Source organism: Anomaloglossus baeobatrachus, chromosome 5 (genome assembly GCF_048569485.1).
Source record: "Anomaloglossus baeobatrachus isolate aAnoBae1 chromosome 5, aAnoBae1.hap1, whole genome shotgun sequence".
Lineage (NCBI taxonomy): Eukaryota > Metazoa > Chordata > Amphibia > Anura > Aromobatidae > Anomaloglossus > Anomaloglossus baeobatrachus.
Genome location: NC_134357.1, coordinates 418,234,736 through 418,297,708, shown reverse-complemented (window position 1 = coordinate 418,297,708; position 62,973 = coordinate 418,234,736). Strand labels below are relative to the sequence as shown.

General features: G+C 46.0%; 1 protein-coding gene across 1 annotated transcript; it reads left to right on the top strand.

The window, feature by feature from the left end:
• Window positions 1–26,883: 26,883 nt before the first annotated feature.
• METTL2A (methyltransferase 2A, tRNA N3-cytidine) lies at window positions 26,884–61,436 on the top strand. Its single transcript, XM_075350290.1, has 9 exons — window positions 26,884–27,331; window positions 29,732–29,823; window positions 31,443–31,657; window positions 32,264–32,313; window positions 34,626–34,686; window positions 38,000–38,139; window positions 38,452–38,558; window positions 55,013–55,078; window positions 60,945–61,436. Exons 1-9 carry the CDS (start codon window positions 27,012–27,014, stop codon window positions 61,115–61,117), a joined length of 1,224 nt encoding a protein of 407 aa, XP_075206405.1. The 5' UTR covers window positions 26,884–27,011; the 3' UTR covers window positions 61,118–61,436.
• Window positions 61,437–62,973: the final 1,537 nt, after the last annotated feature.

The following is a 62,973-nucleotide window of genomic DNA, read 5'->3' as shown; positions in this document are numbered from 1 at the left end:
AGCTGCAGGACCTTGATGTGTGGATGCGATGTGATGTGTGTGTGAGGTGTGTGTGAGAGTGAGTGGGAGCCGGTGTACACTGGTAACTATGATACACATCGGGTAACTAAGGGACCTTAGTTACCCGATGTGTATAATGGTTACCAGTGTTCACGGCCTCCGTCAAGATCCCAGCATCGCAAGGTTATGTCTGGCGCTGCCGGGATCCTGACGGAGCCGGTGTAGAAGCAAGCGATATCCCAGCATGTTGTGATGTGTGAGAGTGAGTGTGAGAGTGAGTGTGATCTGATGTGTGTGTGTGTGTACTCACCTGGGAATCGGGGCTCCGTGTCAGTTGGGCCAGAGCGAGCGTGCATTGCGTGAGGGGGGCGGGGCCTGCAGAGAGCCGGGGCGAGAGGCCAATCCGTGGGGGGGGCGGGGCCATGGCGAGCCCAGCGGCCAATCAGCTTTGTGTCACCGTAAGGACACAATTTCGGAGCATGACAGACAGACAGACAGATAGACAGACAGACAGAATAAGGCAATTATATATATAGATATATATATATATATATATATATATATATATATATATATATATATATATATATATATATATATATATATATATATATATATATATATATATATATATATATTACAGACCAAAGGTTTGGACACACCTTCTCATCTCTAGAACAACTATTAAGAGGAGACGTTGTGCAGCAGGCCTTCATGGTAAAATAGCTGCTAGGAAACCACTGCTAAGGACAGGCAACGAGCAGCAGAGACTTGTGTGGGCTAAAGAACACAAGGAATGGACATTAGACCAGTGGAAATCTGTGCTTTGGTCTGATAAGTCCAAATTTGAGATCTTTGGATCCAACCTTTGTAGAAAAGGTGAACGGATGGACTCTACATGCCTGGTTCCCACCGTGAAGCATGGAAGAGGAGGTGTGATGGTATGGGGGTGCTTTGCTGGTGACACTGTTGGGAATTTATTCAAAATTTAAGGCATATTAAACCATCATGGCTACCACAGCATCTTGCAGCGGCATGCAATTCCATCCGGTTTGCGTTTAGTTGGACCATCATTTATTTTTCAAAAGGACAATGACCCCAAACACACCTCCAGGTTGTGTAAGGGCTATTTGACTAAGAAGGAGAGTGATGGGATGCTACGCCAGATGACCTGGTCTCCAGTCACCAGACCTGAACCCAATCGAGATGGTTTGGGGTGAGCTGGACCGCAGAGTGAAGGCAAAAGGGCCAACAAGTGCTAAGCATTTCTGGGAACCCCTTCAAGACTGTTGGAAGACCATTTCCGGTGACTACCTCTTGAAGCTCATCAAGAGAATGCCAAGAGTGTGCAAGGCAGTAATCAAAGCAAAAGGTGGCTACTTTGAAGAACCTAGAATATAAGACATATTTTCAGTTGTTTCACACTTTTTTAAGTATTTCATTCTACATGTTTTAATTCATAGTTTTGATGTCTTCAATGTGAATCTACAATTTTTAGAGTCATGAAAATAAAGTAAACTCCTTGAATGAGAAGGTGTGTCCAAACTTTTGGTCTGTACTGTGTATTTATGTGTGTGTATGTATGTATGTATGTATGTATGTATGTATGTATGTATACACATATATATATATATACACATACATACACACACATAAATACACAGTACAGACCAAAAGTTTGGACACACCTTCTCATTCAAGGGATTTACTTTATTTTCATGACTCTAAAAATTGTAGATTCACATTGAAGACATCAAAACTATGAATTAAAACATGTAGAATGAAATACTTAAAAAAGTGTGAAACAACTGAAAATATGTCTTATATATATATATATAAACAGAGAGAATGTTTTAAGGCATTTTTATTTCTGCAAAGTCAAACGTTTCCATCCATTTCATTAGTATTTAGTTCCATTCCCTTAAACTGTGTGTCTTGGGTCCAACATTTTGGATATCCTTCCCCAAGCTTCTCACAATAGTTGGTAGCAATTTGGGCCCGTTCCTCCTGACAGAACTGGTGTAACTAAGCCATGTTTGAGGGTCGCCTTGCTCTCACCTGCCTTTTCAGCTTTGCAGATAAATTTTCAATAGGAGTGAGATAAGGGTTTTGTGATGGCCACTCCAAAACATTGACTTTGCTATCCTTAAGCTACTCTGTAACCAGTTTGGCAGTATGCTGTGTCCATTTGGAAGACCCAAAGCTGTCACCACTTTTTCAGCCTATAAGCTGCGGCCACCACCACTGGGCTCTTATACACAGCATTCACACATGCTGTATATAAGGGCCCAGGCCGCTGGGTAGAACATGAAAAACACTTTATAATACTCACCTAGGAGGTCGCTCCGGTGCAGACTGGTCAGAGAGGTGGCGCCGTTCTCCGGGACAGACGCCACCCCTTTTAGCCATCTTGGTCTTCCTTATTGGTCTTCCATATGGCGCCACCTATCCGACTGTTGTGCACCAGAGCGACCTTCTAAGTGAGTATTATAAAGTGTTTTTTATGTTCTACACAGCGGTCTGGGCTCTTATATACAGTGTGTCCACCCATATCCTGTCCACTGCCACTAACTTGAGAACGACGGCAGCTATAGGCATAGAAGTGGTGTCTAGGTATAGTAAAGCAGCCATGCGCTATGCAATGAAACCACCTATAGTTCCATCTGGTGGAAAACAACGGAGTTAGTATTTTTATCTCGAAAACGGAACGAGATAGAGGAAAAAAAAGTGAATTACAAAGTTATAGGGCATCATCAATTCAATAAGAGTCGACACCTTGCATACAGAAATGGTATGATTAGAACATGTAAAAATCACAAGGCTGCAAACGTGAAGCAATACTTCATGGAGACCTTCCTACAAGTCATTGGGTATGGTGGCTGAGTGGAGTGGCCCCCACACTCACCTGACCTGACCCAACCCCGTTGGACTTCTTTTTGTGAGGTCGCATCCAACACCAGGTGTATGCGACCCCTCCACCAACATTGCAGGACCGACGACGTCGTATCACAGATGCTTGTGCAAACGTGTCATCAACCATATTGCACAATGTGCAGCAAGATACAGTATGCTGTCCAGAGTCCAGATGTGCATTGCAGCTGACGGAGGCCATTTTGAGCATCAAAGTTAAATGAGCGCCATATGCGTGACCAGCATTCAATCTTTTGGGGGGGGTCATTGGTTTCATATAATAGCATTTCTGGATGCAAGGTGTCGATTCGTATTGAATTGATGATGCCCTACAACTTTGTAATTCACTTTTTTTCTCTATCTCATTCCATTTTCGAGATAAAAATGCTAACTCCATTGTTTTCCACCAGGTGGCGCTATAGGTGGTGTCATTGCGTAGTGCATGGCTACTTTACTATACCTAGACACCACTTCTATTCCTATAGCTGCCGCCGTTCTCAAGTTAGTGGCGGTGGACAGGATATGGGTGGACACACTGTACAGCATCTTAGAATGCTGTATATAAGAGCCCAGTGGTGGTGGCCGCAGCTTATAAGCCAAAAAAGTGGTGACAGGTTCCTTTTAAAATACCAGCAAAACCTATGAGACTCCAGAACTCTCATTCACACAATTTCTTTTTTTCCTGGCTCAAATGGAAAACTGCTGCGTTTTTGTAAGCAACATGTCAATTCTTTCAGCATTTTTGCTACTTTTTTCACTATTGAAAGCAATGAAAGTGGAAAAAACGCAGCTGCGTTTTTGTTGATTTTTGGTGAATGAAACTAACGTTATTTTTTAATATGTATTGTAGACAAATAACACAGCAAAAATGCAGCAAAAATAGCATCTTTTTTTACTGCCAGAGTTTAGGTTTTGCTGCACGAAAAAACCCAGCAAAAACACACTGTGTCAACATAGCTTTAGTTTTATTAGTTGAAACAGATGATTTGATCACTTCTCATAAGCCCAGGTCAACCATGTAGGGTCTTTTCACATGGATAAAGAGGGTCTCTCTCTGATTTCCATGTATAAAAAGATGCAATAGATCGCATGCGGCGCTTCCAATATATCCAGCCTTGATAAAGTCGGTCTTGGTAGATAATTTTAATAAAAAAAATACATATACATATGTACGTATATAATAAAACAATGCGTTTCTGCTCTATTCATAGAGCCTTCTTCAGGCTACAAAATATAAAACAATGAATAATATGCACCTCAGTGCACATTACTTTGGTATAGCACTGAGGTGCACATTATTCATTATTTTATGTTTTTAAACCTGAAGAAGGCTCTATGAATAGAGCCAAAACGCGTTGTTTTATTATATACATACATATGTATTTTTTTTATTAAGGTCGGTCTTGGTAGATTATTTTATCAAGGCTGCATATATTGGAAGCGCCACATGCGATCTAATGCATCTTTTTAGACTCCATCTGTGGTATCTCTGATGGAGGGATTATTCACAGCACATTGATCAGGCAGCAGACCAGAACACCAGCAATAAGGATATATTTTACAGGAGCTTTATGTGCTCACTATAGGTGAGTGAAAAAATTACATATATTGCCAATATAAGTTTAAAGGTGTACTACACTTAGAAAAAGCGCTGCGGTTGTATTGTGGAATGTCCTGCGGATATGCTGCGTGCATTCTGCATTGAGGATACAGTACCCTGGCTTCAGCACTGCATCCTCAATGCAGAACAAGTGCTGGAGTGATTGGGGAGTTCATACTTACCTCCATCACGCAGCACTTCACTTTCCAGCCGTGTCTGTCTGCACTTTGCAGGAGAAGGTGGGCGGACCTGAACTAGCTCCGGCTGTCACATGACCAGAGCTCGTGCAGGCCCCGCCCACCTCCTGCTGCCCGCTCCTGGCTCCACCGCGCTCCTCTGCACTGGAGGAAGTGACTCCGGTGTCTTCTATCAAGGCAGGTAAGTATAGGATCATGCGGAAAAATCCGCAGGAATAATTGACATGCTGCAGATTTTTCCGCAGGGAAATCCGCATTATTTCCGCTCTGGAAAAAAATGCAGCATGGGTGCAGCACTTCCAAAATGCCATAGACATGGCTGGGGACCCGCTGTACTGCGGATTTTTGAAAAATCCGCGGAATTTCCTTAAAAAAATCACAGCAAATTCCGCAAATTTTCCGCAGTGTGGGCACATAGCCTTACAGCTCAGTCCGATTTATTGATCTTAGTTGCAGAACCTGGTGAAGCCGCTATTTTCCCTACAGAGCTGGGTCCCATAGATAATGAAGAGGATGCTGCTCTCCATATAATGTTGTGGCCTCGTCATATAGCTGATGGGATGGATGTAAATAATCAGATCTCCCTGAACTAATATTGACGACCTATAGGTAATCAGGGAAGCTGTGGTTTTCACTGGTGCTAATTTTGGTGCATACCACTTAGGGAATGAGCAATGACATTATTTGGGGGGGGCAGATCCCACCATAGATACCACCATGAAAAATACTCACAATGAATGACCATCTGCCTCTACTTGCCGTACACAGGTTCAGGCTGTTCAGTATTTTTTTAACCACTTCAGATTTTTAAAACCACCAAGTGGTTAAAAGAAGTGAGTGGGTCATTCTTCTGGTGTTTTCCCCTCAGAAGATGCTCTGTACTTTCCAATGCAGATCAATGGTAAGTCTCGGAAGATGCCCAGACATCTTTTGTTGCGTTTTACCATAGCTTTTTCTTAGAAGTGCAGTAAAAATACAGTATGTGACAAAAACCATGGAAAACATTAAAAAAACAAAGATGGTAAAAACCATAGATTCTAAGAAACAACTGTAAAACTACACAGAAGATGGGTCAGGGAAAAAAAATGCCACGGTTTTCAGTATCTTTTGCTTCAAAGACACGGCGGTGTTGCTTGAGTTTAAAATACCTTGTTTACACATACCCTTAGGTTTTCTGGTTTTGGAAACCCATTTCCTGCATTGTTTGTTTTATTCACTCTCCCCAGGTCTGCAATTGTCTGTAGCGCTGATGTCACATCACAATGACAGCACTGCAACCAATCATGCAGCTCAGCAGCTAACTGATTGGCTGTAGCGCTGTCGATGTGATGTTAGAGATGCAGACAATTATAGATACCAGATGCAACAGCAGTTTGTATTTTTTTTAAAAAAAAGGACGCATCAGACATCAACATGATGTGAGCAGTCAGCATCATGGAAGGGGAACACTTGAGTATGGGAGGGCACCAGATATAAATAACATGTGGGAATCAAGAAGGGATCAAAAAACCACTAGCACATTTTGAGAAACTGGGACAATAGAAAAGAGGGAGAAAATGTGCAAAAAGTGGGATCACCAATATAGCAAATAGTATCGTTTATTAGACACAAAACAAAACCATGGACAACTTTTAAAAACCATTAAAAAAGCATAAGCTCACATAGTAACACATATTTGATGTCAATGATATATGGCACCAAACACACCTCACACCCTCAGCAGGCCAAACCACCCAGTATACAATGTAGAAAAGGACGTGACCTTGCAAAATGGTTCAATAAAAATAGAACAAAGCAGGTGACTGGGACACAATATAAAGGGTGCCCAGACATAGAAACCAGCTAACAATACATGGCAATAAAACACATAAGTGGACTGGGCCACAACAATCACCTGGAAAAGGAAAGAGGTTTGTTGAACCAAAAAAGGCAAGGATGAGCGCCAGTAAGAATGAGGGGTGGAGGCGAGAGAAATGCAGAAGAGGGGGTGGGGTGGTGACCCCACGCGTATCGCTACAGCAAAGTGTAGCTTCCTTCCTTACTGGCGCTCGTCCTTGCCTTTTTTGGTTCAACAAACCTCTTTCCTTTTCCAGGTGATTGTTGTGGCCCAGTCCACTTATGTGTTTTATTGCCATGTATTGTTAGCTGGTTTCTATGTCTGGGCACCCTTTATATTGTGTCCCAGTCACCTGCTTTGTTCTATTTTTATTGAACCATTTTGCAAGGTCACGTCCTTTTCTACATTGTATACTGGGTGGTTTGGCCTGCTGAGGGTGTGGGGTGTTTGGTGCCATATATCATTGACATCAAATATGTGTTACTATATGAGCTTATGCTTTTTTAATTGTTTTTAAATGTTGTCCATGCTTTTGTTTTGTGTCTAATAAACGATACTATTTGCTATATTGGTGATCCCACTTTTTGCACATTTTCTCCCTCTTTTCTATTGTCCCAGCATCATGGAAAGGGTACTCACATGAATACATCACTAGAACTAAGTTTTGAATATCTGAGGAGGATTTGGAGAGATTCTACTGAGGTTCTGCTGCAAAAAAATATGTGTAAACATATAATAATTTACACTGTTTTTTGAGCAGAAACCGAGCAGAATCTTGTCAAATTCTCCTCATAATCTTAAAAGTTTTGAGGATTTTTAAGCTTTCACATAGCCATGAAACCTGTTTTGGATTGTTAAATGTGTACAAGTTCACCACCTGCATAAATGCAGTGCCAGGACCACTATCAGTCCATGAATGCCACACCAGAAGCATCATCAGCACATGAATGCAGCGCCAGAACCACCATCAGCACATGAATGCAGCGCCAGAACCACCATCAGCACATGAATGCAATGGCAGAACCACATTCAGCACATGAATGCAACGTCAGAACCACAGTCAGCACATGAATGCAGCATAAAAACCACAGTCAGTACATTAGTAAATCACCATGCTTAGCCCCATCTACAATTATATGGCATGAACCAACAACTCCCAGCTTGTCCTTAACAATGGTAAGAAGATGCTGGGAGTTGTTGTTATCAATAATTATCAGACTGCGGACCATACAGGAACCAAAGTACTGAGAAGACGCAGGCAGTATCACAAATAAACATTTACATCCAGGTACCTTATAGATGACATCTTCTTTGATCGGAATCCTTCCCGAACCTTTTGTCTGCACGTATTACAGATGCCATCATGAGATTTCATGCCACAGCTCATCTCTGAAGACTTTCCTCCTTGTTCTTCAGCAGCATTTCCCGACATGGTGCCTTTAAAAATAAAAGTATAATTAGTCTGATAAATAAATATAAATATCTCCCATGCTGCGTTCTTGAATAAATAACTGCTGTACTTCCTTCACAAAATATCTCCACCCATATACACACTGCTCTTATCCAAAATATCCCCTCACACTACCCCTTTTCATAATAAACCCCAACACTGCCCCTCTACAGTATATAATATACCCCCACACAGCCTATCTATATAATATACCCCCACACAGCTTTTCTATATAATATACCCCCCATACTGCCTCTCTATATATATTCCACACAGCCTCTCTATATAATATACACCCACACAGCCTCTCTATATAATTTACTCCCACACAGCCCCTCTACATAATATACCCCCTACACAGCCTCTCTATATAATAAACCCCTACACAGCCCCTCTATATAATATACACCCACACAGCCTCTCTATATAATATACCCCCCATACTGCCTCTCTATATAATATACCCCCCAAACAGCCTCTCTATATAATATACTCCACACACAGCCTCTCTATATAATATACACCCACACAGCCTCTCTATATAATTTACTCCCACACAGCCCCTCTACATAATATACCCCCTACACAGCCTCTCTATATTATATACCTCCCACACAGCTTCTCTATGTAATATACCCCCCACACAGACTCTCTATATAATATACCCCCCACACACTGCCCCTCTATCTAATATACCCCACACACACTGCCTCTCTATCTAATATACCCCCCACACACTGCCTCTCTATCTAATATACCCCACACACACTGCCTCTCTATATAATATACCCTCCACACAGCATCTCTATGTAATATACCCCCACATACTGCCTCTCTATATATACCTCCCACACAGGCTCTCTATATAATATACCCCCAGACAACTTCTCTATATAATATACCCCCCCACACAGCCTATATAATATACCCCCCATACTACCTCTCTATATAATATACCCCCACATACTACCTTTCTATATAATATACCCCCACACAGCCTCTCTATATAATATACCCCTTCACACTCACCCTCTATATAATATACCCCACACACACTGCCTCTCTATATAATAAACCCTCACACAGCCTCTCTATATAATATACCACCCACACACTGCCTCTCTTTATATACTATACTATATGTTTTTCATTTGAACTACTGTTCAGGGATTTTCTCGGTGTTTCATTTCTCATCTGTGGTTTTTTAATGTTTTTATTATCTTGATGCACTAATAAAGTTATATATATTTTTTATCAAAAAAATCTATCAGAGTTTTTTCTTAGCGATGGGAAGGAGCTGTGATGTTATTATATGTGAAGTTTTTTTCATCTATTCTTTTGTATATTTTTACATCTCTGCATAATGTATATAAAAAGAATGTATTATGAATTAAAAAACAGCACTAGAAGCCGCCATGAAGTTTTCTTTCAAGTCTCTGGATGGTAAACTGTCAACCATGATGCCCATATAACAGTGTATATGGTAGAGCAGGTTCATGCGCCACTGGCTGGCAGGAGCCACCTGAGGGTTCCGTCACCTCTGACATCGCCTGCACACGACCAACTGCCGTTTACTTTCAAACGTCGACTGAAGTGATTGGACTGAAGTCTACTGACGGAAAGAAATTTGTGAGAATGGCATCCACTGGACATGGAGAAGACAGCGAGAAGAAGAGAAAAGAGGAAGAGAGAAGTGGACAGAGATACCACTGGATTCAAGAATATCTCAAAAAAGAGGAGGGAGGACAAAGACAATGGATTGGAGGATGATAAAGAGACAACACCTGGATGCAGCAGAGACCCTAGAACATCCAGCCCCTACCCCAGGCTTAACATGAGCAACTTCATCATTCACAAAATCTTGGGTAGGGGCAGCTTTGGCAAAGTGAGTATTATATATTTTTTCTTTATAAAACTTTGCTTGCCATTTTATCTCCACCTGTTTTCCTCAGTAGGTAGATATTCATTGAAATGGTCTTCTAGGGGGTGACTGAATAAACATCCAGATACTCCCCCTGCCCCCATGACCACTTTGTATTTCCCATATTGGCGCATCTTATCACTATAGTTAGGTGTAGCGCTGCTAGAAATGCGTATTCTGATTCATTGAAGAGCTGATCTCTGGGGTCACATCTGTGGGGAGTGGGGGACATGGTTTATTTCCTTGTACTTATATATATATGTCATTATCAGAATACAATATATACTTTGACCTCTATGTAGATAAATTTGATGATATCCACCTTCCATGTACATTTTCTATTAATTTCCTCAGGTGGTCCTGACATTAGTCCCCAGCCGAAACATCCAGATGGCTGTAAAGATCATCGAGAAAAAAGAGGGCTACACAAAGACCATTATGAGAGAGCGGCAGATACCCGAGCGGCCAGAGACTGTCAATTCCTATGTCACCTGTATGCCGCACAACAGTCTCAGAAGCATGCGTATTTCATCATGGAGTATCTGTCCGGCGACAGCCTGATGGCATTGATTGACATGTGCGGCTACTTGAACACTGACACCATATGGTAAGAAAGAGAACGGTATGACAAAAAAATAAAAGCTCAGGTTGGCATATAGCTGAGACAGGGATGGAAGTGTATGTGGTCCAGGCAGAACAGAAGTGACGACGATGACATTGATACTACAATCTGTTCTCTCAATCAGATTCTACACAGCAGAGATGGTATGTGGCCTCTAGTTCCTCCATGACACATCGTCCATCGGTAAGCAGAACTCTCCTCCTTCTGTCTGTCTTCTCTATATTCTTGGCTTCTCCGCCCAGTCCTGCACTGACCCATTTCACATCTCTAGTATCAATGGGAAGATTTCTCATTCTGTTTTCCTCTTTAATTGCAGAGATCTAAAGCCGCAGAACAATATGTTGGATGCAGATGGCCACATCCAAAGTATCGACCTGGGACTCGCCCGAGATAATGTCACCACCTCCAATACCATCTGTGGAGTGACGAGCAGTTTCCATTACATGGCTCCTGAGGTGCTTCGCAAAACAGCATACGGCACAGCAGTTGACTGGTGGAGCCTGGGGATTGTGGTGTCCATGATGGCAACAGGACGCTCCCCATTTTACATCGACTCCATCATCAAAATGGTTTACAAAGATGTCACCAAAGAAGAGGCTGAAATTCCATCTTGGCTTGATGCTGACCTGAAACACCTTATCCAGCAACTGCTGCACAAAAATCCTCAGGAGCGATTGGGTATATGCGGGAACATCAGAGCGCATCCATTCTTTACCACCATTGGCTGGAAGGATCTGGAGAAAAGGAGAGCACGGCCTCCATTTACAACATTTAGGCCAGTTCTGGAAAACCATCTTATGCAGTGGCCGGAAGTAAAGACAGTCCTAGACTCCGTGGCTGGATTTAATTACATATCACCAAGTTGGGCCCGGTAAGAACATCCTTATCTGGGGATAACACCCATCAGATGTTCTAGTCTTGTGGTCATTTTCAATGTCCATGTCTTCTCCCACTGTCTTTGCCACTGACTAAACTATGACTCTGTTATTCTTAGGTCGATGAAAAGATCTGGGCTGTGAGAGAATCCACGACCATCTGGAGAATAAACGCTATGCACGCAGGACACCAATCATTGTATCCATACATCATATCTGATGTTACATAGGGTAATGCTTCTTTATAAAGATCATTCCTCTAAGATAACAGAAGATCTAAGAGATACAAGTTTATGAATAATCTTATGTCTTGCAGGATAAGCCCGTATATAGGCCCCCACACTACATGATAGGTATAGACACCCACACATAGACACATAGATTGAAGACATAGATTTCGGCTTTGATCCTGGGATTTATTCTGATCGCCATATTTGAGGTCAGGAAGGAATTTTTCCCCCTAATATGAGGACAATTGGCCCATTCCTCACAGGGGGTTTTCTCTTTCCTCTGGATCTACACAGCCTTAAATAGGTTTAGTGTAATAGATCAGTAAGTAGATTTATACATAAGTAGTGTCCAAAAAAACTTAAAAAACATATTTACAAAACTTGTTATTTTACAGAAACCAAAATTTATTAGTCCATATACTGTGTATATCCACCCTTCTTTTTGAGGATGCGTCATGGTATTGATAAACTCTTGATCAGCTTAAGCCTTCTAATGTCTGGTCCGCCGAACACACCTTCCTTCAATTTTGCCTCCAAGAGGCCTGGAAACTTGGCGACCAAGTATTTGAAGCATTCTCCATCTTTTGGAAGTGATTTCACGAATTGCTTCATCAATCCCAATTTGATGTGGAGAGGTGGTAGAAGAACTTTATGGGGAGGAACCAAAGTTTCTCGGAGGACATTTTTTTCACCAACTGTGAGCACCCTCGGCTGCCAATTCAAAAGTTTCAAAAGTTTACAAAGAACCAATTCCAAGTTCTCGTAGGTTTCCTTGAGGTGTACAGAATGACCTACAGGGATGGAAGCATAAAAATCGCCGTTGTGGAGTAAAACTGCTTTGAGACTTCTTTTTGGAGAATCTATAAAAAGATACCATTGCGCTGAATCATATTGGATTTTGAATTGACCCATCAAACCTTCGACGTCAATGCAATAAACCAACTTATCTTCCTGGGCAAAGTAAGGAACGAACTCGTCTTCACGATGACTGAACCATGAAAAAGACACTCCTGGCAACAATAAATTCTTTCTTTCGAGCCTTGAGCCGAGTAACTCAGTGGCATCTTTGGGAAGATTTAAGTCTCTTACCAAATCATTCATCTCCTCCTGGGAAAACAATTTTGGTCTTGTATCATCTTCAAAGTCAGAACTTGATTCATCTGGTTGAGGTATGACTCCACCTTCATGAGACATAGTTATCTCTTCCAATGAGTGAATGAGTGAATATTGGGGTATGAATGCTTCCATTTTGAATTATACCCTTTCACATCACATGAACAAAAGTAACAATCATCGCAATGGTTCTTTTGCTCTCGCCATACCATAGGAATCCCATAATGGAAAGCTTTTTTCTTACCCTTGAACCAATTTCGGAGGTCCTCAACACACCGTTTGCACACTTTATGAGGCGCCCAAGCTTTATCTTGATCTACAAGCTTTAGTCCGAAATATGCGAAGTATACTTTTTTCACAAAGTCTGTAATATTCAGATGTTGCTTCAACACTATTTTCACCACAAATGTAACAGAAACTGTCAGGCGAATTAATACACTTCCGCTGAGCCATAATGCTAATTTTGGGAAACAGGGTTGAATATGAAGAGCTAACACGAACTAAGATTAAAAAGTGTGAACAGGCGAGAACAAAGATAAAACAATTGAAACAAGCGCGGGCATGTCAGAGCCCGCTCATTCAGCTTACAAAATGTTGATGCTGGTTTCATTAGCTCACTCTGAAAGTTCTTTTCTTTGAAAGTTATTTTTTTTGCATTACATATCTTCAATGCATTGATGTGAATTAATTAATAGTAATTTTGACTTTCAAAACCCTAAAAAAAAAAAAATGAAAAATGTACTAAATTTGAAGAGAATTTTGCATTTTGTGGCAAATCCTGACGTCCAGGATTTTTTTCAATATTTTTTTCATTTTCAGCACACCAAAATACATGGAAATTAGATGAAAATAATCAAACCGCTTTTTAGTCGCAGACCTGTGTTATCAGCCCTTGATCCTGGGATTTATTCTGACCACCATGTTTTATTTGGGATCAAGAAGGAATTTTCCCCCCTGATATGAGGAGAATTGGCCCATTCCTAACAGGGGGTTTTCGCCTTCCTCTGGATCAGTGCGGCCCATAAATAGGATTATTAATCTGATAGTTGTATAAATGACACTTAGGGGTACTTTACACATTGCGAAATCGCTACCACTATATCGTCGGGTCACGTCGTTAGTGACGCACATCCGGCGCCGGTAGCGACATCGCAACATGTAAATCCTAGATGGAACAATGAATGAGCACAGAAGCGTACAATCTCGCTGATCTGTGTAACGTTATTCATTTCCATAATGTCGGATCGACCGCAGGTACGATGTTGTTTGTCGCTCCTGCAGCTCCACACATCATTGTGTGTAAACCTGCAGTAGCGACAATCATCTCCTTACCTGCATCCCGACGGCAATGCGGAAGGGAGAAGGTGGGCGGGATGTTATGTCCCGCTCATCTCCGCCCCTCCGCTTCTATTGGCTGGCCGATTAGTGACGTCGCTGTGACGCCGAACGCACCTCCCCCTTGAAGAATTGATAGTTCGGCAGTCACAGCAACGTCGCCGAGCAGGTATGTGCGTGTGAAGCTGCCATAGCGATAATGTTCGCTACAGCAGCAATCAACACATATCGCATGTGTGACGGGGGCGGGTACTATCGTGCTGGACATCGCTAGCCGATGCTAGCAATGTCGCAGTGTGTAAAGTACCCCTTAGACATAATAATACAATAAGTAATAACCTTTATCTATGAATAAAATCTTTTTTTTACCCCTCTACATATTTGTTCTTGTCTTTATTTCATTCGACAGAAAGACTGACTGCACTCACCAAACTGACGTGTGAACAAGTGCATAACTGAACATGACATAAAATACAAAAAAAAAAAGACAGTTTGCACTCTGATAATGCTAAAGTATGGAAACCATGAATGTGTGAACATGGACCTGCATTACTGCTAAGGAAAATCTAAGAAAAATTAGATATTTAGCTTATATAAATGGCAATATATATATGCTAAATATCTCATTTTTCTTAGATTTTCCTTACCAATAATGCAGGTCCATGTTCACACATTCATGGTTTCCATACTTTAGCATTATCAGAGTGCAAACTGCCTTTTCTTTTGTATTTTATTTATTTATTTTATGTCATGTTCAGTTATGCACCTGTTCACACGTCAGTTTGGTGAGTGCAGTCAGTCTTTCTGTCTATATTAAGAGGGTCATACCTTCTGACTGTGCACCCCTCCCCCACTTGCCACAGGTAATCTTATATAGAAGGTTCCTACTTGCCCATACACAGGAGGTTTTTAACCCAGAGAGAGGCTTCGGCATAGTATAGGTACCCAGTTACGAAATATGCCGTGACGTGGCAACTGGGCAGATATACAAATGGCCATTTATATATGATAAATATCTCATTTTTCTTAGATTTTCCTTAGCAGTAATGCAGGTCCATGTTCACACATTCATGGTTTCCATACTTTAGCATTATCAGAGTGCAAACTGTCTTTATTTCATTCGACGTCCATGTAATGAATGTGGGTTTAGCTTCGGGGTCTTATTCTCCAGCACTATGGACCTTGATGGGGTCGTCCGGTCTCATGTAAAATTTTCTCATATGATACATGTAGGTAATTGTGCTGTGAATAAAGCCCATAGAGGTCTTTGGCTCTTGATCAGGGGCATAACTACTAAAGGCAAAGGTTTCGCAGTCACACCTGGGCCCTGGAGCCTAGGGGGCCCCAAAAGTCTTTTTGGCCTTTATGAAAAGACTAATGCTATTAAAGCCTTCCAATAATTCGGCCCCCATTGAAGGTTTTCCATTGGGGCCCATGAGCTTCATGTTATGCCCCTGCTCTTGATTATCCTCTTTTGTTAGATAAGTCCCCGGTGATAAGAAGTTCACATTGATCCCTTCTCCACAAACATCCTGCACCTGGCAGCAAGTGCTGAATTTCTCCACAGCGCCTCCAGAGGAGGAATGAAGTATTACACATCGTCCTATGTAATCACTGGGCTGTCCATGGAGATCATGGAAGTATTGGCTCCTCCAGAGAAGGAGGCGATGTTTGATGTTTTTTCGTCTTCTCCATCCTGGTTAATAGATGAGATTACAAAACGTGGTCTCCTCTGTTACTTTAGATTTCCATAAAAAGACATTAGGAAATTGGGTTTTTTATTCTGGTCAAGAACGTTAATGGATATGTAATACACAATAAGGGTTTGCTACAATGTATCAGCGCTGGGTAAGAGACATAACACAGCTTGTGAAGGATTGTCTACTACACTGCCATACGCTGCCTCCAATCCTGCAACCTAGCTCCCATTCACTTAAATAGGAGCTGAGCTACACTACCCAGGAATGGCCACTACACAATGTATGGCGCTGTGGTGTCCTGGCTCCATACACTGTATTTCCAGCCCCTACAGGAGATGCAAAGAGCTGATGTATGGGGGGGGGGAGGGGTCCAAATTAATCTGATACTGATGACCGGCCCTAATGTATAAATCATGGATGACACCTATAAACACAACTGGTAAAAAGTGACATGTGGAGCATGAGCTGCAGGTGTAATACTATAAATCCATACATCGCTGGGCAAGTCATCGAGGGGGTAAGAGGATAAATTACCACCAGGACGTGGGAGGCCCCTGAGATTTATTACACCTCTCTCCCATGTGTCCATCTATGCACCAATAAGTTGTGTTATTTGTACTACAAGTAAGTTACAGACGAGACAAAATTTGCTGCCCATCATTATTATTTCAGACTTTTCAGAGCAAATCCCCGATCCCAGAGCCCCAATACCACTTTGATTTTCACACCACAGAGATCGGACATTAGTCATTCAAGTTCGGCTTGTCAATCAGATATTCTCCCATAATAACTGTGGAGACACGGGGCTCAGTGGGTGCTCTCGTCCACTAAAACCCGCCGCATTTAGAAAGACAGCGTGGCTCAGGGCTCATCCCAACTGAACGCCGGCCTCCTTAACCGTGGGCGTAACACTACTCAGACAACACAGGGTGAGGGAACCACAATAATTAGACTTTATTGGATCCCCACACAACGGCACATAACACATAACCAGCAAAACACAAATGTAACAGGCAACAGAGTCTCACCCTTCCGCTGGCTCACCAGGGATTAGAATGTCCGGGCCTCCTAGCTTCCAGGGCCGCTTACTCCAATCCAGCAGCACCCCGCTTTTGGGGAGGAATGTGACGTAATGGACTCTCATGGGTTAAAGTTTCTTAAAATTCAACCAGACGTATTGTTCTACTGTGTGGTAACTCATGTTTGCTTAACTATTGTTTGGGACCAGACCCTTTAGAGCATTCATTGTATTGTAGTTGTGAATTGATAATGTAATTACCTTAGTAGCCATTGTCTAGTCGGTGACTTGCCGACTCCATGTAGATATACTGAGTCTTTCTATGCACATCATTTAAATGAACATTATCCATGCAGCTTGAGATTCATCCAATGGGAGAAGCAATCTTGTCCAACCAATCAATGAGGACGCAGTGTATCCTAAGGGAAGGTTATGGCTATAACAGGGACTTCTTTAAGCCACCAGGGTTGATGAAGGTTGATGGATGCTGATGGATCCAGTCTAAGCTCTTTGGAGCTGACTAGAGGATCAGGACATCTTATGGCTTCAATCTAGGGACTCCGTTTCCGGTTGGAGACCATATCCACAGTCTAGGGATTTCGACTCCGGCTGCCAGGATTGTAACATCATATCAGGACTACCTAAGGAGGACACTAAGGTTGGGACAATCCGGTCACCTGGCTACAGACTTTACAGACCTCACACAGCTTCCTAAATCTGGCGCTATTCCTATCTCTGTGGGTGCCCGCCGAAAGCGGGGTGCTGCTGGATTGGAGTAAGCGGCCCTGGAAGCTAGGAGGCCCGGACATTCTAATCCCTGGTGAGCCAGCGGAAGGGTGAGACTCTGTTGCCTGTTACATTTGTGTTTTGCTGGTTATGTGTTATGTGCCGTTAATTGTTTGGGGATCCAATAAAGTCTAATTATTGTGGTTCCCTCACCCTGTGTTGTCTGAGTAGTGTTACGCCCACGGTTAAGGAGGCCGGCGTTCAGTTGGGATGAGCCCTGAGCCACGCTGTCTTTCTAAAGGCGGCGGGTTTTAGTGGACGAGAGCACCCACTGAGCCCCGTGTCTCCACAATAACTTCTGCTGCTTCACGCGTTTCAGGTTAGTGATGTAATCTCCCAGTTTCTTGATCAGCTCCACTTCCTTCTCCAGGTATTCGTCCTCCAGGAGATCACACATCTGTATGTGACCTTTAGTGATCGGATGTACAGTGGGGAAAAAAATTTTTTAGTCAGCCACCAATTGTGCAAGTCCTCCCACTTAAAAAGAGGAGAAAGGCCTGTAACTGACATCATAGGCAGACTACAACTATGAGAGGCAAAATGAGAAAACAAATCCAGAAAATTACCTTATCTGATTTGGCAACATTTTATTTTGCAAATTACGATGGAAAATAAGTATTTAGTCATGTAAAAACATGCAAGATTTCTGGCTCTCACAGACCTGTAACTTTTTCTTTAAGAGGCTCCTTTGTCCTCCACTCATTACCTGTAGTAATGGCACCTGTTTGAACTTTTTATCAGCATAAAAGACTCCTGCCCACAACCTCAAACAGTCACACTCCAAACGCCACTATGGTGAAGACAAAGAGCTGTCGAAGGACACCAGAAGCAGGCTGGTAAGACTGAATCTGCAATAGGCAAGCAGCTTGTTGTGATGAAATCAACTGTGGGAACAATGATAAGAAAATAGAAGACATACAAGACCACTGATAATCTCCCTCGATCTAGGGCTCTATGGAAGATCTCACCCAGTGGGGTCAAAATGATCACAAGAACGGTGAGAAAAAATCTCAGAACCACATGGGGGGACCTAGTGAGTGACCTGCATAGAGCTGAGACCACCGTAACAACGGCTACTATCAGTAACACTACGCCGCCAGGGATTCAAATCCTGCAGTGTCAGATGTGTTCCCCTGCTCAAGCCAGTACATGTCCGGGCCCGTCTGATGTTTGCTAGAGAGCATTTGGATTATCCAGAAGAATATTGGGAGAATGCCATATGGTCTGATGAAACCAAAGTTTAACTGTTTGGTTTAAATACAACTTGTTGTGTTTGGAGGAGACAGAATGCTGATTTGCATCCAAAGAACACCATACCCACTGTGAAGCATGGGGGTGGCAACATCACACTTTGGGGTTGTTTCTCTGCAAAGAGACCAGAATGACTGATCTGTGTACTTGACAGAATGAATGGGTTTATGTATCGTGAGATTTTGAGTGCAAACCTCCTTCCATCAGCAAGGGCATTGAAGATGAAATGTGGCTGGGTCTTTCAGCATGCTAATGATCCCAAACACACCGCCAGGGCAACAAGGGAGTAGCTTCATAAGAAGCATATGAAGGTTCTGGAGTGGCCTAGCCAGTCTCCAGATCTCAACCCTATAGAAAACCTTTGGATGAAGTTGAAAGGCCATGTTGCCCAGCGACAGACCAAAAACATCACTGTTCTAGAGGAGATCTGCATGGAGGAATGGGCCAACATGCCACCAACAGTGTGTTCCAACCTTATGAAGACTTGCAGAGAACGTTTGACCTCCTGTTTTTTGGTTTTTTTTTTAAATAATGGCACAATGTAAAAATATTCACATTAAAGATCAATTGTCTTTGTTGTTTCTTTAAACAATCATCTGTATTCCTTCTGTCCTAATAGTTCACAGGGGCAGAATGACCCCATTGCTGTGCTGCTATTAGGGTGAAAGGCCCCAGTACACACTAGACTAATGTCACCTGACAATATCAGTTTAATCTGCAGGGGAACTCGGTAGTTGTTGTCGGGGGAGAAAAGGATCTGACAAGTCTGATCTAAATTCCAACAATGAGTATTTAGTGACTTTTTATGTTGCTTTTTTCCCTTTACGTTTTCAAGTGCATTGTTTTACATGCGCTTTTCTTGTGTTTTTGTCCCTTTTTGGTATGTCACGTTTTAAGTAAAACTACTTGGTTTTGGATCCTTCCTGTTACTTAAAACTTTATTGATATATTCACGTTACTTGTGTTTTTAAGGCGTCTCTGCTGCAGAAGGCCCTGAAAACACATTTGTTTTGTTATATGCAGATTATCTTTATCTCATTTAAGTCTAAAAAACAAGTCTGTAAATAACTTACACTGTAAATTTCAAAAACGCTCCACAGGTCACTTTCCATGGTGTAAAAAAAAAAAAAAAAGCCCAGTGGGCAGGAGATTTCTTTAAATCCCATTCACTCTGAAATGTTGAGTTTCTTGGCAACAAAAGATGCGCAGCGGAAAAAAAAAAAAAAAAATCACCAAAAACCCATCATGAGAACTTAGCCTAAGGGTTCGGTTCTACTTGTGTTTTGCATAAAACATCAGATTGCTCTCACTCTAGTGCAAAACTATGGGGCAGTGTCCATCTGCGATTGATTTCTCATGCCATACTGGAATGAATCGCAGCACCCTGCGTTTGGCAGCGAGTTTCGGGTCACACGCCCCCATACAAGTCTATGGGAGTGTGTGAAACATCGCACTGCACTCAGATGTCATCTGACCGCAGTGCGATGTACGCAGAGACAGGCAGCGGAGGAGATGTGTTCCATCCCTGTGAAAGTGTTCCATCCCTCTTCTCCACACCTGAGATGCGATCGCAGGCTCGCAGCAGATGGTCATTAGCATATAGCTTCTGATGCTCTCGCTTAGGAAGCAATGCACAAGTGGAACCGAGGCCTAACATAAAAAATCCACACTTATTCTACCATCATTAGATTTCTCTGAGGTGAATAAACAAATCAGCCATAACATGAAAACCTCAAGGCAGGAACTCCGAAATACGTGATTGCCGTGGTATCAAGTACCAAGATGTTACCGGTAAGTTCTGAGGGGCTTCCATGTTTTTCCAGCACCACAAATAAGTGATGGGAGTGATATCTGGGGAATTTAACCCCTTACCAACTTGCGACATCCGTTTTTTTGTTTTTTTTTTACAAATCACTCACACGATGTGCTCAGGAGCTGAGCATGATCCATACCAGACCTCCCCCTGTTTGTTTTAAAAAGACAATTTGCGCTTTACCCACCCTCCCCAGGTCCAGTGCTGAGTCTCCGCCGTAATTGTCTGCAGTGTTTACATCACGCCGACAGCGCTGCATCTAACAACTAGCCGCTAAGCTCAATGATTGACTGCAGCGCTGCAGACAATAACGGACACCAAAAACAGCAGTAGTGTCTCCGCGCTTGAAAGGGGAGGGTCAGTAAAGGACAGTTTAATTTTATTTTTTAAAACGAACAGCTTTCGAGGACAGAAGCGTTGTTAAACTGGAAAACTCTCTTAACCACTAAAATATATATAAAAAAATATAAGTTCCGGTGTCATAATATCGACTTGAGGAATCATGTTGCCACATCTTTTTTTACTGAATTATGAACACTAAAAATTCAATTCAACAATGGCGGAATCACATTTTTTTCCCACCAATATTTTTTATTTACTTTTCTTTTTTTGGGGACATTTCTCAGTACATTATATGTTAAAGGGGTTGGCCATGACTTTTACATTCATGGGCTATCCTTAAAATAGGTCATCAATGTCTTATCGGCCAGGGTCTGATACCCCACACCCCGCCAATTAGCTGTTCTTGGTGCCTTAGGCGGCCGTAAATTTTTAGTTCCGGAGCTGCTCCGTCTTATAATAGTGGCCACTGCCGGGTACTGCACATCCGCCTCCTATTGATTAGAATGGGAGGTGGATGTGCAGTATTTGACCGTGACCACTATCAGAAGACGGTGCTGAAGCTGAGCATTTCCTGCTGCCGAAACCGATAGTAGGTGAGCGGCTGGGGTGCGGCGTGTTGGACCACGGCCGGTCAAAGATTGATGGCCTATTCTAAGGATAGGCCAATCATTGTAAAAGTAGTGAATAGCCCCTTTAAAGTGAAAGGTGTCTAACAAAAAAATTAACTCATCCCGTAAAAAAAAAAAAAATAAACGAAACAAGTCCATGCACTGCTATGTTGATGGATAAATAGAAAGTTAGAGATTTTGGCAGAATGGGAGGGATAAAGTGGTCTGGTCCTCATGGGGTTAATGAAATAGCTGATCGGGGAATATATCCACATATATAGCAGCTGGCATGTGATGGTTATCTGTACACCTTATCTGCCGGCCTCCACCTCCTCTTTCTCCAGGAGGTTTTAAATAAATCAATGAATGCAGATAGCGCAGGGATCCATGGAGACGCGTCATTCTGTAAATAATTGGTGTGTGGGTGACGTGTGGGCATCACTCAGGCACTGTCAGGTGTATTTCTGTCCTCTCAACAGCGGCATTTGTGTGGTTATGTGCACACAACATGGACACTACACACGACAACATGTGAGATACAACTTTTGTGAATAAGCACAAGAGATCTCCAACCTGTGATTCTCCGGGTGCAGAACTACAACTCCCAGTATGCTCTGATAGCTTGAAGCTGTGGCAGACACTGGGCAGATCATTGCACATAGCAGTGGTTACTACATACAGTGGGTACGGAAAGTATTCAGACCCCTTTACATTTTTTACCCTTTGTTTCATTACAGCCATTTGGTAAATTCAAAAAAGTTCATTTTTTTCCCCATTAATGTACACTCTGCACCCCATCTGCACAGAAAAAAACAGAAATGTAGACATTTTTGCAAATTTATTAAACAAGGAAAACTGAAATATCACATGATCATAAGTATTCAGACCCTTTGCTCAGTATTGAGTATTCTGAGCTAGTACAACCATGAGTCTCCTTGGGAATGATGAAACAAGTTTTTCACACCTGGATTTGGGGATCTTCTGCCATTCTTCCTTGCAGATCCTCTCCAGTTCCATCAGGTTGGATGGTGAACGTTGGTGGACAGCCATTTTCAGGTCTCTCCAGAGATTCTCAATCGGGTTTAGGTCAGGGCTCTGGCTGGGCCAGTCAAGAATGGTCACAGAGTTGTCCTGAAGTCACTCCTTTGTTATTTTAGCTGTGTGCTTAGGGTTATTGTCTTGTTGGAAGGTCAACCTTCGGCCAAGTCTGAAGTCCAAAGCACTCTGGAAGAGGTTTTCTTCCAGGATATCTCTGTACTTAGCCGCATTCATCTTTCCTTCAGTTGCAACCAGTTGTCCTGTCCCTGCAGCTGAAAAACACCCCCATAGCATGATGCTGCCACCACATATGTTCCACTGTTGGGATTGTATTGGGCAGGTGATGAGCAGTGCCTGGTTTTCTCCACACATACCGCTTAGAATTATCACCAAAAAGTTCTCTTTGTCTCATCAGACTAGAGAATCTTATTTCTCATAGTCTTGGAGTCATTTATGTGTATTTTTGCAAACTCTATGCGTGCTTTAATATGTCTTGCACTGAGGAGAGGCTTGCGTCGGGCCACTCTGCCATAAACGCCTGACCGGTGGAGGGCTGCAGTTATAGTTCCACAAAGTGAACTTTCTCATCTCTGGAGCTCAGTCACAGTGATCTGCCCGATGAATTAATGGGGTATATCTGATGGGTGCAGAGGATTTTTCCGCTTACACAATTGGCATTTTTGATTCATTATTAACCTACTATTCTGCGCTGATTGCGCAAGTTCACTTCCTCATTACGTGACATACAGCGGCATTATAGGTAATTGCCCAAGGCCTTATGCAAGTCACTGCGCAATTAACGTATCGTTTGTGTTGCACAGCAAGTCTGGACTGAGTGAACTACGCCGTTTGCGCACCTCCTCGCCGTGTCATATGACACCTTAGCACGTTGCACATGATGGGAGTGACGCATAGGGTAGAGGTGGGGAAAGATGGCGCGCACAATGTTTGTTTTTTGCGTTTGATGTAATTAACCCACAGGTGGCTAAATTAGGCGATCGATATCAGCGTAGTGGGTGTCTTTGCTGGAAGACATGTAATGTTGTTCTGAGAATCCCAGCTGTTCGAGTAAGTTAATGGCACACTTTTGTGTTATAAAAGGTAAACTCTATGCCGGCTTTCATATGTCTTGCACTGAGGAGAGACTTATGTCAGGCCACTCTACCATAAAGGCCACACTGGTGAAGGGCTGCACTGATAGTTCACTTTGTGGAACTTTCTCCCATCTCCCTACTGCATCTCTGGAGCTCATCCACAGTGATCTTGAGGTTCTTGTTTACCTCTTTCACCGAGGCTCTTCTCGAACAATTGCTTAGTTTGACTGGATGGCCAGGTCTAGGTAGAGTTCCGGTGGTCCCAAACTTCTTCCATTTAAGGATTATGGAGGCCACTGTGCTCTTAGGAACCTTGAGTACTGCAGAAATTCTTTTGTAACCTTGGCCAGATCTGTGCCGTGCCACAATTCTGTCTCTGAGCTCCTTGGGCAGTTCCTTTTGCCCTCATGATTCTCATATGGGATGACAAACTGTGAGCAGTGAGATCATATATACATCAATCAAGTCCTATCAGTTTAATTAAACACAGCTGGACTCCAATGAAGGCGGAGAACCATCTCAAGAAGGATCACAAGGAAATGGACAGCATGTGACTTAAATAGGAGTGTCTAAGCAAAGGGTCTGAATACTTATGACCATGTGATATTGCAGTTTTTCTTGTTTAATAAATGTGCAAAAATTTCTACATTTCTGTCAGGATGAGGGATGCGGTGCAGAGTGTACATTAATGAGGAAAAAAAATGAACTTTTTTGAATTTACCAAATGGCTGCAATGAAACAAAGAGTGAAAAATTTAAAGGGGTCTGAATACATTCTGTACCTACTGTATGATTAGAGCTGGATCTTGAGGAAGATCGGGTGTGCACAGAGTTTTTGCAGCAGGTCCACTCCAAAAAAAAACCCCTGAAAGATTGCTTATAAGACTTTTCCTATTCATCTCCACTGTATAAGGCTTCTGGTCATGCGTTCAGTTTTTGTTGTTTTACCATTTCATGTTTGGAAAAACGCCTGGTGCTTATTACGTCTCTGATGCGTCACCAAACTAGGTACTGTCCAATCACAAGGGCAAAAAAAAAACGCTTCAGGAGGGAAAAAAAACCTCTAAGACTGCTTCAAAAAATGAAACCTCCAAAAACACCCAAAAGAAGGAGCATTTCTTGTAGGGTTTTCTCCTGTGGACGGTAATAGTATGTGCACATGCTGCAGAAATTTTCTGCACCACAAAACGCATTCGCTTTTGATGTGTTTTTTGTTATTTTTTTGTGAAATCATTGGCTGCAAGGGCTAAAAAACGCAGGAAGAAAACGGACCAACAATTGACATGCTGCTTCTTTTTTCTGCACCAAAAACTGCAAGGAAAAAAGAAGCAACGTGCGCACAGCAGTTCAAAATTCTCATTGACTTTGCTGGGATAAGGTTAGACATGCAGATTTGGGCAACAAACTGCACTATAAACTCTACCAAAAATGCATCAAAAACTGCACCGTGCGCACAGGGCCTAAAGGGAATATCTCTGTGCTACGTTAAGGTCTAGAAATATTTGAATAGTAACCCAGGTTTTGGCATTTTACCTGTTACCAAAACATGTTCAAGATACAGTAATAAAATCAATATGGATTTAAGTGCAGACTCTCAGCTTTAGTCTCAGGGTATTCACATCTTAATTTGAGTGAGGGTTGAGGAATTATAGCTGTTTAATATGTAGCTGCCTCTTTTTCAAGGACTAAACGTAATTAGACAGCTATCTCAAAGCTCTCCAATGGGCTGTATTGGCTATTGGCTTGGTAATCCATAATCAATTAAGCAGGTAAAAGTTCTGGAGCTGATTCCAGGTTTGACATTTGCAAACTATTGCTGTGAACCCACAACATGCAGTCAATGAGGCTCTCAATGGAAAAGAAACAGACTATCATTAGGCTGAAAAAAAAAAGAAGAAAGCCATCAGAGAGAGAGCAGAAATATTACGTGTGACCAAATCAACTGGTTGACACATTATGCAAAAAAAAAAAAAAAAAAAAGAAAAGTGCACTAGTGAGCATGGAAAATCAAAAAGGCCTAAAAGTCCACTGAAGACAACAGTAGTGAATGATTACAATACCCTAAACCCCTTCACAACATTCACTTAAGTGAAGAACACTATCCAGGAAGGTGTTTCTATATCTAAATCTACCATAAAGAGAAGACTTCATGAGCGCAGGTACATAGCGTTCACCACAAGGTGCAAGCCATTAATCAGCCTGAAAAATACAAAGGTCAGATTAGACTTTGCAAAAAGAAAAAAAAAATCTAAAGAAGCCGCCCAGTTCTTGAAAGACATTCTTTGGACAGATGAAAACCAGAATGATGGTAAGGCTGCTTTCACACTTCCGTCTTTTTCCTTCAGTCACAATCCGTCGCTTTGAGAAAAAACTGAATCCTGCAAAATAATTTGTATTAATGACGGATTGTGACTGATGGCCCTGCGTTGCACAACTGATCAGTCGTGGAATGACTGACAGTCGGGCAGAAGCAATGCAGAATGTAACTTTGTGTGCGTCGAAAAGACGGACAGCAATGGATCCGTCGTGTGTTATAATGGAAGTCTATGGGTGCTGGAATCAGTCTGCACCCGTCAAATGACGGATTCCAGTGGCGGATCCGTCTTTTAGCAACCGAGCAGGGTCAGATGTGTAAATTCCTTTCTCTCTCATCCCCTGGGATGGATTCATATAGTTTTTACATAGAAAATAATTCTATAACATCTGTCGCATCAGTCACACAATAGATTGTAAACAAGAAAGCCTGCGGAAACACCATCACGTTTCTCAACGCTGGCAGGAAACTAGCCAGGTTTTTCACCGGGAAGGAACAACCACGGGAAGGGCAGTCTCCAGTCAAGGAAACCGCCTATACCAAAACATGGTATCCATCCACAGACAGCTGTTTCGGGGTATTTGCCCCTCATCAGTGTGGAGTAGGAAACTGGCTAGTGGGAGCAATGGAATGGGAGAAGGAAAAATGTCGGTAACCTGAGGGCCACATAGAATGGGGGATAAAAACGGACCCTGCAATAATCACTTTCTACAAAATCAGACAAGAAACGTGTGCACAACGGAGCTCTGCCGGATGATTACTGGACGTGTGAGCACTTGTCCTCCCCCAGACCCCACAAGCTCCGCCTCTTCCTGTGCTGGCGGGCCCGTACATCTCCAGTGACGGCAGCTCGGGGGAGCAGCTCCTGATATACCCTGTATGAACCCGCGGGAACACGCCCAATACTTTACATCACACGGTAATTGCCGGATGAGACCCGAGGAGAAGCCTGTATTCTATGGTGACAGTTGCGCTGAGTGTCCGTCACACTGTGCAGGCGCAGATCAGCTGTCACCGGCTCCTCACTACATTCATGCTCCCCTGGATCTCACGTGTGCGTTCCAGACACATCCACTTCCGGTGGGCTCGTGTTTCGACTCTTGATTGGCTTGCACTTTATTGGTCCCGCCTCTTGCCTGCAGCTGATTGGTCTTTCACTAGAGCGTTCCTCGTCTCCGCAGCAACGGCTTCTACTACTTCCGGCATGGAGGGGAAAAGGCCGCAGTTCGGAAATCGGCATCTGAAGGATCCGAGTCAGGTGTTTCAGCACAATGCCTGGTAAGGGGGGGTCTGGAGAAGAAGGGGGGAGTCCGGGCGGAGGAGGCAGGAATATGTGTGAGCGTGACAATGGCTATTGAAGGATGCGATATACACAGCTTGGAGAAGATCGGTAATTATAATGGAAAATTCCTCTAATTCATAAAGAGGCCATTATGTCCAGGAAAGACAAGCAGCAATGCCTCGCCCTCCACTGTCAGGAGCTGCTGTCTCTGGTGCTATCCATACGGGTGAGGTGTAGGCAGGATTGCCAGGCAGCTGCAGCATCTCCTCTCAGATCTCCATGCTGTGTGCTTCCTCTGTGGTCAATATACAAGATTAACAACTGGGTGTTACAATTTCCTTTCCAAAGGGGCGTGTCCGTACATATACAGCATAACCCTGGCAGCACTGACTGCGTAATGTTAGTGTGGGTATCCACTTCTCAGTGTAATCATGTATTTCCAGGAGGAGTAAGAGAGGAACATCACAATGCAGAGTTATGACAAACTGTGCACAAATTGCACTCCTGAAGAGAGTTGGCAGAATTGTTAGTTGTACCAGAGCCCCTCCCCCTCGCAGGCAATGAGAGGAGCCCACAATAAGGGCTCTTTTTCACTTGCGAATAAATAATCTCTGTGATACTCACCCAGTAAAGTGGGGTGAGTGTCATGTGTATGGTCTGTGTTTTAATTCTCACCTAGCATCCATATGACATGCGAGTGGTATGCGAGTCTGTAGATTTTTCATACTAAGAATCCGTGTGACATGCGTATGCCATCCGTATTGTGATATTTTTCTCGCTCCCATAGGCTTGCATGGGGGTGCGAGAGCTGAGACTCGCAACAAAACGCAGCATGCTGCGATTGTACCCAGAGCACGATTTGTGTAGAGACATAAAAGGAAAGAGGACACTGCCTTATTGATTAACACTGGTGCGAGTGCAATCAGATTTTTTTTTTTATATATATATATCAGGTTGCACTCGTACATGAAAAACGCAGATGGCAAAGAGCCCTAAGTGGCAGAAGGGCTCAGCCGAGCGCTGCTCTACTTTAAGTCTGAAGATGGGGCCTTAGTCTCTTAGGGCGGCGTCACACGGGATGATATATCGTGCGATCGTACCCGCCCCCGTCGTTTGTGCATCATGGCAATTTGTTGCCAGTGTCGCACAAAGTCATTAACCCCCCCCCCGTCACACATACTTACCTTCCGAACGACCTCGCTGTGGGTGGCAAACATCCACTTCCTGAAGGGGGAGGGACGTTCGGCGTCACAGCGACATCACACAGCGACCGGCCAATAGAAGTGGAGGGGCGGAGATGAGCGGGACGTAAACATCCCGCCCACCTCCGTCCTTCCGCATTACCGGCGGGATGCAGGTAAGCTGCAGCTCATCGTTCCCGGGATGTCACACGGAGCGATGTGTGCTGCCACGAGAACGACGAACAACCGGTGCGCAGAAGGAGGATCGATTTTATGAAAATGAACGACGTGTCAACGAGCAACGATATGGTGAGTATTTTTGCTCGTTCACAGTCGCTCGTAGTTGTCACACGCTACGATATCTCTAACGATGCCGGATGTGCGTCACGGAATCCATGACCCCGACGACATAACACCCGATATATCGTAGCGTGAGACGCCGGCCTTACTGATCCTGTCTGTAGTCTCAGGAGAGCCGTGATGGTCTTTGCTTTCGCCATCAGTGGGGGTTTCAGTGCTTGGACTCACTAATCAAGACTCTGTTATATTAATATTGTTGAAACCATATACCATTCACCCTTAAGACCTTAATGTGACAGGTTCATACGGGTTCTAATATTACTAATAAAAGTTGTTTTCTACTTACTGCAATTGGATTTGTGCAGTGAACTTCTAATGTGAGTTGGAGATGCGCTATTCTCTACTGACAGTGATGAAACGTTTGACTTGTCGCTATGAGACATCACAGGTCGTGTAAAACTGATGGAACTCCTTAAACTGTGACTGTTCAGAATATGTTGGAACAATACAACTCCTAACGGAACATTTCTATTAATGACCAATCCTTGGGAGAGATCATTCACCTCAGTTTGGTGGGGGTCTGACACCCGGCACCCCCATAGAGCAGCTATTATGTGACCTAGCACAGCGCCATCCTGTGTGTAGTGGCCGCTGCTGGGTACTGCAGTTCAGCTTTTATTCTCTTCAATAAGAGCTGAGCTGCAGTGGAAGACACATCCCATAGACTGGAGTGTTGCCTGCTCTAAGCATAAATTACATATTCTGTAACCCTTTAATGACAGCCAGGTGTCTAACTATTGAGTAATTTGAGTATAAACTACATTCCAGATAGCAGCATGGTCTTTTTTCAAGCTCATGTGAGTATATGGCCGATTTACTTGTCATTATTAATCCCTTGTATAATGTATGTTATAGGGACAATGTACAGTGGACGGAGGAGCAAGAATCAGCAGCTCATAAGAAAGTCCTTGAAAACAGTGGTCAGCCGCTTCCACCGGAGCAGCAAGGTAAGATCTGCAGTCCTTATACTATCAGACAGTCTTCCATTAATAATGGCCACTCACGTCAACAGCATGAAGGGACGTGAAAAGGTAAAATGCAGCCTCTCCCATGTTGTGTGTACAGCTCCACTGCCGACTCCTGTGTTTCCATGGTTACAGGCTACAAATGATCTCTAGGATCTGTTACCAACTTCTTGAGGAGCTACTAGTTAAAGGGATGGCTGGAAGGAAGTGTGACTGCAAGATCAAATATAATAAATTATGTCCCATCACATGTTGTGTACTGGATGTTTTTTATTTATAAATTATGGACCTGATACAGCGAGACTAGTAATATTCCTGCCGGTCCTGATGAAGGGATGCACTGCAGTTATATGCCTCTTTATGAATCCGGAGCACAGGACAGGTAGTATGCGCCTCACACAAATCCTACTCCAGTCCTTGCCAGAGTAAGATTTGTGGCTCAGTGAAAGCTGCCATGCATCATGTATTTGACAAGTACCAGTCGCCACGCTCCCGCCCCACCCCAGCTCCAACCAGTTTGATGGATTTGGGAAAAAATGGCCTGAAAATCCCATAAGCCACATTATTTTAGCACCTAGAGTTTCACCAAAAATGAGACTGAAGGCTTTTTGCGCCAGAATATTGGCATAAAATCTTTGATGTATCAGGCCCATTATCTTAAACTAGACAGTCAATCTAGATTAGGCAGAATATGCGCCAATTTTACACTGGCGTCCACTGTGTGTAGATGTGGCACTTCTTGCCAGGCGTGTCGGACATTTTTTCTTGCTGATCTTTGGGGTCCAACAACTGGGAGCCCCTGTGATGCTGAGAACTAGGCTATGCAGTGTCCCATCTTGACTTGAGTGGAGGCCAGCCCGTTGAACCTCCGCTCCATTCATTGTCTATGGGACTGCCAGAGATAGCAGTATACGACGCTCAGTTATTTCCATCAATCCCCTAGAAAATTACTGGAGTGGATGCCGAACATTGTCCCCTATGCCCCATTAAAGATGGAGCTCTAGAAAGCCCTGTTTTGGGGATCCATGGGGTCCTAGAACTCAGATGCCCGTCGATCAAGTGATGCCATAACCCATGGATAGTGGATAACTTGATTTTATGAAAACCCCATACACCACAACTCTGATCACTTTGCCTAGTATTTCCCAGTAAACACTGAAAACGGTGATTCGTCATCTGAAATCCTGCATAACTAAGCGTTTTATATAATCATTGCAATCTTTATTATGGACCAAAATATTAACCTCATCGCCTGATCAGAGCATATTCACATGTCTATAATATAGCTCCATGTGTGAGCCATGTATAAGGTGGCAAGGAATACATCCCTCTCTGTGACCAAGACTTTTCAGAGAGTCCATCACCTTTTACTTTAACCAACCAGGATTGGAAAAACATGGCTTCTTCAGAAATAGCGCCCTCCCTGTCCATTGGCGGTGTCAGGTATTGCAGCTCTGCTCTTTTGCAGTGAATAGGACAGAACTGCAGCATCACAAACAACCTGTAGCCAGGGGAGGCGCTGTAATTGGGACTATGTAGCTTTGTCTTGCTACTGCTGGGCAACCTCTTTAATGCCATATTTCACCATTGTCTGATTTCAGAGGAATATGAGAATAAAGCCAGCAACTACTGGGATGACTTCTACACCATACATGAGAACCGATTCTTCAAGGACAGGCAATGGCTTTTCACCGAGTTCCCTGAACTGTCTTCCAGCTGCAAGAATCAGGTAGTGATAGATGGAGAACAGGAGGAGGACCGAGCTGATGAACATAAGGACTGTCCAGGATCTTCATCCACTTATCGTATATTGGAGGTAATGACGCTGACCCTACACCACACGCTGCCTTCCTGAATACACAGATGCCATAAGGCTTTCTCCCACAGAATGGGGGGGGATCTGCCTCAAATATTCCTGCGAATCTGAGTTACTAAGATGCAGCTTTTTAGAAGATTTGCAGTGACATTCACCTTGGATTTCAGCAGAAATGAACACGTTGTGGCTTTAAAATCCGCTTTGTAGGGAAATTTCCACCCAGAAAAGTTCTGCAGTGTGTGATTAAGATTGTCCAGATCTTTGATGCTGTTAACTCCTGCAGATTATCCTTGCACTAATGTGCATCTAAAGTCTGTAGCGTTTCTGTTCTGTGTGGATGTGACCTCTCCTTTCGGCTCTATGGGGTTAATACGAAGAGTGTCCTTATTGCCGGATTCTGTGCATTTAGTGGTCACACTACACAGATCACTTGCTCTTCTGTCCTTGGCGATTCTGCTGTCTGATGACACGCTTCATTATTCTGCTGGAACCTTGGACGTTGTCCTCAGTCGGGCGCTGATGCGTCAGAATTATACAATGATTGGCGCCGTAGTGGAAATTATAACATTAACCTGTTCATTCATCTCCACTTCTCCTTTTTTTTAGGTGGGCTGCGGTGTAGGAAACACAGTTTTTCCAATTTTGCAGACAAATAAGTAAGTTATTGCTGATTATTACTCATGTAACTAGTATGCCAGTATGGCTGCTCTGATATTGTGGTTGTCCAGCTTGTAAGGATTGTACCGTTACATCCCTCCATCTAAGGTGATCTTGGAATCCCTGGAAAAGGAGATAATGTACAAAATGTTAATGGCATATACAGGGTAGGGAATCTGAGAAGTCAGGGATGTGTGATGCCTCACCATATAAAGTCCATGTGGCTGATGGAGATACCGGAGTACAGCTCTCAACTTTCCCATAAACTTTGGCTGAAGATGCAGTGAGACTACTTCTCTGTTCAAACAGGAACATTTTATATAAAAGTTTACAAAATGTGAAACAAGGTAAAATAAAGTTAGTTTTCACAATAAGAAGTGGTTAAATCTACTAAAAATAAATAAACTTGTACCCATCCATCCCCCAGGAAAGACACAAATTTGGTAGCCCAAACACTGAAGACTGCATAAGTGAATCAAAACAACCCAAGTGCCTTAATAGTTGTTTTTGTTCATCCCGTCTCAAAAAAAATCTAAAATGGTGAACAAAAAGTCAAATGTATTCTGTCAGAGACAGCCCTGGAGATCATGCAAATATCCCACCACTATCATCAATCTGTCACGAACAGCACTCCACTGCCTCCAGTCGTCAGGACAATACTCAATTGACCAACAATTGAACGAGGCCACGGCTGCTGTCACTAATAGATCGATTATTGGGGAACGCACAGTGATCGGCTAGTGTATATACACATCCGATTTCAACACATGGAGTATGTATATACCTCGGTACTGCAACTGCCAAGCTCCACAATAACCCAAGAATAACTACTAGCTTCAACCACCAATCATTTATACAAACTGATTGGACAACTGATACAGATAGAGTATGGCTTCGGGGATGCGTTTTATAGAGTAAGAGGAATAAAGTTATTACATTTTTAGATATATTTAATCTGAGGCAGTGTTTATAAAAATATACGAAAGATGTTAAAAAGAGGAACAAAACAATATTCTATATACAATTACATAAAATGGAAGGCATAACAGAATAAAGTACTAAACCTGTGTCACAGAAATGGCTCAGATCTAGGAAAGGAAGCGAAACATGGAACAATCCTATTTAGACATGCATCTTCCTGCATTGAACAAGGTGTCAACTCAAACGTCTATATTTATTAAAGAACAGTCACTCCCGCATACCTCCCCTTAGTTACCTTAGATGGGGCTGGTCATGAGATCTGGCTAGGTGTTTTAGAATTTTATAAGGTCTCCAACTTTCATGATATCTTGGCCCTGGAGATCCCTGGAAGAAGATATGGTAATGTTTCCTATTTTACCTTTCTATAGACCTAAAACATGGCATGGATAGCATCATCCGTCTGACTGATACTAATTTGGGACTGATACTTAATTGTAAAAATATGCATGGTCTTCCGGTCAGAATCACGATGTTGAAAATGTGTCTACCATAATTATGCCTGCCATGAGAACCCAAATATTCGCAACTTTGCTATGCCTCCAGTCTGTCTACTTGAGTTCAGAGGTGACAGAAGTGACACTTCTCAAGCTCTATATACACAGACTCCAGACGTTGTGTTTGTGTTTCCCAGCAGATATACCAATTCAATTACCTGTCCACACCAAGGGGTCCTACTTCCATGAAGACTGAACATGGGTCAAATGTAGTGTTAGATCATTTCCAAATATGATGAAGCCATGTTTTAATAGACTGATCCTCTTATACCATTACCTGATGTCATATCCCAAAATATCAATAGAAAATACAGTTGGTTATAGAAAAAAAACTAGCCTTCTCCGCTTTAGCAAAAGAAAAGTGAAAGGTATGATCCTCAAAAATATAGTTACATAACTTGTAAACATCCCGAGCTGCCCTGATTCTGACACTTTTTCCCTTTATGCTGCATCACTCGATTGCAGAGATTTTCACATTTGTTTCTTCTGGAGCGCACTACATGAAATTTCTGCTTTTGCAGTCCAACTGAGCGTTTCTTCGGTCTTCTCCGGAGGCGTGCGCTTTCACCCCCATCACTTTCAGATGCTGCCAATCACAACTCAACAGCCTTCTGGACTAATAGACTGCTAGATCAGATGCCAAACTGTGATTGGCAGTGTCTGGGATGGAGGGGCCCCCACCGAAGACTGCGAAGAAGCGCTCAGTTGGACTGCAAAGCAGAGATTTCACGTAGACACTCCAAGAGCAACACGTGAATATCTCTACATTGTAGATTCCTCAGTGCCACATTCTGGATATGGTGTGAACAGGTCCTGACATCTCTTTCCATCCACAGTGACCCCGGCCTCTTTGTGTACTGCTGTGACTTTTCTACCGCCGCAGTGGAGATTGTAAAGGTACGGCATGAAGACTCAAATAATATTTTTGTATATATCCAGCAGCTTCACCTAGAAATGTAGAAAAAGGTGACGGGAGCGGTGTTAAATGTTAGTTCTGATAGGAGCTCTAAAAGGAAAGGCTTCCATTGTTACCCGGTCACCCAAGTGTTGTGAATGTCAGTTATGCTTTGGCTGCTGGGAGGCTCCCTCTTGTGGCCAGGAATGGTTTGGACTTGGAGCAGGTGTGTTGTGCAATGGGCGTTTCCTTTGCTAACTCTCTGCTTATTTAAATCCTGGTCTGATAGCAGGCTATGCCGGATGTCAGTTGTTCTTTGTTTCACCAGCCTGCTTCATTCTGCTCCACACCACATCTACCCCAGATAAGTGCTTGCTCTTTACTTATTGTTTGGTTCTTTTGCTCTTATCTGGGTTTGTCTTTTGCTGTGGTTGTTTTCAGTTTATTTGCATGCAGGGGTTTTCCCCCTCAGTTGCTTGGCTGGGGAACTCCCTGCAGTTCTGTTTGGAGTATAGCTCCTTTAAGTCCATGTGTTTGTGGCTTGTTGAATTTGTTATGATTCTTGTTTTCTGTTCATTGGTATGACAAGAGCACCTGGTATAGGACGGTGTTCAGATCGTGCGATCAGAGGGCCTTTTTGTACTATCAGGAATTTGGAATTTTGTAGGGTTTTTCTCTGGCCACCATCAGCCCCTTTCCTGTCCTTTCCTATTTTAGTCAGTGGGGGCCTCACCTTTTGCTAATCCTGTCATCTGTCTGTGTATTTTGTTTTTCCTATATGACCGCAGTCTTTGAATGTGGGGGGCTTGCTATTCTTGTCTATTTTCTGAGGCAGAGAGTTATTCAACTTTCCTTCCTTTAGGATAGTTAGTTCTCCGGCTGGATTCGCGGTGCACAGGATGTTTATTTTGCCCATTCATTAGTATGTATATAGTTACATAGTTACTTAGTGTCATGTAAAACTGTTGAGGGTCCTCACCCCCCTCTTTTCTGCCATCAGCCACAGATCGTCATGACGATTATCTGATCGGCCTGACAGTTTAGGTATTTATGGCTTTGGGTGATGGTACAGCTACAGTAAAGGTATGCAGAGAAAGACAATCCTTTGCTCTATTGGAGGGAAAACTTCCAAAACAGTTTTTAAGCGCTCCGTTAATGCTAGAAAAATTAAAAGCATATTTCCAGAATCCCTGTGGAATGCTGAACCCAGCGCACCGTTTCGCTTGATGGGGAGATCGCCGGTATCACGACAAATTAGTATTGGCCAGTAAAATCGTGCTAGATGTGTTGTGTTTGGTATCTATGTAAAATCGAGATATAAAATATGACGCTAATATCTTTCACCTGAGTGGCCCAATGGGCAAAGATATGGGGAAAGCTAGAATTAAAGAACTTTGTGACAATCTTGGCACAGCCCGCAAGAGACTGTAAAATGAGGTCACAGAGAAGAGGGGTTAGCGAAGGCATAAAAGCGTCAGCGCCTTTCTGGGGGGGTGTCAGGCAGTCTGGAGTGCATCAGTAAGGGTGATGCTGGCCGATTATATCATCTTCTTCTCTTGGAGTCCCTCCACTCCCTAAGTTCGGACGTCACATCTATGGCACGAGTTTAGTAAGTTTCATGTTTATACCTTTTTATTTTTATGTAACTGTCTATACTGTATTTGTATTGTTCCCTTTTGTAAATTCCTGTGTATTTTTTAAACACTGCCTGTCTATTTTCGGATTAAATATATAAAATTTAATAGTTTCTTTCCTCATGCTTTATATACGAATTCAAAAACCTGAAGGACCTTTTGCTATCTGAAACGGGTCCCCAGCTATCCCGAAAAGCTGGGTGGTGGCAGCGTAATTGTTATTGCATAGAATTATTGGAGTGCTATCATTAAGGGTACCGAGGTATATATATATTCCATTAGCGGGAATCTGTGATATATACATTTACCCTTGCTGTGAGACCTACAATATTTGGCTTTAATAGCTCAGCAGCCTCATTTTATGCATTGTCCTGCAGTACCAAAAGTGGCCTGCCGACAAGGGGGGCGCTAGAAAGTAGTCGTGTTCGACAATTCAGCGAACAGCTGTGGGATTCCGGAGTGACTCCCCCGGCTGTTCATGACACTTGGGTTGAAAAAAGACCTAGGTCCATCTAGTTCAACCTTCCTCCACCAGTTCTACATTTAGTCACTAAGTCATTTATAACCAACAATGTTGTGTGTACTGAGGAAATCATCCAGCCCTTTTTTAAAAGCTGTTATAGTATCTGCCATTACTACCTCTTGTGGTAGGGCATTCCACAGTCTGACTGCTCTAACTGTAAAGAACCCTTTCCTATTTAGCTGCCGGAATCGCTTTTCTTCCACTCGCAGTGAATGCCCCCTGGTCCTTAGTATTGTCTTTGGAAGAAAAAAGTCATGTGCCAGTCCTTTATATTGACCACACATGTATTTATACATATAAATGAGATCTCCTCTGAGACGTCTTTTTTTCTAAGCTAAACATATCTAACTTTTTCAACCTGTCATCATATGGGAGGCCTTCCATTCCTTGTAATAGTCTAGTTCCAAGAAGTGACAAGCTGCAGATTACAATCTGCTGCAAATCTGCAAGGACAGAGATATACATGTGCATGAGACTTAAAGCGCCACTTCAGTGTTTTGTTTTTTGGGGGGTTTTTTTCAGCGCTGGAGTGGCACCTTAAATCTAAGTCCCCTAACCCCGGTCTTATTCCCATCCTCCGCTGTCTTTCCCTTTTTTTTTTTTTTTTTTTTTTTTTTTTCTTTTTGGGGCACCGCTCTAGTCCTGAGGTGCCTTCTTGTGACTGTAACGTTTGACTGACCGGAAGTCAGAGGTTAAATTAGAAGCTCCAGAACAAGGCTCTCATAGACTTTCATTGAGTTGTGACCTCTGGCGCCCTCCATGAAACACCAGAACTGCCGGTAGGTCACAAATCGCCGGAGATCGGCCAGAGCGACACTGTAAACAGATGAAGATGGCGGCAGGTGGGTATAAGACGGGCAGGAGACTTGGACCACTCCAGCGGTGAAATAAACTGAAATGCTGAAGTTGTGCCTTAAGGAATATTTGCTGTTACTCAGAAATACTTCAGGTTTTGTGACAAAATTGGGCTGGGGAAAAAAAAGTAAGAAAAATGTAACGTGTGCATATAACCTTAGCGGCGGCACTGACCTGTGACACTGCGCCAGCAACCTTATACACTCCTGCCGTATTTAGTATATATACACTGTGTGTATTTTTGGCCGGTATGTTTTTTGCATTATTTTACCAAGCCTCATGCTCCCGGTTTGTTTTGTACAGGGTAACCCTAATTACGAGCCATCACGCTGCTTTGCCTTTGTGCATGACCTCTCAGACGAGAACGCCTCTTATCCTATTCCCGATGAGAGCTTGGACGCCATCGTCCTCATCTTTGTCCTTTCTGCCATCCTTCCGAGCAAGTGAGTGACCTGTAAGATATGAAGCCTAGTGAAGCATACGGACATGGATGGAGATTGATCACTGCAGTTCCAGGCGTTCTGCTGAGCTCGCAGTGGAGTGATCCTGATCCTCCGCTCTCGTGACTGTGAATAAAAGTTTTTACGACTTTGTCATTTGTAAAGTGTGTATACAGCGAGCCGCCGGGGCCGCCATACTGTGCACTCCACTATGGCCTACTCATTCTGAGGGGTCTGTCGGGACCCAAATGTCTGCCCCCCCCCCCCCCATGTTCTCCCACGTTTACCCCCATCATTGTTTGTCATTTTCAACAGGATGCAAGATGCCATTACACGTCTGAGTAAGCTGCTGAAGCCCGGTGGCTGCTTTCTCTTACGGGACTATGGCCGGTATGACATGGCTCAACTGCGCTTTAAAAAAGGTAACATATTAGTGAACTAGTATAACGAAATACATCTAGCTTGGTGCTGTCCAACTTGTAAGGCCCGTTTCTCACATCCAGCATTTCGCTGGTTTGCTGGATCCAGCACACTCCAGTACAGTGTATACAGTACAATGGCATCGCGGAAAGCTTCGGTCACATGCTGTCATGTGACCGGAGCATGTGACCGGAGCTTGCCGCGATGCCATTGTACTGTATTACACTGTACTGGAGTGTGCTGGATCCAGCGAAATGCTGGATGTGTGAAATGGCCCTAATTCGCACATAGTTTGTGTGTTGTCCATAGTGGGAGCGTAAGAACATCCTCAGACTTTCTGTTTCTAGATCGATCAGTACCAGCTGTTCCTTTTTCTAGCAGACTTCTAAACCTTTTTCGCCATTTCCATTTTCCAATTAAGTTTTTTTCCTTCCCTTCTTTCAAGAGCCATAACTTTTTTATTTTTCCATCAATAACGCCATATAAGTTTTTGATTCTTTACTAGATGAGTTGTACTTTTGAATGACACCATTCATTTTACCGTATAGTGTACTTGAAATCAGGGCAAAAAAAATTCCAAATCAGGCGAAATTGCCCTAAAAAATTTTTTTTACACAAATTGTTTTTGTTTGTTTTTAATTACCATATTCAGTATTTGGTAAAAATGACCTGGCAGTACGATTCTCCAGATCTGTACGAGTACGTAGATACCGACGCTATACTTTTTGTTTGTTTTGTCTTATGTAAGTGGTGAAAAAAAGAAATTAGGAAATTTATAAGACAAAAAATTAGCATTTGTCGCCATTTTCTGAGACCCCTACCGGTTTTATTTTTCACTATCTGGAGCTGTGTGATGGCGTATATTTTGTGTATTTTTTTTTTTTGTCTTATACCATTTCGAGGCAGATATAGGGTTAATCTTCAGGTTGATAGCGTTTGAAAAGTGCCTAGCCCCTGCTGATTGAACTCTGCTAAAGTTAATTTCCTGCCACCAGAGTTCGGGCTTCAGTCATACTGGTGGCGCCAGCGTGGGTTCAGTCATCGCTCAGTGTATATACAGGGACAGTTGTAATGCACCCCGCGCACTGACTGACAGCCACTCGGCATTAGAACCTGCTGTCAGTCAGTGCGGGGGTGTGGTTATAGCTGCCACTCTCCATACATAGAACGGTGATTTGAAGCCTTGCCAGCTTCTCTCCCATTACTGAATCCTTAACACTGCCAGGAGGATTAAAGTTCTTTTCCTCCCAGCAGTGGGGTTCGATGTGCAGGCGCCGGGCAGAGTTCAAACACTATTAACCTGCAGATTAACCCCATCTGCAGGTTAATGCTGTTTTTACATGACAGGTTCCCTTTTTAAAACCTTCTATAACCCCTCCCCAGCGTTGGACGTTTATGACCAAATAAGTATAGGATACATCATGGTGATCATGTGGGCACAATAGTTGTGTCCGGGACGATCACCGCCAGGACTTCAGCTTTCCTGACGGCTGAGTCCAGGCTCTCACAGCCAGCAGCGGTCCCCGCGCTGTGCCTGGTGTTTAACCTCCAAAATGTTGCGATTGATATCAATCACAGCATTTGGGTGTCAGGGACAGTACTCGCGCTCCCTCTCCAATCGGTGCCCCGACGATGTGATCGCGAGGACCCAATTGTTGCCATGGTGACCCGAGGTAATCATGATGCCTTCCAGGTTACACAGCTATGGAAAGTCTCTGCTGCAGATCTAGCAGTTATACAGAGCTCATGAATATGCTGGACTACTTGGCAGCAGGCCAAGTAGTCCTGTAATGATAATCTATTGTTGATTAAACCATGATTGTTAAAAGAAAAAAAGAAACAAACATTAGGAGTCAGGATCCCTGCCCCTAATTATGTTGTTCTCAGATTAGGTGGCAAAAACTTGGTGACAGATTCCCTTTAAGTGTGACAAACATGCAAAGGAATAAGAAATCAGGAAAAATAAATAGATAGATAGATATATATATCTATCTATCTATCTATCTATCTATCCCAGTGACCGTTGTTTCTGATCAGGCAATGCCTTTTAAATGAAGATTATTTTCAGAGTGGCTTACACTTTTTCTTTAAAAAAAATAAATAAATAGATAATTGAGGATATATATATATATATATATATATATATATATATATATATATATATATATATATATATATATATATATATATATATATATTAGATAGATAGATATGTTAGGTCCAGAAATATTTGGACAGTGACACAATTTTTGCGAGTTGGGCTCTGCATGCCACCACATTGGATTTGAAATGAAACCTCTACAACAGAATTCAAGTGCAGATTGTAACGTTTAATTTGAAGGTTTGAACAAAAATATCTGATAGAAATTGTAGGAATTGTACACATTTCTTTACAAACACTCCACATTTTAGGAGGGCAAAAGTAATTGGACAAATAAACCAAACCCAAACAAAATATTTTATTTTCAATATTTTGTTGCGAATCCTTTGGAGGCAATCACTGCCTTAAGTCTGGAACCCATGGACATCACCAAACGCTGGGTTTCCTCCTTCTTAATGCTTTGCCAGGCCTTTACAGCCGCAGCCTTCAGGTCTTGCTTGTTTGTGTTTCCGTCTTAAGTCTGGATTTGAGCAAGTGAAATGCATGCTCAATTGGGTTAAGATCTGGTGATTGACTTGGCCATTGCAGAATGTTCCACTTTTTTGCACTCATGAACTCCTGGGCAGCTTTGGCTGTATGCTTGGGGTCATTGTCCATCTGTACTATGAAGCGCCGTCCGATCAACTTTGCAGCATTTGGCTGAATCTGGGCTGAAAGTATATCCCGGTACACTTCAGAATTCATCCGGCTACTCTTGTCTGCTGTTATGTCATCAATAAACACAAGTGACCCAGTGCCATTGAAAGCCATGCATGCCCATGCCATCACGTTGCCTCCACGATGTTTTACAGAGGATGTGGTGTGCCTTGGATCATGTGCCGTTCCCATTCTTCTCCAAACTTTTTTTTCTTCCCATCATTCTGGTACAGGTTGATCTTTGTCTCATCTGTCCATAGAATACTTTTCCAAAACTGAGCTGGCTTCATGAGGTGTTTTTCAGCAAATTTAACTCTGGCCTGTCTATTTTTGGAATTGATGAATGGTTTGCATCTAGATGTGAACCCTTTGTATTTACTTTCATGGAGTCTTCTCTTTACTGTTGACTTAGAGACAGATACACCTACTTCACTGAGAGTGTTCTGGACTTCAGTTGATGTTGTGAACGGGTTCTTCTTCACCAAAGAAAGTATGCGGCGATCATCCACCACTGTTGTCATCCGTGGACGCCCAGGCCTTTTTGCGTTCCCAAGCTCACCAGTCAATTCCTTTTTTATCAGAATGTACCCGACTGTTGATTTTGCTACTCCAAGCATGTCTGCTATCTCTCTGATGGATTTTTTCTTTTTTTTCAGCCTCAGGATGTTCTGCTTCACCTCAATTGAGAGTTCCTTAGACCGCATGTTGTCTGGTCACAGCAACATTTTCCAAATGCAAAACCACACACCTGTAATCAACCCCAGACCTTTTAACTACTTCATTGATTACAGGTTAACGAGGGAGACGCCTTCAGAGTTAATTGCAGCCCTTAGAGTCCCTTGTCCAATTACTTTTGGTCCCTTGAAAAAGAGGAGGCTATGCATTACAGAGCTATGATTCCTAAACCCTTTCTCCGATTTGGATGTGAAAACTCTCATATTGCAGCTGGGAGTGTGCACTTTCAGCCCATATTATATATATATATATATATATATATATATATATATATAATTGTATTTCTGAAAATGTTTTTGTAAACAGCTAGGATAACAAAACTTGTGTCACTGTCCAAATATTTTTGGACCTAACTGTATGTATGTATGTGTGTATGTATGTATGTGTGTATATATATATATATATATATATATATATATATATATATATATATATATATATATATATATATATATATATATATATATATATATATATATATATATATATATATATATATATATATATATATATATATATATATATAAAAATTATATAAATTTGTTAGTGTCATGCACCTTATTATTTGGACCAGATGTAGATTTGTATGTTTGTTCCCTAAATTGTCTTTGGGACTGACAGGAATAGCTGGGCACTGTACTCCTTCTCCATTGGTTTCTGAGACTCAAGACAGGCCTCTGTAGCGCCTATTCTTGGGACTGCTGGGGGACACAGCCATTGGTCAGTAAGCTCTTCCTTTACTTTCGGATAGAGACTAGTTTACAATTTTGGGAATAGCCCTATATCCACATCTAGACTTAGGATTTGCTGGACTCGTATGACAAATATCCATAGCTCCAGCATACAGCTAATGGTTCCTTTCTTTATCGTTCCTTTGGGAGACCCAGACCATGGGTGTTTAGCTTCTGCCTCCGGAGGACACACAAAGTACTACACTTAAAAGTGTAGCTCCTCCCTCTGAGCTTATACACCCCCTGGTAGCCAGTCCTAGCCAGTTTATCGCTTTGTGTCAGGAGGCATACATCCACACATGCATTCTCATCTGATTTGTTTGACTTTTGGAAAGAGTTTGAAGAAAAGCGGGTCCATGTCTGGACTCCTGGCATGTCCCTTCTCACCCCACTGTGTCGGCGGTGTTGTTAAGGTTGATTACAAGGCTGCAGCCTTACATGCCGCGCTCCTTCACCATCCCTTCTGGGCTCTGGCTTGAAGTGGGAGCCAGCACGGTCTCCATGCCTGGCAGGAGTCCGGTCTCCATCCACAGCCCCTTAAGGATTCTGTTGGACCGGAGCACTCATCCCCAGGGACATGGCCCTGCGTCTCAGCAGCTAAGTACCTGAGACGTTTATGTTGGGGGTCCCGGTTCTTTATTGTAAGGGGAGAGTATGCTGTATGTGATTGTTTTAACTTTTCCGGCGGGTTCTCTAGCTTTTGCCTGAGAACCGCGCCGATGGTGCCTGCTTGTCGGCCTCGCCGCTTAAATTTAGGCCCCGGCTTCGCCGGAGGCCTAGTTTCATTTTCCTGCCCTCGCATGTCACTCATGCAGAGGGACAGGTTCGGTTCCTCCCGGCGGCCGTTCTACACTGAAGAGGGACACTCCCCACTGCTGGGGTGTCCCTCCTTCCCTGCAGGTCTCTATAGCCCTCCAGTTCCCGCTCTTTTATAGGAACGCCCCCTAGTTTCTCAGGCAGAGTTCACTCTGCTCTGGGACATCCTGCATTCTGCATCTCTGCTGAGGTGCTGCGACTGGGGGACCGGGCTTTGGGATCTGGAGGGCACACAACACCGCGCTCAGCGGTCTGGTAAGCCACAGCCGGTCTCCGGTTGTGGATCTCTGTATATTCTCCCTGGGGTTCATTCTCTGCAAAGCCCCCACTCCAGCAGCATGTCTCACACAAGGAGCAAGGCTCCAAAGCTTTATTCTGCAGGCACTGCATGTAAGCTCCTGCTGCCTGAGCCGAGCATTTATCCACACTGTGATGGTTGCTCTAACTTGGCGGTGCCACAGCCTGGAGTCTCACCCCCAGTGGTCTCTCAGGCTGCTGCTGCACCTGTGACTGAACCCCCGGCCTGGGTAGAGTCCATTTCTAGGTCCATATCCCAGTCATTTGCTGAGTCCATGGGACTTTTGTCCAGGACTTTGATGAATATGCATCAGCCCCCCTCACAGGGTGCCTCTAATACTCTTGACAGAGGATTCCTATCCTCTGACCTCCGTCCATCGGAGCTCACGGAGGATTCATCATCTGATCCCAGACCCCGTCCTTCTAAGAGAAGGCGCAGGGTTTCCTCCCCCTCCCCATCCCACGGCTCTGTCTCAAGAGCTGACTCTCAAGATGAGGAGGATGCCCTCACTGGGGGCTCGGAGGCTATGTATCCCTTCGATTTCTCTGAGGGTGACTCAGATCTTAGTGATTTGATTGCTTCTATTAATTCTGTGCTGGATCTCAATCCGCCAGTGTCAGAGGAGCAACCCTCTCTGGCAGAAAAACATCAGTTTACCTCGCCTAAGAGAGTGAAGAGTGTGTTCTTTAACCACTCCAGTTTTCAGACCGCTGTGACCAAACCCAGGGCCTGCCCTGACAAACGCTTTCCAAAGCGTGGTTCTGATGACCGGTTTCCATTTCCACCTGAGGTGGTCAAGGAGTGGTCTCACTCCCCAAAGGTAGACCCTCCGGTGTCTAGGCTCTCAGCCCGGACCGTTGTGTCGGTGGCTGACGGCACCTCACTTAAGGATTCCACTGACCGTCAGATTGACCTTCTGGCCAAATCTGTGTATGAAGCTGCGGGGGCCGCGTTTTTCCCGTCTTTTGCAGTAGTGTGGGCTCTCAAAGCCATCTCTGCTTCTCTAGAGGAGATGCATTCCCTCACCAAGGAATCTATGCCTGAGATGGTTACCTTAACTGCTCAGGCTTCAGCCTTTTCAACTTATGCCATGTCTGCCATGCTACAGGCTGCTCACCGCACTGCGGTGGCTTCAGCTAATTCTCTTGTTATCCGCAGGATTTTGTGGCTTCGAGAGTGGAAGGCAGATGCTTCTTCCAAGAAGTTTCTTGCTGGGCTCCCTTTTGCTGGTTCACGGCTGTTTGGTGAAAAGCTGGATGAAATCATTAAAGAAGCTACTGGCGGGAAGAGTACTTCCATGCCACAAACAAAGACCAGGAAACCCGCCCAGGGTAGGAATCAATCGAGGTTTCGTTCCTTTCGTTCCTCCAACTGGTCATCCTCTAAGCCTTCCGCCTCGTCCGCTAACTCAGCCAAGGATCAGAAATCCAATTGGCGCCCAAAAGCGCGTCCGCAGAAGACCGCAGGAGGTTCTGCCACTAAGGCAGCTTCCTCATGACTCTCGGCCCGCTCCAGCCACGTCCTTAGTCGGTGGCAGGCTCTCCCACTTTGGCGACGCTTGGTTAAAGCAAGTCTCCGATCAGTGGGTGAGAGACATCTCACGGCTACAGGATAGAATTCTCTTCCAGCCCACCAAACAGATTTTTTTTTCTCTCAACTCCCCCCTGCTCCAAGGCTGCCGCCTTCTCGCAGGCCGTGGCGTCCTTGCAGGCAAACTGAGTGATTGTCCCAGTTCCCGCTCAGGAACGGTTCAGAGGTTTTTACTCAAATTTCTTCCTAGTTCCAAAAAAGGACGGTACCTTCCGGCCTATCCTGGATCTCAAGCTTCTCAACAAGCATGTCCGGGTGCGGCATTTTCGCATGGAGTCTCTACGATCAGTCATTGCCTCTATGACCCAAGGGGATTTCCTGGCGTCCATCGACATCAGAGATGCCTATCTACATGTGCCAATCGCAGTGTCACATCAGCGTTGGTTACGTTTTGCGATAGGAGAGGATCATTTCCAATTCGTGGCTCTCCCCTTCGGGTTAGCCACGGCCCCTCGGGTATTCACCAAGGTCATGGCGGCAGTGAATTGCGGTCCTGCACCTCCAGGGGTTAGCAGTGCTTCCTTATCTGGACGACCTTCTGGTCAAGGGTCCATCCAGCGCAGACTGTCAGCGGAGTGTTTCGCTCACTCTCGCCACCCTAGCCAAATTCGGGTGGATTATCAATCTTCCCAAATCCACTCTGACTCCGACCCAGAGTCTCACGTACCTAGGGATGCAGTTCGAGACTTTGCCGGCACTTGTGAAGTTGCCCTTAATCAAACAGCAGTCTCTCCGGCTAGCGGTGCGCTCTCTCCTGAGGCCCCGCCGTTATTCCCTCAGGCGCCTGATGCAGGTGCTGGGTCAAATGGTGGCCTCCATGGAGGCGGTTCCCTTTGCCCAGTTCCATCTGCGTCCTCTTCAGCTGTACATTCTCCGCTGTTGGGACAAGCGGCCTTCCTCCTTACAGAAGTTAGTGGCTCTGTCGCCACGGACCAGGAGCTCTCTTCAGTGCTGGCTTCGACCCCTCTCCCTGTCCCAAGGGCGCTCCTTCCTGACTCCGTCCTGGGTGATTCTCACAACAGATGCCAGCCTATCCGGCTGGGGAGCGGTACATCTCCACCACAGAGCGCAGGGCACTTGGACTCCGTCCGAGTCAGCCCTTTCAATCAATGTGCTGGAAACCAGAGCTGTGCTTCTAGCTCTCCTAGCCTTTCACCACCTGTTGGCGGGCAGGCACATTCGAGTCCAGTCAGACAACGCGACAGCGGTTGCCTACATCAATCACCAAGGCGGGACACGCAGCCGCCCTGCAATGTTGGAGGTCCAACGCATCCTTCAATGGGTGGAGGACTCGGGGTCCACCATATCCGCAGTCCACATCCCTGGCGTAGAAAACTGGGAGGCAGATTATCTCAGCCGTCAATCCGTGGACGGTGGCGAGTGGTCCCTGCACCCGGCAGTGTTTCAGTCAATCTGCCGCAAGTGGGGCACTCCGGACGTGGACCTAATGGCATCCCGTCACAACAACAAGGTTCCGGTTTACGTGGCTCGCTCCCACGATCCTCATGGCCCAGGCGAGCTTGGTATCCGGACCTGCTCCAACTGTCCGTGGAGATGCCGTGGCATCTTCCGGACCGTCCAGACCTGCTCTCGCAAGGTCCGTTTTTCCGCCCGAATTCTGCGGCACTCAAATTGACGGCGTGGCTCTTGAGTCCTGGATTTTGACGGCTTCTGGTATTCCTCCTGAAGTCATCTCCACTATGACTCGGGCCCGTAAGTCTTCCTCCGTCAAGATCTATCACAGGACTTGGAAAATTTTCCTGTCCTGGTGTCGCTCTTCCGGCCATTTTCCTTGGCCATTCTCATTGCCGACCCTTCTGTCTTTTTTACAGTCCGGTCTGCAGCTAGGACTGTCCCTCAACTCTCTCAAGGGACAAGTCTCAGCTCTATCAGTGCTGTTCCAGCGGCGTCTTGCCCGGCTGGCTCAGGTCCGCACCTTCATGCAAGGTGCGTCTCACATCATTCCGCCTTATCGGCGGCCCTTGGATCCCTGGGACCTTAACTTGGTCCTCACGGTATTGCAGAAACCCCCTTTCGAGCCCCTTAGGGAGGTTTCTTTGTATCGTCTTTCTCAAAAGGTGGCCTTTCTAGTTGCCATAACGTCTTTCAGGAGAGTCTCTGATTTGGCTGCGCTCTCCTCGGAGTCGCCTTTTTTGGTTTTTCACCAAGACAAGGTAGTTCTCCGTCCGACCCCAGACTTTCTTCCTAAGGTGGTCTCTCCCTTCCACCTTAACCAGGATATGTCCTTGCCTTCCTTCTGTCCGGCCCCTGTTCATAGCTTTGAGAAAGCGCTGCATACTCTCGATCTGGTGCGTGCTCTCCGGATTTATGTGTCTCGCACCGCTGCGCTTAGGCGGTGCACCTCTTTTTGTGCTAACCACAGGGTGGCGCAAGGGTCTCTCTGCTTCTAAGCCGACCTTGGCCCGTTGGATTAGATCGACCATTTTGGACGCCTACCAGAGTACTCAGGTGCCTCCCCCGCCGGGGATCAAAGCACACTCGACCAGAGCTGTCGGTGCCTCTTGGGCTTTCAGGCACCAGGCTACGGCTCAACAAGTCTGTCAGGCTGCCACTTGGACTAGCCTGCATACCTTTTCGAAGCACTACCAAGTGCATGCTCATGCTTCGGCAGATGCGAGCTTGGGCAGACGCATCCTTCAGGAGGCTGTCGTCCACTTGTGAAGTTAGGCTCCGCCTACTTCTTAGTTTTTTCTGTTTATTCCCACCCAGGGACAGCTTTGGAACGTCCCATGGTCTGGGTCTCCCAAAGGAACGATAAAGAAAAAGAGAATTTTGTTACTTACCGTAAATTCTTTTTCTTATAGTTCCGTATTGGGAGACCCAGCTCCCTCCCTGTTGCCTGTTGGCAATTTTCTTGTTCCGTGTGTTATCACCGGCTGTTGTCGTGGACAGAGTCTCCGGTTGTTCCGGTTCTTACTCGGTTCTACTTGTGGGTGGCTATTCTCCTTCAGCTTTTGCACTAAACTGGCTAGGACTGGCTACCAGGGGGTGTATAAGCTCAGAGGGAGGGGCTACACTTTTTAGTGTAGTACTTTGTGTGTCCTCCGGAGGCAGAAGCTAAACACCCATGGTCTGGGTCTCCCAATACGGAACTATAAGAAAAATAATTTACGGTAAGTAACAAAATTCTCTTTCTTTGTCGCTCCTAATTGGGAGACCCAGACAATTGGGTGTATAGCTACTGCCTCCGGAGGCCACACAAAGTACTACACTTAAAAGTGTAAGGCCCCTCCCCTTCTGGCTATACACCCCCCCGTGGGATCACGGGCTCCTCAGTTTTATGCTTTGTGCGAAGGAGGCCAGACATCCACGCATAGCTCCACTGTTTAGTCAGCAGCAGCTGCTGACTATGTCGGATGGAAGAAAAGAGGGCCCATACGAGGGCCCCCAGCATGCTCCCTTCTCACCCCACTTTCTGTCGGCGGTGTTTGTTAAGGTTGAGGTACCCATTGCGGGTACGGAGGCTGGAGCCCACATGCTGATTCCTTCCCCATCCCCATTAGGGCTCTGGGTGAAGTGGGACTTTACCGGTCTCCGGGCACTGAGGCCGTGCTCCATCCACAGCCCCTGGAGGATCTGCTGGATACGGAGCGGAGTTTCCTCAGGGACAGGACCCTGCTCCATCAAGGTACTCCGTGTCCCCGTGCTTATCGCACGCACACTGCAGCATTGCTGGGTGTGTTAGTGCGCCGGGGTAAACAGCGCTGCTGCGCTTGTGCCGTTACTCACTACAGCTCTGCTGAGTGAGGTGACTTAGTACGATCGGCCGATCCGGCCGCGGGGGTCAGTTTTTACTGCGTCGCGGCTGGAATTTGTGGTGCGCCGGGGGCTTCCACGCTGGCCGTGCATATATGACGGCCGCGCTAGATTACTACAGTCCCCGGCTTTTGCGGCCTAGTTCGTATCGTTCCCGCCCCCAGACCTGCCAGTCAGGAGGAGGGCGGGACGCTGTACAGACCAGCAGCGCTAAGAGCTGGAGTCTGTTTTACATACTCCAGCCCTCACACTAGGCACAGTGGGACGCAGTTTCTCGCACTTTTGTTTGTGACGCCCACGGTCCGCCCCTCTTCACAGGACGCCGGCAGCCATTCCTGCCTGCACGCTGAGCTGCAGAGGGGAGACGGGGAGACTCAGACAAGGGATTCTACGACCTCACACCCGCTTTTCAGCGGGCGGTAAGCAGCCCTCAAGGGCTCTCCCCCACTTGTGCCATAGTGTACTTTGTATTTTGTGCTGGCAATACTTTGCACTGTACAGTCGCTGGTGATTTTCTGCTATATACCCTCCTTGGATTTCTCAAGGAGACAACAGCATGTCGTCCGCAAAAAGCAAAAGTGCCAAGGCACGGACTTTATATGCTGCTTGTACCGCATGTGGGGCTACTCTACCGGCAGGTTCCACTGACCCTCATTGTGTGCAGTGCTCGGCCCCTGTGGCAATTGCTCAGCCGGGGCCGCTGCTAGAGGTGACCCAGGGAGAACCACCTGTGAATGCTGTCCAGGTGACAGGGACGGAGTTTGCAGCTTTTGCTGACAGATTGTCTATGACTATGTCTAAAATTCTTGAAACATTGCAGTCTAGACCAGTAACTCAGACCATGGGCACTGTTGATTCATTGCCACCTTGTCCCCCTCAGCTGGACCACTTCCTAGCTCCGGGGGTGTCACATGCACCCCAGGGTGACGGCTCTGACTCGGACGACAGTCCCAGACAACCTAAGCGGGCTCGCTATGAGCGACCCTCAACTTCATCACACTGGTCAGGGTCCCAGCGGGACGACTCTCTGTGTGATGAGGCGGATGTAACTGATCAGGAGTCTGATGCTGGGGCCGCTCTCAATCTAGATACCCCGGATGGCGACGCCATAGTGAATGATCTTATAGCGTCCATCAATAAGATGTTAGATATTTCTCCACCAGCTCCTCCTGCGGAGGAGGCAGCTTCACAGCAGGAGAAATTCCATTTCAGGTATCCCAAGCGTAAATTAAGCACTTTTCTGGACCACTCTGACTTTAGAGACGCAATCCAGAAACACCACGCTTATCCAGATAAGCGTTTTTCCAAACGGCTTAAAGATACACGCTATCCTTTTCCCCCTGACGTGGTCAAGGGCTGGACACAGTGTCCCAAGGTGGACCCTCCAATCTCCAGGCTTGCAGCCAGATCTCTAGTTGCAGTGGAAGATGGGGCGGCACTTAAAGATGCCACTGACAGACAGATGGAGCTCTGGTTAAAATCCATCTATGAAGCGATTGGAGCGTCGTTGGCGCCAGCATTCGCAGCCGTATGGGCACTCCAAGCTATTTCAGCTGGGCTTACACAGGTCGACACGGTCACACGTACATCTGCTCCGCAGGTGGCACCCTTGACCTCTCAAATGTCTGCATTCGCGTCTTACGCGATTAATGCTGTCCTAGACTCTACGAGCCGTACGGCGGTGGCGTCAGCCAACTCTGTGGTTTTACGCAGAGCCCTGTGGTTGAGAGAATGGAAGGCAGATTCTTCTTCCAAGAAGTGCTTAACCAGTTTACCTTTTTCTCGTGACCGATTGTTTGGTGAGCGTTTGGATGAAATCATTAAACACTCCAAGGGTAAGGATTCATCCTTACCTCAGCCCAGACAAAACAAACCCCAACAGAGGAGGGGACAGTCTGGTTTTCGGTCCTTTCGAGGCTCAGGCAGGTCCCAATTCTACTCGTCCAAAAGGACTCAAAAGGATCGGAGGGGCTCAGATTCTTGGCGGACTCAATCACGCCCAAAAAAGCCAGCCGGAAGAACCGTTACCAAGACGGCTTCCTCATGACTCTCAGCCTCCTCTCTCCGCATCCTTGGTCGGTGGCAGGCTCTCCCGCTTTGGCGACATTTGGCTGTCACAGGTCAAAGACCGTTGGGTGAGAGACATTCTGTCTCACGGGTACAGGATAGAGTTCAGCTCTCGTCCTCCAACTCGCTTCTTCAGAACTTCCCCACCGCCCGACCGAGCCGATGCTCTGCTACAAGCGGTGTCCGCTCTAAAGGCGGAAGGAGTGGTGACTTCTGTTCCTCTTCAGGAACAAGGTCACGGTTTTTACTCCACTTTGTTTGTGGTGCCAAAGAAAGACGGGTCGTTCCGTCCCGTCCTGGATATAAAGCTGCTCAACAAACACGTAAAAACCAGGAGGTTCCGGATGGAATCTCTCCGCTCCGTTATCGCCTCAATGTCTCAAGGAGATTTCCTAGCATCAATAGACATCAAGGATGCTTATCTCCACGTGCCAATTGCGCCAGAGCATCAGCGTTTTCTACGCTTCGTTATAGGAAGCGAACACCTTTCGGGCTGGCGACAGCCCCTCGGGTCTTCACCAAGGTCATGGCAGCAGTAGTAGCAGTCCTGCACTCGCAAGGTCACTCCGTGATCCCGTATTTGGACGATCTACTTATCAAGGCACCCTCTCAAGAGGCATGCCAACACAGCCTGAACGTGGCACTGAAGACTCTCCAGAGTTTCGGGTGGATTATCAACTTTTCAAAGTCAAATCTAACCCCGACCCAATCACTAACATATCTTGGCATGGAGTTTCATACTCTCTCAGCGATAGTGAAACTTCCACTGGACAAACAGTGCTCGCTACAGATAGGGGTGCAATCTCTCCTTCAGGGCCAGTCGCACCCCTTGAGGCGCCTCATGCACTTCCTAGGGAAGATGGTAGCAGCAATGGAAGCAGTTCCTTTTGCGCAGTTTCATCTGCGTCCACTACAATGGGACATTCTCCGCCAATGGGACGGGAAGTCGACGTCCCTCGACAGGGAGGTCTCCCTCTCTCAGGCAGCCAAGGAATCTCTCCGGTGGTGGCTTCTTCCCACCTCATTGTCAAAAGGAAAGTCGTTCCTACCCCCATCCTGGGCGGTGGTCACGACAGATGCGAGTCTATCAGGGTGGGGAGCAGTGTTTCTCCACCACAGGGCTCAAGGTACGTGGACTCGGAAAGAGTCCACCCTTCAGATCAATGTTCTGGAAATCAGAGCAGTCTATCTTGCCCTACAAGCCTTCCAACAGTTCCTGGAAGGCAAGCAGATCCGAATTCAGTCGGACAACTCCACAGCGGTGGCATACATCAACCACCAAGGGGGAACACGCAGTCGGCAAGCCTTCCAGGAAGTCCGGCGGATTCTGACGTGGGTGGAAGACACGGCATCCACCATATCCGCAGTTCACATCCCAGGCGTAGAAAACTGGGAAGCAGACTTTCTCAGTCGCCAGGGCATGGACGCAGGGGAATGGTCTCTTCACCCGGACGTGTTTCAGGAGATCTGTCGCCGCTGGGGGATGCCGGACGTCGACCTGATGGCGTCACGGCACAACAACAAGGTCCCGGTTTTCATGGCACGGTCTCACGATCACCGAGCTCTGGCGGCAGACGCCTTAGTTCAAGATTGGTCGCAGTTCCGGCTACCGTATGTGTTCCCACCCCTGGCATTGTTGCCCAGAGTGCTCCGCAAAATCAGGTCCGACTGCCGCCGCGCCATTCTCGTCGCTCCAGACTGGCCAAGGAGGTCGTGGTACCCGGATCTGTGGCACCTCACGGTAGGCCATCCGTGGGCACTACCAGACCGTCCAGACTTGCTGTCTCAAGGGCCGTTTTTCCATCTGAATTCTGCGGCCCTGAACCTGACTGTGTGGCCATTGAGTCCTGGATCCTAGCGGCCTCAGGTTTATCTCATGAAGTGGTTGCCACCATGAGACAGGCTAGGAAGCCATCCTCCGCCAAGATCTGCCACAGGACGTGGAGGATATTCCTATCTTGGTGCTCTGCTCAGGGAGTTTCTCCCTGGCCTTTGGCATTGCCTACTTTTCTTTCCTTCCTGCAGTCTGGGTTGGAAAAAGGTTTGTCGCTTGGCTCCCTTAAGGGTCAAGTCTCCGCGCTATCCGTATTTTTTCAGAAACGCCTGGCGCGACTTCCTCAGGTACGCACGTTCCTGCAAGGGGTTTGTCATATCGTCCCCCCTTACAAGCGGCCGTTGGAGCCCTGGGACCTGAACAAGGTTCTAATTGCTCTCCAAAAGCCGCCTTTCGAGCCTATGAAGGAGGTTTCCCTTTCTCGTCTTTCACAGAAAGTGGCCTTTCTAGTGGCGGTCACGTCTCTTCGGAGAGTGTCCGAGCTGGCGGCGTTATCATGCAGATCTCCATTCCTGGTGTTTCACCAGGACAAGGTAGTTCTGCGTCCAATTCCAGAATTTCTTCCCAAGGTGGTATCTTCCTTTCATCTCAATCAAGATATCACTTTACCGTCTTTGTGTCCGCATCCAGTTCACCAATTTGAAAAAGGTTTGCATTTATTGGATCTGGTGAGAGCACTCAGGATCTACATTTCCCGCACGGCGCCTCTGCGCCGCTCGGATGCACTCTTTGTCCTTGTCGCTGGTCAGCGTAAAGGGTCGCAAGCTTCCAAATCCACCCTTGCGCGTTGGATCAAGGAACCAATTCTTCACACCTACCGTTCTGCTGGGCTTCCGATTCCATCAGGACTGAAGGCCCATTCTACCAGAGCCGTGGGTGCGTCCTGGGCATTACGGCACCAGGCTACGGCTCAGCAGGTGTGCCAGGCGGCTACCTGGTCGAGTCTGCACACTTTTACCAAGCATTATCAGGTGCATACCTACGCTTCGGCGGATGCCGGCCTAGGTAGACAAGTCCTTCAGGCGGTGGCTCACCTGTAGGAAAGGGCTGTTTGACGGCCCTATCACGAGGTATTCTTTTACCCACCCAGGGACTGCTTTTGGACGTCCCAATTGTCTGGGTCTCCCAATTAGGAGCGACAAAGAAGAAGGGAATTTTGTTTACTTACCGTAAATTCCTTTTCTTCTAGCTCCAATTGGGAGACCCAGCACCCGCCCTGTTTTCTTAGGAAGTTTGTTTTTTTCGGGTGCACATGTTGTTCATGTTGAACAGTTCAGTTCTCCGAGGTTGTTTCTCGGGTTGAATTTGTATTTAAAACCGTTATTGGCTTTCCTCCTTCTTGCTTTTGCACTAAAACTGAGGAGCCCGTGATCCCACGGGGGGGTGTATAGCCAGAAGGGGAGGGGCCTTACCCTTTTAAGTGTAGTACTTTGTGTGGCCTCCGGAGGCAGTAGCTATACACCCAATTGTCTGGGTCTCCCAATTGGAGCTAGAAGAAAAGGAATTTACGGTAAGTAAACAAAATTCCCTTCTTTTTGTGTAGAGAGACACTGTAAAGAATGTTTTGCCTCTTTACATGGGTGCATATTGTCAAACCACTACACAGCACACCATACTTTATTCTTCCTTTCGGGTTTTATTAACATAAATTTGACGTGACCGTCCTTTGCATAGGTAACAATGAAAGATAATAGGAATATACGTCTAGTATAGAGCTGAGTTGTGGTCATACCAGAGATGGATCCCTTAATGGCCGCATTGTTGAAAGGATTTTGTTGTTTCGCGTTCACTTACAATTTATAATCTTACAGGTCGCTGTCTTTCTGAAAACTTCTACGTCAGAGGAGATGGGACAAGAGTCTACTTCTTTACACAAGGCAAGTCTTTAGAACAGACCCAAATAAACATATCCATTTAGAAAGATGTCGTTGTTTTAGGCACATAATTGGTGGAGGAAGGATGAACTTGATGGACCTAGGTCTTTTTTCAACCTAAGTAACCAGAGTAGTTTAAAGGGACGTTATGGACATGTGGAGCACATCTGGAGTTGGCATTTGTGATTTGCCAGGGTTTTTTTCTTAGAACCATGTAATACCCTGTTTCCCTGAAAATAAGCCCTAGTAAGATTTTGGGGGCTTTTTTGAGTGTGCTTAAAATATAAGCCCTACTCTAAAAATAAGCCCTGGTTGCGGTTTCATAAGGAAGTATCCAAGCAGCTAAAAAAGTTAAAGAATACAGCAGGACTCTTTATCAAAGAAAGCACCAGACCCCAAACAATTAGAGTTGGTAAGTGCCGAAGGTGGATGAGCTCTCACACCGAGATCTGGGTCGCTGTCAAGTCCCTGGGACCTGACCGTGATGCAGATTTGTATGCGAGAGCCCATTGCTAACTCTAATTGTTTGGGGTCTGGAAAGTCCTATTAATTTAGGGAGTGTTTGCTTTCTTTTGGGGGTAAACTTAACAGCACATAGAGAATAAGTTAAGCAGGTAATTTTACCCTTTTTAAACATGGTATGTACCCACCACTATAGGACTGGTTTTGCACCATGAGAATAGAACATCAGATAAGAAAATCTGCATCTCAACCAGTAATAGGAATAATGCGAAATGTTGACTAGAGACAGGTGGACTTACAGAAATCCAGGACTGGCGGACCTGTTAATTTTTTTTTTAAAATATCTGGTGCCAGACCAGAATTAGGCGGGCTTTACACGCTGCGAGATCGCTAGCAATTGCTAGCGATGTCAAGCGCGATAGCACCCGCCCCCGTCGTACATGCGATATCTGTTGCTTGCTGCCGTAGCGAACATTATCGGTACGGCAGCTTCACACGCACATACCTGGTCGGTGACATCGCTGTGACCGGCGAACAATCCCTCCTTCAAGGGGGAGGTGCGGCCGGCCAATAGAAGCAGAGGGGCGGAGATGAGCGGGACGTAACATCCCGCCCACCTCCTTCCTTCCGCATTGCCGGTGGACGCAGGTAAGGAGATGTTTGTTGTTCCTGCGGTGTCACACACAGCGATGTGTGGTGCTGCAGGAATGACGAACAACATCGTACCTGCAGCAGTAACGACATTATGGAAATGAATAACGTGACACACAGATCAGCAATTTTTTTTTTTTTTTTTACGCTTTTGCGCTCGTTCATCGTCACACCTAGGAATTACACATTGTGATGTCGCTACCGGCACCGGATGTGCGTCACTAACGACGTGACCCCGACAATATATCGGTAGCGATGTCGCAACTTGTAAAGCCCGCCTTAGTCTAAGGGTATCAGATTCTGGTGACTAAAAATGTTGGTGGAAGGGATAGGGGGATAGTAGTGCAACCGGTGAACTCAGCGAAGCTCTGTCATGGCAGGTCGCTGCTTCCAGGTCGCGCATTCACTTCCAGAGCTGCGTGCGTCTAGATCTTGCACTGAAAATAAAAGTAGATGCTAGAATGTACGGGCTCCTTCCAGGTATGACGTAATTTGTCACGTGATGGTGGAGCGTGTTCAAAATGCATCCCGCTTTAGAATAAACTTTCTTTTTCTAAGTCCACGTGGGCATGGAGTTTATAATAGAAGTGGAGATCTGGAGGTAAGACCTCTGGATGGGGGGGAGGGATGAGCAGATCTCTGCACCCACGATGATGTGTCCTCCTCTACTCATCTGGAGCCTCCTGCTGCATGCAACAGGGGGCCCTAGATGAGCTGTGCCTGCGATGTTTCCTCCTCTGCTCATCCTGAGCCAACTGCTTCATGAAGCAGAAGGCTCAGAATAAGCTGCGCCCACGATGTTTCCTCCTCTGCTCATCCTCAGCCTCCTGGTTTATGAATCATGATTGTGAGCCGCAGACAGCGCCTGTCATTGGTTGCAGTGAGACGTGCCCCCAGCTTGTGTGACAGCGTCTTTTTGCAACCAATGACAGGTGCCAGGACGGCCGGTGGGCAGGGAAAGCAGTGCATATGTATGAGCAATGATGAGCGGCCCAGGGAGGTCGCAGGAGCAGCTTACAGCCACGTGGGAGCAGTTTACATCTGCACCATAGCCTCAGTAAGTATGAAGCGATCACTTCATTCTTATTTTCTTTATTTTTTTCTTTATTTATTTTTTAATTTCATGAGTGCCGGATCAAACACTCAAAATCCCGGGTCTGGCACTCAGGCACCGGGTCCGCCCATCACTAATGTTGACGTTCCAGAAAGTAATGACACGATTATATTTTGGGGGTTTTTTTGTTCAAGAATAAATGTGCATTGCTGTTCATGGGAAAATATAAGACATCCCCTGAAAACTAAGCCCTAGCCCATTTTTCAGGGAAATCTATATATATAATTGCCTTATTCTGTCTGTCTGTCTGTCTCTGTCATGCTCCAAAATTGTGTCCTTACGGTGACACAAAGCTGATTGGCCGCTGGGCTCGCCATGGCCCCGCCCCCCCACACGGATTGGCCGCTCGCCCAGGCTGCGCCCCCACACGGATTGGCCAGCCGCTCGCCCAGGCTCCGCCCCCCCACAGATTGGCCTCTCGCCCCGCCCACCTCACGCAATGCACGCTAGCTCTGGCCCCGCCCCCTCCCTCCCCCCGCGCATTCCCCGAACTGACACGGCTGTCACGGAGGTGAGTACTGTACAATCCCCCCCCGGCCCCTGCTCGCATGGTTACAAGCGCATCAAGGTCCTGCAGCTGCGGAAGATCCACACGCACACACATAACAGCACACACACAAACATACATACACATCAGATCACACTCACTCTCACACACACCTCACACACACCTCACACACACCTCACACACACCTCACACACACCTCACATCGCATCCACACACTCACAGCATCCGGCGATATCGCTTGCTTCTCGGCCTCGATACTGTGCTGTTGTGACCTTCCAGGACCTGACGGAGGATCACATGGCCAGAAGCATGTGGTATCTCCGGATGTTGTGACTGTGAGCGCGTATGTGCGATATCGTCAGTGTCTGTGTGTGTGTGAGTGTATGCGATCGGGTGTGTGTGAGTGGATGCGATCGGGTGTGTGTGAGTGGATGCGATCGGGTGTGTGAGTGTCGGCAGAGGAGCACGGCGTGCTGGAGGAGGCTGGGAGCAGAGAGGCTGATCATGGGGAAGGCTGGGAGGGGGAGGCTGATGCTGGGGGAGACTGGGAGGGGAAGGCTGATGCTGAAGGAGGCTGGGAGGGGGAGGCTGGGAGGAGAGAGGCTGATCCTGGGGAAGGCTGGGAAGGGGAGGCTGATGCTGAGGGAGGCTGGAAGGAGAGAGGCTGAGGCTGGGAGGAGAGAGGCTGATGCTGGGGAAGGCTGATGCTGAGGGAGGCTGGGAGGGGAAAGCTGATGCTGGGGAAGGCTGGGAGGACGGAGGCTGGGAGGAGAGAGGCAGATCCTGGGGAAGGCTGGGAGAGGGAGGCTGATGCTGGGGGAGGCTGGAAGGAGAGAGGCTGATGCTGGGGGAGGCTGGAAGAAGAGAGGCTGATGCTGGGGGAGGCTGATGCTGGGGGAGGCTGGGAGGCGAGAGGCTGATGCTGGGGAAGGCTGGGAGGAGAGAGGCTGATGCTGGGGACAGAGAGGAGAGCCTGATGCTGGGAGGAGAGAGGCTGATGCTTGGATGAGAGAGGCTGATGCTGGGAGGAGAGAGGCTGATGCTGGGGGAGGCTGGGACGAGGGAGGCTGATGCTGGTGGAGGCTGATGCTTGGGGAGGCTGATGCTGGTGGAGGCTGATGCTGGTGGAGGCTGATGCTTGGGGAGGCTGATGCTGGGGGAGACTGGGAGGGGAAGGCTGATGCTGAGGGAGGCTGGGAGGGGGAGGCTGGGAGGAAGGAGGCTGGGAGGAGAGAGGCTGATCCTGTGGAAGGCTGGGAACGGGAGGCTGGAAGGAGAGAGGCTGAAGCTGGGGGAGGCTGGAAGGAGAGAGGCTGATGCTGGTGGAGGCTGATGCTTGGGGAGGCTGATGCTGGGGGAGACTGGGAGCGGAAGGCTGATGCTGAGGGAGGCTGGGAGGGGGAGGCTGGGAGGAAGGAGGCTGGGAGGAGAGAGGCTGATCCTGGGGAAGGCTGGGAAGGGGAGGCTGATGCTGAGGGAGGCTGGAAGGAGAGAGGCTGATGCTGGGGGAGGCTGGAAGGAGAGAGGCTGAGGCTGGGAGGAGAAAGGCTGATGCTGGGGAAGGCTGATGCTGAGGGAGGCTGGGAGGGGAAAGCTGATGCTGGGGAAGGCTGGGAGAACGGAGGCTGGGAGGAGAGAGGCTGATCCTGGGGAAGGCTGGGAGAGGGAGGCTGATGCTGGAGGAGGCTGGAAGGAGAGAGGCTGATGCTGGCGGAGGCTGATGCTGGGGGAGGCTGGCAGGAGAGAGGCTGATGCTGGTGGAGGCTGATGCTTGGGGAGGCTGGGAGAGGGAGGCTGATGCTGAGGGAGGTTGGGAGGAGGGAGGCTGGGAGAGGTAGGCTGAGAGAAGAGAGGCTGATGCTGGGGGAGGCTGATGCTGGGGGAGGCTGGGAGAGGGAGGCTGATGCTGGGGGAGGGTGGGAGGAGGGAGGCTGGGAGGAGAGAGGCTGATGCTGGGGAAGGCTGGGAGGAGAGAGGCTGATGCTGGGGACAGAGAGGAGAGGCTGATGCTGGGAGGAGAGAGGCTGATGCTGGGAGGAGAGAGGCTGATGCTGGGAGGAGAGAGGCTGATGCTGGGAGGAGAGAGGCTGATGCTGGGGGCAGAGAAGCTGATGCTGGGGGCAGAGAGGCTGATGCTGGTGCAGCATGGGGGATGGAGCACGATGGGGGGGTGCGCAGCATCGGGGATGGAGCATGATGGGGGGGTGCGCAGCATCTGGGATGGAGCACGATGGGGAGTGCGGAGTATGGCGGATGGAGCACGTTTGGGAGTGCGCAGCATGGCGGATGGAGCACGTTTGGCAGTGCGCAGCATGGCGGATGGAGCACGTTTGGGAGTGCGCAGCATGGGAGATGGAGCACGATGGGGGGTGCGCAGCATAGGGGATGGAGCACGATGGGGAGTGCGCTGCATGGGGGATGGAGCACGATGGGGAGTGCGCTGCATGGGGGATGGAGCACGTTTGGGAGTGCGCACCTCCCCCCAACACACACACACACACACACACGCGCGCCTGCACTGCACACCACACCACACCACAACACACACACACACACTGTGAACCACAAACAACTGCCCTACACAGACACCCACACACACAGACAACGCTGCACACACACAACACCCAACACACAAACACCGCGGCACACACAAATATACGCACATACCGCACAACACACACATTGCACAAAACATACCTCCCCCCAAAACACACCACACACACACAAACCGCGCAACACACACACACACACAACGCTACAGACACACAGCGCTCCACAAACAACGCAACACACGCAACACACATACAACACCGCTCTCACCCCCCGTCACACCCAGACAACACCCAGAACATGTACAGCCCCTACACAAACACTTGGTAACTACACACAACAACATCTATATATATATATATATATATATATATATATAATCTATCAAAAATCATACATGAACTACACAATACGTAAATTCTAGAATACCCGATGCGTAGAATCAGGCCACCTTCTAGTAAATAATATAAGACCCTGTCTTTTTTTGGGGGAAACACGGGTAGTATCTAAAATTTTGGGGGAAATCTGTAACTAATGGTATTCTGGGGTCTTTCTGATAGTGACTATATTTATTTTCTTCCTAGATGAACTTGGAAATTTTTTTACTACTGCCGGCTTGGAGAAGGTGCAAAATACAGTGGATCGCAGGCTTCAAGTAAACCGTGGTAAACAGCTGACAATGTACCGGGTGTGGATTCAGTGTAAATATCGCAAACCAAACACCAAGGTAACACCGCCCCACGAAACACTGCCATAGGAAGGAGAAGATGTCTGTCTGTGCTACAAAAGGGACCTTATCTATTTTATGGAAGCTTTTAGATGTGCAGGCACTCCTGATCAGCCTTCCATCCATTATATATAGTCATTGCCAAGTCACAACTGCCAAAAGGACCATTCACATCCCCCAATACATGTAAAGTCCAACTGAAGAAAAGGCCTTTGTAACAATGGAACAATGGCTTGTTTCTCATGCCCAACATTGGATGTCCTTGTTTTTTTACCTTTTGGACATATTCCTCTAGAACTAATTCTGGAAATGTTTTCTTACATAAATAAAGATTTTTTTTTTTAACTTTGCTAGTCTTTCTTTTTGTATTGCATTTGGTGGTCAAGTTAAGGTAAGGTCAGCTTTTAATTTCATCACCTCACAAGGGCAAGTGAAGGATTAAGGATCATATCATCCGATGTGCAGGTAAAGATGCGAGTTAACACTGCCTTGGACGTACCAGTGCATCTAAGGCCTGTTTCAAATGTCAGTGATTCTTGTACGTTTGTGCTTTTTTTAATACATACCAGAATCACTGACATACGCAGACCCATTATAATGAATGGGTCTGCGCACACATCAGTGATTTCTCACTGACCGTGTCTCCGTGCGGTGTACACGTGTGTCCGTGATTACTGCACGGAGACATGTCCGTTTTTTTCTGGCATCACTGATGTCCCACGGACCACACTATGTTGTGATCCGTGAAACATGTACCAGAAAAACACGTGCATTGAAAATATTAAACATTTGCAACTCGCCTTTCCATGACGCTCTGTGCAGCCTCAGCTCTCTGCAGCTTCCTGCCCGGCTCATGATTATTCATTAATGCAGCCAGAGCCGACCCGGAAGTAGCTGCATAGAGCGGTGGGCGGACGCTGCAGAGCCGAGGAGTTCAGCACTATGGAGAGCAGGAACGTGACAGGTGAGTAATGTCCATGTGCAATGCATGTGGATGCACGGAGGGACATGTGCGTGTTTTACACGTCGGTGAAGAACGTCTGTGTTTTTCACTGACATGTGAAACAGGCCTAAGGTCGGGAAGGGGTTAAAGGGGTTGTCCATGAAAAACTTACTAAAGGTCCATTCCTCTGTGAAAAGGCAATTTGCATATATTCCCAGAAGAGCATTGCATGGCTTATAAGTCTCTGTACCCCAATTTGTCACTTTTGAGATGGAGAATTGTTAACCCGTAGATCCCCTATCAGAGGCCTCTCGCCCAGCCAAATCTTGATCTCCTTTGCACTAATAAAGGGCAAACACCTCAGAACATGTCTCCCAAATGGAGTTTCTGGCTTGGCTTATTATCCCGTATCAAGTAATGTAGCACAAGGCCCTTTTTAAGGGTCGATATTGATTTGTGGGGCTAAAGTTTTTTGGTGGCGCTATTTGCATATTTAACCGCTTAACGACCGCAGGCAGTAAAATTACGTCCTAGCGGTCATAGTGTTAATCCCCGCCAGCTGCTGCAGGCAGCCTGCGGCGATTCACGCATATGTCAGCTGATTTGTACAGCTGATGTGTGCCTGGCAGGCACAAGTAGATCCGCCCGTGACTGTTAACCCCTTAAATGGCGCTGTCAAAATGTGACAGCACCATTTAAATCGTAGTCGCAAAAAAACTTTACTCGCTGGCCATCACCGGAAGTCACGTGACTGGATCATGTAGTGCCGTTGGTTGTCATGGTAGCACAGGGTTTTGTGATGACTCCTGTAGATCACATGACTCAGATACTGTAACAAGCAGCCAAGTACTGCAGGTTATAAGAGATGAGCATTTCTTCCGATTTCTAAGGCCCTGTGCGCACACTGCGTTTTTACTCGCGGTTTTGCTGCAGAAATTTCTTG

What these genes read in the sequence shown, in the direction of transcription:
- METTL2A (XM_075350290.1), top strand. Translation starts at nt 27,012, where the DNA reads ATGGTGACAGTTGCGCTGAGTGTCCGTCACACTGTGCAGGCGCAGATC. An exon ending in CCAATTTTGCAGACAAATAA is followed by an intron (nt 32,314 to 34,625) that starts GTAAGTTATTGC and finishes TTCCATCCACAG; the next exon opens with TGACCCCGGCCTCTTTGTGT. An exon ending in TCTGCCATCCTTCCGAGCAA is followed by an intron (nt 38,140 to 38,451) that starts GTGAGTGACCTG and finishes CATTTTCAACAG; the next exon opens with GATGCAAGATGCCATTACAC.